This window comes from Ziziphus jujuba, chromosome 1, assembly GCF_031755915.1.
Source record: "Ziziphus jujuba cultivar Dongzao chromosome 1, ASM3175591v1".
Classification (NCBI taxonomy): Eukaryota; Viridiplantae; Streptophyta; class Magnoliopsida; order Rosales; family Rhamnaceae; genus Ziziphus; species Ziziphus jujuba.
Window position 1 is genome coordinate 18,663,401 of NC_083379.1, and position 72,089 is coordinate 18,735,489.

At 30.4% G+C, this 72,089-nt stretch overlaps 1 protein-coding gene and 1 pseudogene across 1 annotated transcript; both read right to left on the reverse strand.

The window, feature by feature from the left end:
- Positions 1–9,375: 9,375 nt before the first annotated feature.
- LOC107421942 (G-type lectin S-receptor-like serine/threonine-protein kinase RKS1) lies at positions 9,376–15,063 on the reverse strand. The gene is made up of 7 exons (XM_016031309.4): positions 13,665–15,063; positions 12,749–12,880; positions 12,376–12,578; positions 11,670–11,880; positions 11,307–11,544; positions 9,893–10,043; positions 9,376–9,796 (listed from the first exon to the last, which is right to left on the reverse strand). The coding sequence occupies exons 1-7, from the start codon at positions 14,965–14,967 to the stop codon at positions 9,503–9,505; spliced, it is 2,532 nt and encodes an 843-aa protein (XP_015886795.3). The 5' UTR covers positions 14,968–15,063; the 3' UTR covers positions 9,376–9,502.
- A 21,879-nt stretch (positions 15,064–36,942) lies between these two features.
- Positions 36,943–40,770, reverse strand: LOC125419460 (G-type lectin S-receptor-like serine/threonine-protein kinase RKS1; annotated as a pseudogene).
- Between the last annotated feature and the right edge of the window lie 31,319 nt (positions 40,771–72,089).

A 72,089-nucleotide genomic window follows, 5' to 3' on the forward strand; every position in this document is an offset into this window, starting at 1 on the left:
GGCTTCCTTCTTGGCTAGCACGTGTAAGTGGTGGTTAGTCAGAATGGACAAAAACAACGATGACCTGGTTCGACATTAAACGGGTCCGAAATGATCCAGTTCGGACCCACGAGTCTGGGGAGGAATTTCTTAGGTTTTGGGGATGAAATGGGTATTTTTTAAATTGGTTTCCTGTTTGGTTATCAAGGCTTATATAGAGCCTTGGGTCATTAACAGAAAAAAACTGAGGACTGGTTTAAACACTAATATAAAACTTACGCTTAAAAATTCTCAGTCATAACTTTTTATCTGTATTAGAATTTGGCATGCTAGTAGTCTATGAACTCTTATAGACGAACTCTATGCAATGGTACATCAGTCAAACCAAAAATTTTAACCATAGAAAAAGTTAACTTTGGACCCACATACTATTCACCTTGTTAAACTTAGTCAAGGGTATTTTGGTACGAGTTGTTACATCAAATTTCTTTGTCCTTTACTGAGTGGGCTATTTTATATGAACCATTACAAAGAGTAACACCATGGTTAGTAGCTCCTAAATCAGTGATCTATTTATCATTGTAATTTTTCACTAAATGAATCTTAATTATACATAAATTATCCATACTTGATTTAGGGTAATCGTTTTTCCAGTGATCTTTTTTATCGCACTGGCAGCACTTGCCATTCAGTTTCTTCATTGTAAATGATATGGCAACTGGAACTACTCTTTTGTGGTTTTTGTTCTACTTTCTACCTTTAGGTTATCCCTTAGGTTTAGAAGAACATTCAGTATGATATGCACTTACTAACTTCATGATAGTCTTTTCAACACTTTCAAGCTGGTGCATAAGATCAATGGGAGAAAGCTTCATATTATAGTTTAGTTTGAACTGATTGAAGCTACCAGGAAAAGATTCCAAGATCATATCGATCTGCACTTCTTCATCCAGTTTAGCTTCCATCACTTCTGTATGATTGAAGTGTCCCATTATTATGAGATAATATTCTTGGACACTTTCTCTAGTTATATGAAAGTATATTAGTGCCCTTATTGCTACTTATTTAGCAGTACCATTGCTCTTAGCAAACTACCTATCTAGAATCATGATCATTTCTTATGCATTTTCTAAATTGGATATTTGCTTTTGCAGATGACTGGCAACTCTGGCAAGAAAATAATAATGGATTATAGCATTTGCTCATTGTCAATCTGCATATCTCATCTTAGATTCCCCAGATGCGTTGGCAGCAGGTTCTTGAGGTTTTAGGATTGTTAGGGCAAACTTGATTCTCTCAAGCTTAAGGATAATAAAAAAGTTGATTTTCCATTGCTCATAGTCACTTCTATCTATAGCCTTTTTCACTCAAAATCATAGCTAAGAGATTTAGGTTTAATATTTTTTGAAAAAAATGCACATATATTATAAATATGTAGATCTTATTTCTTATGTTTATTATAATAATAATTTAATCTCCATTACAAATACTTAAAGTTGGGCAAGAAATCTGTAATAAACTAAATTTTGAACATGGTATTTACGGTGTCCTACTAAATCAGTTCCTAGAAAAGGTAAGGTGAATCTCAGACTTTTTAAAAGCTTACCTCCTTAAATAGAGATTTCTTAGATAACACTAGTACCTATCATTCAAAATTGATTTTAGTAAAATCTATCATTTTGAACATGATATATAGTATCCGACCAAGTTATTTTCTAGAAAAGGTGATATGGGTCTTAGATTTTTTAAAAACCTACCTTTTTACACAAAGCTTTTGTAGATAATACTAAAACATAACACTTAAAAAATTGATTTAAAAAAAATCAACTATTGTTCCAATATTCTTTGGGTTCTAATAATATTAATAGAGCCTCGTTGGGATGACTATTATTATTATAAAAATTGAATATATTGACTATTAATTTAATTTCAAAATTTTTTTAATATATAAATATTGTCGATGTTAAGTTGTATAAGCTAATTAAGATTTTGAAATTAATTTATGTTAAATCCAATAAAACCTAGTTACATTTGTTTGTTAGGATATCACATAATTATTTTTTTATTAGACCTTAAATGGAGCCTATAGGTTTTAAATTAATTAAATTAATTTTAACTTATATCTATTCAATATTTGTATAATAAAATTATTTTAGAAATTTTCCATAATAATATAATCTAAATATAAAACATGTATTATTATGCACATGTATATGTTATACAATGCAATAATAAAGCACCACCTATTCTATATAGCCTACTAGCATATATAAACATGTTATATCCATATAATTTAAATAATTATAAAAAATTGAATAAATAGACCTTAAATCCATAGTTTTCTTAAAAAAAAAAAAAAAAAATTACAAGCCCAATTAAGATCATAAAATCCAAACTTTATTTTTTGGCTCCTTCATCTTCCTTTCTTTAGGTTTTGCAAGTCTATAGGGTGTGAATCAAGCTAGAATTGGTTTTATAGTATTTTAATTCTAAAATTACAAAATTCTAGCATGTTGCCTATTGAACTCGAGCACTAAAAACATCATTGATGACGGTAGAAAAATTTGATTATAGTGAAATTTTACTGGTAGGTAGTCCATCATAGGGGAAACTACCCATAAAAAATCAGCCCAATTGGACCATCCACACGCTCTCCAAAGAAGATGGGCAAGTAAGATCCACTCGCAGTAGCTTTTAATGGTGTGCGTGAGCATGTTGAATGGCTTCCTATAATGTTCTGATGCTTGTTGACTTTGTCTCTTTTTGTACTATCTGTCCATGTGTGGTTGTATCTTAAACTGATGTCCAAAAAGTCTCGAAAATTGATGAACAGTGACGACTGTGCATTTTTTTTTTGGTATTTTACATATATTTTTTCAAAAATCTGATTTTATTACAAATTAAATAAATAAAATTGCTGAAAAATAAATAAAGTAATAAATTAAAAAGGAAATCTACTTTGATGATTAGCCTCCTTATTACATTAAAAAAAAAAAAAATACAAGCAAAGATCTACCATATATTAAGGTCAAAAATCACTCATTCATTCAAATACCAAAATTATAAATAATATGAATAAATATCATATATAGATGAAAATAAAATATGGATTCAATCTAGAACACACTAATTCAACTGGTACTCTGGTACTGATTGTTGGAATCATACAATGGAAACCAGAAACTGCACAGTTAAATTAATTATGTGATAGATGTATTTTCATTACCTGTAACTAATTTGTAGAGGTATAGAAAATATCTTCTTGAATCGATAGGATCTTCCAAACTATTCTGTACGTGACAAATACACGTATGGGTGCACTTGATCACAAAATAAACAAAAATGTTAATTTGAAATACAAACTGAAAGCTCACAATTTTTGTTTTTTCTCTTACGGTGTTTTATTTTTCTACTGAAATTCTTAATTTTTAGAAAATAATATATAAAATTTTATATGACTAGAGGCTATAAGGCAATATATTTATAATTAAACTGCTAATCCCAGCCTCCAAGAGTTTTATAACACCTTGGGCCTAATTAATATGCTCTTTCTTGTATCTTAATAACTAGTTAAATTGTTGTGTTATTTGATGAGTTAATTTGGGAATCCTATGATCCACATTAATCAAAGCTCTTGATTAATAAATTAGCTTGCTTCAGGAGCATAAATCCAATATGTTTCACCCTAACTTCCGTAAAAGAGCAGTTAAGAAAATATTGTATCTTCAAAACCCTACAAATCAAACTACTAGGATTTTGAATTAACTTTTATCCTTGCTTTGCCAATAAAGCTTTGTTAAATTACTTAAATAAGAAAAGCCTAAACCTCCCATAGACTTTGGCTGACAAAGTTTTTCCCATCCCAACTAATGTATGCCCTTTTTATCGCCAACATAACTCCAACCAAATTTGGCTATTATCCATTTGACTCCCTCGACAACAGCTTTGAAAGATGAAAACAACCGATAGAATAGGTTAGGATTGATTTAACAACCTTAATCAAAACCTCCTTACTAGCCTAAAAGAAACTTTTCTTTCCACTCTTTCAACTTAACCTGACTCTGTCCTTAATAATTTGAAAATGTTTTCTATTATATTTCCCAATCAACATGGTCAAACCTAAATACTTATCATGTTGCACGTTACTATCATTCTGAAATTTTATTTAGGGTTAAAGAAAAAAACAATTTTTATGGAAATTAATTTGTTATCACAAAGCTACCTCATATCTAGTCAAAAGATTAAAAATAACCTGACAATGCTCCCTTGAAACTCTAGTAAAAATCAAACTATCAAAATAAAAGAGAAACTAGAAGACCTTTAGATAAAGCTTTCGTTCCATGCAATAACCCAGCATGTTTAGCCTTCTTTAAAAGGCAAGAAAGACTCTTAACATAAAATAAAAACAGATAAGCTGATGAATCAGATCCTGACGAGAACCCTTTTTTGATACTCTAATTTAAAAGCCACCACATTAACAAGAACATAATAAGATATTGAAGTAACACATTGCATAGTCAGATTTGTCCGCCTATCATCAAAACCGATAATTTGCATCATACTTGGAATAAATAAATTTTAATTAATAACTTTTATTTCGTCAATTTTGTTTTTTGTTTTCTGTGTTTTTTCAAAACATGCGCCTAAAATATTTTATTTTTTGGGAATATTACATTGATACCCTTTAATAAATAGTCTTAATTCATATTAAACCCTCATATTTTTAACATTTCACGAACACCCCTAATTTTATATGCAATTGCTTTCTCGAATCTAAAAATGAATGTAAAGACCATAATTCCCTTAATTCTTATTTAAATAATAAAAATCGACATTCCAATTATAATAATAATATTCTTAAACGTATAATTTTTTAAATATCTAGTAAATCAATTTTAACAAATAATAGTGTAAAATATCTAAAAAAAATATGTTTTTTTTTTTTTTTTTTTTTTTTGCCTTAGATATTATGTTACTCCCTATAGTGGTGAGCTTGCACATTGATTGTATGCTTCTCAAGGTCATGCTATTTGGGCTAAGCACGAACCGAGCCTGGATTAGTATGCATGGATGCTGACTTGGTCTGACATAAGGTTGGGCTTTAAGATACCGATGGGTGATATGCTATCAGGCTAGCTTGTGGAATAGCATGAGCTTTAATGGCTGCAAGAACCTATAAATGGGCTAAGCGTTTTGACTAGTAACCATGATACTAAGAAGCAATTATAATCATCTATATACAAAATTTATGAAAGTAATTCTCGCCACTAAACCTTATAAGTATGAGAATGGTATTATATGGGTCGATATTATACAACTCGACTAATAGAAAAGCTGATCTTGACTTAAGAATCTCGGCATTGCATGGTCCATTTCCACTATAAACTTGTAGGGGTGTTATAGTTAAGTTATTCTTTTTTTTTTTTTTTAAAGAATTATACTAAATCATAAATCCAAAAAATTAGTTATAAAACAAAACACATAAAGCTTAAAAAAAAAAAAAAACAAACAAACTTTGTTGTTATACTTTTACCAGACAAACATAAAAAATATTAACCGAAGTAATCAAAAAAATCCAAAAATCAAACACAAATATATTTTTATGGTAACCAATCAAAAACACAAATCATTATATATATATATAAAAAAAATAATTCAGTTCTATGTCTTGCTCAATAGGCTATATATGGTTATCTCTAACAATTAATTGCATTTGAACTCATACAATCTAAATCAACCCAGTCTTTGCCCGTGAAAATCATTGCCCTTCGGTTCATTCTCTTTTAAATCATAATTTCCAAGCAAATTCTCCATCATTTACAAAGCATTTTCCCCATCATTTATCCTCACATGGAAATAAAATCAATCTCAATTTGAGCAACACCAAAGCATAGCAATGAAAAAAATGGGGGAAAAAAAAAAAAAGCAAGCTCAATAAATGAACCCAAAAAACAGATAGATGGCCATGGAGACTAATACCCATATTTGGTATCAATTGGGATTCTCTTCCTTTCATTAAAACAACAAAAAACAAAAAGCTCAGGAAAGGGAAGAGGGGAAAAAAAAAAAAAAAAAGTTCAAACAGCCGAAAGATGGCCAATGAGACTGCAAATATTTGGTTGGACATTGGAATTCTCTCTTCCATGAAACAACAAAAACAAAAGCTCAAAAAAAAAAAAAAAAAAAATTGCTGATTGGGATTATTTCCCACTTAGGTTCTTAATACCTGTAATATTTCCTAATGGATGATTGGGATTCTTATCACATTTCTCTTTTTATCTTTCTTACCTGAGTTTTTAATACATGTTCTATTTCTTATAAGTGTTTATCATATTTTTGAGATGGAAGAGTTCTTTATGCATTGGAAAAAGAGGAAAGGAAAGAAGAGAGAGACTTGTGCTTTTCAATGCATCTTGAGATGATTTTCAAGGTGCATGCGTATGAATTTATCCTTATTCTGTTAAATTTAATAATAAGTAACAAGCGGTAGGGGTAATAAATGATATTTTTGAAATTATAGGAATTCTTTTAAAATTGTACCAAACTTCAGGGGTGTTATAAAATTGTACCAAACTCAACCACTTCTTTGATTTTTTGCAATACATGCCACATTTCTTACTTTCTTTAATTTCATTTTATAACAAATAATATTTAAAGTTATTACAATCTCGAAGACCTCTTTTGAAGAAACAGTTCATGAAACATAACTTTTGTCTTGATTATTATTATGGGTTGACATTTTCATTACGCCTCGATTAATCTTTTCATCAATTTGAAATTCTATCTATGAACCATTTTCACTAAGATAATTTAAAAGGTGCTCAATCTTCGTAAAATGCAAAACACATTTACAATTAGTAAAATTATTTATCCAAAAAATTTAAAAATCTTCTTAAATTGACGGATATTCATTATAAATTAATAAATTATTACATAAATAAATAATTCCTTTAAATTAATAAAATTTCCTGGTCAGAAAGTATTCATTTATGGGGGCTTTTTAGTATATCTAATAAAAAAAATATATATTTTAATTAAATTATTGATTATTATATTTAAAAAACGAAGGGGAAAAAACGCTTCAGGAAACACTTTTTTTTTTTTTTTGGGTTGTTGTTGTGTGTATTTTCTCTTCTTTTTCATTTTCTTCTTCTTCATCTAAAATTCCCAAAATTCTCTTTGAAAAAAGAAAAAAGAAATCCATTTCTTTTCTTCTTTTTTTTTTTTTTAAACAATGATCATCAAAGATAAACTTTTTAATTTAATAAAATAAAATATAACTTACTTGAAATTGATGGTAGGCTTGAATATATATATATATATATATTGAGGAACAATTCATCCAACAAAAAAAATATGAGGAAACAATAATTGGATTCTTATGGATACGCTTGTTAATTAAGGAGTGAGGACTTATCTTTCCATATGATGTTTGAACCTCTCTTTCTTTTTATTTTAGCTTTTCTGTTAACTTATCCCCTTTTTTTTTTTAAATGTTCTCTCTTTTTTATTTTAGCTTTTCTGTTAACTTATCCATTATTTTTTTCAAATGTTATCATATCTTATCGATCCCCTCTCTATACACAAATTAATTCAATAACAAAAATAAAGAAATAAATTGCACTGGAGTTTGAAAAATAAATGAAAAAGAACAAAAATTTAATGGAAATTTTACATTTAAAAAAATGATGAGAGGCAAAAGAAAAATAATATACGTGAAAAAATAAGTTTAAAAAAATGTACAATTTTTTTATATAGTAGAAAATGGAAAATGTGTATTAAAATTGTAATTGTAAATGTAATATACTAAATAAGTAATATTAATAACAAATTGAGGGCATTTAAGATATTTTATACTGCTAGCTATGAGCAAAATGTCCACCAATAAAATATGGCTAATGACGGGAAAGCAATTTAATATTCCATAAAGAAAAGGCTAGTTAAAACAAACTGAATATTGCCCTTTTTCAATGAGTGGTTGTTCTTTCACATATGTTCATGCAGAAAATCGTTGAAAGCAATAATAATAATAATAAAGAATTATACTTGGAGAGAAATGGTGACATGGAACTTGAAAAAACAACTAAAAATTATTATTTAGAAAAAGAGGAATATACAAAGTAAGTATAAAAAGTACGTAGGAAGAGTATTTGCTTTATGTATATATGTACCTATGAATAGAAGGAGATTAAAAAAGGGTTGCAGCCAAAAGCAGGAGGTGTAGCATGCATAATCAATTGACAGCTGTACCAGAAACTGGTGGCATCGATTGATAGAAGGGAAAGGGAAAGAAGAGAGTGATGGATGGATGAGACTGGTTCAAAAATCTAAACCTCTTATTTTTATCATGCAGGAAAGAAAAGAAAAAAAAAAAAAATATATATATATATATATATATATATATAAAAGAGAAAGTGGAAGTTATCATAATTCAAACAGCGAGGTAGAGGAAGACAGAGAGAGAGAGAGAGAGAGAGAGAGAGAGAGAGAGATAGTGATCGTCTGTCTTAAGACCGTTGCAGCCGTTTTGTACAGGTATAATATATGACCGGCATGGATGCTTCCTACCTTTCCATATCAAGTCAATCATGGTTGTCGCCTATGTGCAAATTGCTAAATTGGATTTTTATTTCTATTTTTTTGGGACACGCACTATTTTGTGGCCTGGATAATAATTCTTTCATTATGATTTTTTTTTATTTACTTTTTTCCTTTTGAGGATTTTTCACAATCTATACAGAATGAAATTATCAAAGACAATTAAAATGAGAATAATAAGGATGGGTAATTTGGTGTAATTGGTTTGATAATTTGTGTTATGATAAAGGAGTGATATTATATTAGTTTCCTTGGGACATGCATTCATATATCTTTGTTCATAAATTTTCGATTTTGAATGTTTAATAAAAATGCATACTTTCCCCCCCATAATATATTAAAAAAAAGCACAAATTGGATGCGCATGTAATCATATCCATATGTATTAGATATTGATCATCTTCTTTCAAAGAAAAAAAAAAATATTATTTATTATTATTGGTAATTATCATTTTATATGATCAATTTTAATTAAAATATAGGTTATTATTTTTCTATTAAAATTTTAAAATAAATTTTTTAATAGTAATTATTTAAATTACTAATTTTTATATAGATTTTATTTATGATTATTTAACAGTAACGATGAATAACATTTTTTTAAAATATATCATCATCAAATTGGACAACTCAGGCTTGTATCCATCAAATCGTGATGCCTACCAATTTATGGCTCAACCAGCTTGGAGAGAATTTATAAGCTATTGAAGTCTCCCTTTAAATCCTGCTTAAGAAATGTGAAAATTAATGAATATCTCAAATTCTTTGGAAAAATAAAACTTTTTTATATTTGAATAATTTTTAAGAGGGAAAAATTATTTATATCATTATATGATTAAAAAAAATACATTAATGTAGATATGTCCAGTATAATAGGTTATATCTAATGAGAATTTAAATACAAATCTAACAGGAGGCTAGGCCATTAGCGAGCTTCAATCACAGTACATGTCACTTCATTAATAGAATTAGCACTGGTTGATGGGTCTCCGCTAGTGCCGCTTCTCTTTATTACAAATGCAGGTGGCTTTGGGTAAGGAAGAGCTGCATCATTACCCAACATGAATATAACTGTTGACATGGATGGTCTATCCGATGCATGCTCTTGCACGCATAGCAGCCCTATTTGTATGCATCTTGATGCTTCTTTAGTAAATGATTCATCCAAAGATGAGTCAAGTATTTCCACGCATTTTCCATCTCGCCACAAGTTCCAAACCTACAAACAATTTTACATATAAGATATCTACTATGTTCATCCAAAACTAATATGGTTTTAATAAATTTTGTATATAGTATGATTTAAAATTCTTACATGTCCAACCAAATTGGAGTCGGTCTCCTCATGAAAGTAACCAGAATTCTTTTTTCCGGTAATAATCTCAAGCATCAAAACTCCAAAACTGTATACGTCTGATTTTATTGAAAATAATCCTTCCATTGCATATTCTGGAGACATGTAACCACTGTATAACAAGATAGATAACATAAAAGTTATTAAGAATTGTCACATTTGGATATTGGACAAATTATAATGGGTACAAATTAATATATGATCACTATCACGTTTAATTGTTCTATCAGCAACAGATAAGTTTAATTGTTTAATAGATACATACATATACATATATATATATATATATATATATATATATATAGACATATATATAAATATATCAACTATACAATATTAAATTGAAATATTTTATCACACCCATTGAATTTTTTTGGATGTTTTAATTGCACAAAGCCTATATATATATACACGAAAATTTTTATAGTGCGGAAGATCCGTATGCAGATATGAAGTATTGATAAGTTTTTTAAGAAAACGTGGTGTTTAATCTAACTGTTTTAGATGATTAAGTTTACTATTTTCAATTTAGAAAGTTGATACATATTCTCACCTAAGTCATATATATATATATATATATTATATGTATAAGTGTAGTTGGTAGAATGACAACTTCATAACTTATTGGATTAATTGTATTTTGATATCTTTTACTTGAAGGGTTTACAATTTAGGCCTTCAATTTTCAAAATATAAATTTAGACCCTCAGTTTTTAAACTAGTTGCAATTTTGTATAATTTGCAATTTTGACCAAACAAATAGGCAACAGTTTTTTTTTTTTTGGTTGATTTCTTTTCTCACAGATTTTGCTGTAAGTTCTGGACAGACCTATTATCAAGTTATTTGGCTAAAATTAGAAATTGGACTAATTTGCAATAAATTAAAAAAAATTTAAAGAACTAAATTGCTACTTTTGAATGTAAAAAGCATGCATAAATTGCAAGATAACAAAGTGCAACTAATGCTAACTCGTTACTTTAGCTTAGAAATGTTGTAAGTGCAATTTATTTGGCTAAAATTAGAAATTGGACTAATTTGTAATAAATTTAAAAGAATTTAAAGAACTAAATTGCTACTTTTGAATTTAAAAAGCATGCATAAATTGCAAGATAACAAAGTGCAACTAATGCTAACTCGTTACTTTAGCTTAGAAATGTTGTAAATGTTAAGAAGTACTACAAGACCAAGCTAAGGGACAATTTTAATATGTTTAAATAGTTTTTTAGGCTCATGCTCTTTTTGAGATGTAAGGAATGCATGCGGTGACTAAATGCGTGAATACACATAAAAATACCTTCTTTCTTAAAGAGGTTAAGGTGACTAAGTGGGATGAAACATAAATATACTTTCTTTCTATTAAAGAGATTAACTTACTATGTTCCCACCACGCGATTTGTATTTGCTTCAATTTGGTCCGTTCCAAATATTCTAGCCATGCCAAAATCTGCTATTTTGGGGTTCATAGCTTCATCTAGTAGAATATTGCTGGCCTTTAGATCTCTATGTATGATTCTTAATCTTGAATCTTGATGAAGATATAAGATCCCTCGAGCAATCCCACAAATTATATCAAAGCGTTTCCTCCAATCTAATATTTTCCTATTTGTTTCATCTGAGGCCAAAATTTGTAAATTAAGATTAAATGAGCACTCATGCTAAATTTGATATATGTTTCAATTCATTTCAAATGCGCACAAACCAAATTTTAAGAGAAACAAAATGTGAAAGAAGACGTACTAAAAATGAAGAAGTCCAAGCTTTTATTTGGCAAGTACTCATAGATTAACATCTTCTCGTCTTCATGAACGCAGAAACCTAAAATCCTCACAAGGTTCCTGTGTTGGAGTTTTGCAATAAGCATAACTTCATTCTTGAACTCTTCACTGCCTTGCCCAGAATACTTCGATAGTCTTTTCACTGCTATTTCCTTTCCATTATGGAGTACCCCCTGAATTCATAAATAATCCAAATATGTTTTAATTACGAGGCTCAAAATCACATGTTTTTGCACGCTGGGCTTGCCAAGTCCACTGTTCTCTAAAGTCTTAAACGTACAGAGTTGTATACAAAAGTTTGTCAATGCAATGAGACAAAAAAAATACCTTCATAGAATTATTGTCTTGCCCCCTCCATCTGGTAAAGTTTATGTTTTTGGTTTTCTGTTTCAGTTTTTTCTTAAAGTTATACTTAAATTGTGTATAATTGGTTTATCCTTTAGATGATAGTTCGATTTTTAACATAGCTAAAAGGTTAAAGGAAAAAAAAGCACAGAATGACTAAATTGAAAATTATTTCTAAAATGAAGCTCATTTTGACATTATAAATCAGTATGATGGTCGTTTATATCATTCATATATGCTTAATCTCTCAAATAAATGAAAAGCGGAAAACCAAAAATATAAACATTACAAATTGAGCCCTTATAAATTTTAGGGTCGATTACCTTATAAACGGAGCCAAAACCACCTTCTCCAAGCTTGTTAGCATCAGAAAATTTGCCTGTTGCTGCCGCTATGGTACTTATGCCGAAGAATGGTAAATCTGAATTTCTTGTACTTTCATCAAGCTCCTTTCTCGCTGGAGAGTCTTCAAAATAGGTTGAATTCAAGGAAGCACTATATGGAAATGCGTTCTGCCTTTCTTTCACTACCATCAAACACAAAAGAAATTAAATAATGCTTTGGCCCTCAGCAATTGAAGATTCTTAGATTTCCTTTTTGCTTGTAAATTAAAAATTATAAATGAAAAGTTCAAAATTTACGTTTGAGATACGTTTCAGCAATGGTGTTTGAATTAATTTGGTCAAAAAGTTTTACCTTTTCTTTTCCTCTTTGCCTTCAGATAAGCTAGGAGAACCAGAAAAAAGCATAGTACCATAGCTGACCCTACCGAAATTGCCACTTTCCAACCCTTGCTGATAGAATTATTTGACCCTTTTGCATATTCAGCTAGATAAATATGGCATAACAAATTAAATAACTGTTAGAAATTATTCATCCATGTTACCATGTAAATGAGAATTATTCTCTGCGCAAATTGAAGATGGTAGAAGTTTTTATTTTCATCATGTCACGATAAAAACTAATATACATGCAACTCTACATAATGGTCGATCATTACAAATACTTCGTTTCTATCCTGTTTTCTAAGAATTACTTCACCCTTATCCTTTCATTTAGCCGTTTAACCAACAAAAGTAAAAGTCCTTGTTTGTTTTCCAAGAAAATTTTTTAAAACAAGAACTAGATATTTACACAACAACCACTGAACTTGACATTAACTGCATTAATTTTCCAATACCCAAAAAAATCTACATTTCGTTGTAATGATTTGACGTAACAAGAAGATTATACGAGTAGCTGGGAGCAGATACTTTTATATTAATTATGTGGGTCTACTTGGCTCCATTTTCATGGCTTAGTTGGTGGGAAATTTATTAACATGTGCGGACCAAATTTGTCTCAACAAAAAAACTTAACAAATTCTCTCCACTTACTCTTAACATGTTGGACAGGTGACTTGAAAAAACAAAAGGTTGGAGTTACAACTTTTTTCCATGATTAAACCAGTCTTAGCAACAAAAATGAATTGATAAGGAAATACTAGTACTTATTTCAGAAAAAAAAAAAAAGAAGAAGGAAATACTAGTACTAATACTCAATATAATAATAATAATAATAATAATAATAATAATTTGGGTGTTGTAATTTGTAAAGATTTGGAATAAAATACCTAGCGTAGTAGCATCCACACGTACGTAAAGATCTTGCCCCACAGTGGGATACATCCTAGTGTCCACCAAATTCCCGTGCCATGTCAAGCACCCAATCCCTCCCTGTCTGTCATCTGCACTCATGTAACCCGTACAATTACAATCCCCCAAGCAAACCTCTTCGCACGCTTTCAAACCCAAACTCATATTCACACGTGCCTTTGAAGTGTCGGGAGCCTTCACACGTGTCAATCTCACGAACCCTTCTCCACTCCTGCACGTGCGAACCCCTTGTTTCCTCACGCACCCACTCGACGCGTCTCTGAGGAACCAATCCCGTGGCGACTTGGGTTCGAAGCCTGGTAAGCACGAGCACTCGAATTTATCCGTAATACTGGGGTCGCAATTACCGTTCGCCCCACACTTGCCGTACTCGTCGCACCACTCCGTTGGGGCAGACCAGAACTTGTTCCATCCTTGGGTTTGAACTTGCCACGTGGATCTCTCAACGAGTCCTGATTCTTCCACTGCCATTTTCGAAAATATAGAATCGTTGAGAATACCATACGTGATCGAAATCTCGTCCTGATTATTTACGTAACTGACATTGAAGATAAAATTGGGTGTCATCTCCGGTACACCGCTCCATCTATGACCCGTCCAAGGTCCACCACGCCACCAGGGAACCCGACCCTTATACAAGAAGAGCTGTGGATATCCATTCGGATCGATCCTGTAGGAGCAGTTTCCTGTACCCGGATCATCCGTGGACTTCCAAGAAGTCAGGAACCGGTCCAATCCGGATTTGCGGTCCAGCCCAAGTTTCATGAAAGGAAGCATGGTGTCCGTTGGGTAATCGAAGCTTTGCCATACGACATCGTTCTGCTGCGAAGTGGTGTTGTGAAAGAGAACAAGATTTCCGACATCTAAAAGCTTGGCTACGGAGTTGTTGTTGTTTGGCGAAGAGCGTGCTGAAATATTCGCGACCCAAATAGGATGTTCTGGGCTTTGATGGCCATAGATGATGAGTTTTCCACGGCCATTGATGGCCAATACTCCAGAGGAATCATTGATGGGATTGTCTCTGTTTGCGACCCAAACAACGGTTTGCTGAGTAACGTTCTTATACCAAATTCCAACATAGCGTTTGTGGGAATTTGGAGGGCTGAAGAACCCGAGAGCGAAGGCTTTTCGAGCACAGACTAGGACCTCGCCATCTCTGAGAGGGTGGGTCGAAGTAATTGTGTCAAGGCCGGAAATAGTAAAGGGTAGGAAAAGGAAGATGATGAGTAGTAGTTTACTGAAAGGAGAAGGAAGATCCATCTGTTTATTCAATTTCAGTATGGATACGAATCACTTGGGTGGGTGTAGCATAGCCATGGTATGGGCTAGTTGACCGGTAAATTGTATTATATAGTATTAGGTATATATAAATATGTATTGGTAATGATATAGTTTACGTGTATCGTTGGTAGTATTAGGTAGTTTTAATTAAAGGTCGTGAGGTCCACCTGAACCTTTCAGCGAAAATTACGCAAGAGGTCCACCTGAACCGGAAAAATCTGGTAGTTGCGCAATTGAAAAAGACATGAAACTAGGCAGAAGGCAACTCTTTAATTGGCTTTTAATATCCATGGCTCAATTATCTTGCCGATTAATTTAACGCAGGTTGAAAAATGAAAAAAGACGATTATTGCTCAGTGAAAAAGCTTCTAAAGTTGACATGTGAATATGTACGTCAACAATGACATGTGAATTTATACGTCGACAATTCATAATATGTATGGCGCTCAATATACACTGAAAAAAAAGCTGGCGTTTAGTTAACACAGCTAATTTGTCAATGGTCCAACAGAAAATCTTCATTACCCAAAAAAAAAAAAAAAAAAAAAAAAAAGAAAAAGTAAAAAAAAGACGGCCTTCAATAAAACTCACATTGTCGACAAATCAAAGATTACCATAAATATCAACAGCTGGCTCTGAAGAGATGGCTCAAAGTCGGCATAGTCACGGTCGATTAGCTCAATGAGCTGGTGGATGAGGGAAGAGAGATGGCTCTGGAGATTGGATCGAAGAGTGTCCTCTGGAACCAGAGCGGGTGGGCAATCTAGCGGGTCAAAGAAGAGGTCTATGGTTTATCCATTGGTGGTCGGGTGCATTTGCAGTGGCGGTCATCTTCTTGGAGTTGAAATCTTGGACTCCATTGGAATAGGAAGCGAAGGTCGGAGATGGAGAGAGGGAGAGGGACAGGAACAGCAAGAGGGTGAGATTGAAATTTTTTTTTTAGATGTGCAGCAGTTGGGTAAATTAGCAAAACGGCTCCGTTTGAAAAGAAATTGTTTTAACTAACAATGTTAAGATTAATCTGTGACATAGATACCTTTGTTACAATTTTATAAAAGAGTAATCTAGGTGGCCAAAATCCAATCGAACCTGTTTAATCCGTCCAATTCAATTTATTTTTAACGGTTTGGATTGAATTTTTACATCAATTGGATTGGATTAGATTAAAAATATTATAAATTGTATGGATTGGATTGGTTATAAATTAGAAATATAAATCAAATCCAAATAATATATTATATAATTAAAAAATTATATATTTTTTATTTTTTTCATTTTTATATATTAATTTTAAAATATTTTTTTCATTTTTATATATTAATTTTTAAATTTTTTTTTCCATTTTTATATATTGATTTTTAATATATATATATATATATAATTTTTTTTTTTTTACATCTCCATATCCCAAATTTCAAATCAAATTATAAATTGTAACCCTAAACTAAACATTTACCTTTATTGCCGCACACCACCAGTCCATCACCATCACCATAATATATATATATATATTTTTACATCCCCATCATATATATATATATATATATATATAAATCTACATATATTGTATCCAATTGTTACTTATATATATATATATAAATGTTTAAATATAATTTATTACTAATTTTATTGTTTTGATCTTTGTAGAGCTTATAGAATCAACTAAAATTAGTGAACCTGTCAACGTTGATTGACTTATGATTTACCAAAATTTTAAGATTAAAAAAAAAAAAGGAATTATGCATTGATTCTTGAGTGAACAAATTTTGACGAATGTATTATTTTATATTATTTGTTCTAACAATTTTAATTTGATTTTATAAGAGTGAGATGATAATATTAATGTTTACTATTTAATAAGTGCATGATGTGTATCATTTGCTACATTTTCTTCTTTATTTTCCATTGTAGACTATGTTGTATAATTCTAATTGTAATTTATATTTGGATAATTATAATTTATTATTTATATTTTATATTTGAAAATTTTTTTATTTGTATTATATATTTATAAATTAATAAGTTTCAAACCGATCAACCAATCCAAACCAAACCGATCATAAATGATTTGGTTTGGTTTGGATTTAATGCTTCAATGGTTTGGTTTAAATTGTAAATTAGAAAAACCGATATATATGGATTGAATTGTATTTCGGTCCAAAACCGAACCAATCCAATCCATGCTCACCCCTAGAGTAATCTATGATACAATACCACTGTCATAATAGCATACAAATTATTATATGACATTAGTGTTTTCTTTATGTTTTCTTTATTTATTTTTCCTAGTAGTGTCAAGAGTAATATATGACAATATGATATGGTAATATAACAACAATATACAGTTTCAATAAACTAGTTACAATTGTAAAACTATCATTGTTGACATACAAAAAATTCAAAAAATGTTTTGCTGCCAAATTTTAAAAGCTATTAATTGCAAAAATATGAGACAAAATAAGAGCTTATCACTAATTAAATGAGCCATTCACTAAACGTGCCAAAGATAATTTTGTTAAAAAGCACCTATATAGTGACAAACCAAAATTTGTGCTAGTATTTTTGTCGCTGTGCCCATGTTTTTTTTAATGAATATTCATCTACTTACATAGCCAATCTACAAAGTTTTAAACCAATATTTTGATAAAATTTTCAATTTTAGATATATACTGATTATTAGAGTTCAATGGATTTATTCATTAAGGCATCTCCAATAGCATGTCATTGCTAAAAAATGGCATAAATTGCCTTTTTTACTTATCGCTAATTAAATGTGCCAAAGATAATTTTGTTACAAAGCACATATCGAATGATAAATGAAAATTTGTCGCTAATATTTTTGTAGCTATGACTTTTTTTTTTTTTTTCTTTAGTGAATATTCATCCCCTTACATAGCCAATCTACAAAATTCGAAACCAATATTTTGATAAAATTTTCAATTTTAGATATATGCTGATCATTAAATTTCAATGGATTTATCAATTAAAGCATCTCGAAAGGCATGCCATTGCTAAAAATTGACATAAATGACCTATTTTGCTATTTCAATAGGGAATGACAAATTTTACCAAAAACATTTTTGGTGCCAAATTATATTTGATGTCATTGGCGAAATTTGCTAGTGGGTTCACGGTCCAAAAGTTGGTGAGCATCATATATTTATTAAATCGAATTTATTTTTTTAAGTAGCTAAAAGAATATTTAAATGTGGATTCCATATTTTTCACCTTTTATGCACACTTTCTCTTTAATATAGGTCTCATAATTTGATTAAAATGAATTTTAAGATTTGGCAATGCTATTTTTTGGCATTTGCTATTAGATTAGTAATAACAAAATTTGATATTGATATTACTATATATGTGTCAATATTAAATTTTGGAAATGACATAACAATAACAAAATAACATTTATTATTAGAGATGCTCTTACGTATTTAGATTTAACTGTATAGTCAATATTTTTGTTGATGCGGTGATTACTTTTACCATTGCCCAACCTCAACATCTCTATTTTTTTTTAAAAAAAATTTAAATATTAAGGTTAGTTGTATTTTGGTACTTTATAATTTTGAAATATTGCAAGTTCAATCATTAATTTTAAAACTCACTATATTAAACTTTTATTTTTTGATTTGTTGCAAATTGAGCCATGATTAATTACTATCGGAAAAATCAACTATACATCTCTATTTTTTAATTAAATATTAAGGTTAATTGTATTTTGGTCTTTATAGTTTTGAAGTCTTGCAATTTCAATCATTAATTTTAAAACTCACTATATTGAGCTTTTAAACTTTTGATTTGTTTCAAATTGAGCCATGATTAATTTTTCACTAACGGAAAATCAATTATATTCCCATATGAACTGCACAAGGCTATTAAAAATAAAAGATCCAAAGTGCAAAATCTTAAAACTATATTAAAATTCTACACTTTTTGTTTTATAATTTAAATTATACAATTGTAAAATGATTCCTATTTGATGCCCCATTTTTAAGTTTATTTCTTAAAATATAATTTTACTTTATTTCTTAAAATATAATTTTACTTACAAAAATAAATTGAGAATCAACTTTTTAATTATAATTTTAATAATATAAAATTATTTTGTTTAAAAATAATAAACACGCTAAAAAAATGGTTGAACATATAGGAATATTTTTATTATATTTTAAATTATATAAAAGATGTATAATTTTTAATATAGTTTTAAAATTTTGTTATTTGCTATCCGTTACTTTTCAAAAATTTGCATTTTGATATCCATGTGCAACTTATGTAGGATAGGATGAACCTTAACTTTTGGTTATGGTTAAAAGTTAACTAAGAGATCCAGGGAAAGTCCTAAACTGATTCTCTCTAATTTCTATCTTGCTTTAGGCTTCACCTGGATTCTAATTTTTATCAATTTTTTTTTTTTTTTTTAAAATTTTTCCTCGTAGTGTGTTACACGGGTGTTTACATACTCATACAACTCTAAGCATTCTATCCAACCAATCCAAGCCAAAAGAATGAAAAGAATGGAAGTGAATTATGACATGATATATCATAACAATTAACTTGACTAACAAATCATTTAACCCAACTATACAATAAGAGTTAATCTACATGCCACATTAACCTGGATATGGAATTTGTCAATAACTATGACGGAGCGTTCGCAACAACTTGTTTGCTGTGGTAATTCACAGTTCGCTGCTACAGGCGTTCTATTCTTGATCAGCTACAACTTCTATATTCAATTTACGATCCTTCAGCATACAGGTACTTTGGTTTGCCTAGAGCAAGAATTAAAAAGGATTCCCCATGCTCCCTAATGTTGACATAGTTTCCAAAAAAAAAAAAAAAAGAAAAAAAAAATGTTCTTCTATCTAAATCTATTAGATTAATGACTCAAGCTGCAGCTATGCAATCCGCCATAAAAACGAATGTAAATAGAGTAAGAAAGGTACAATTAGGATTTTTTTTTTTAATGGTTTAAATGATATTTTAGACAGTCAAATTATTGAATGCACATGTACACTCATTCAAATGAGTATGAATTCTGATAACTTATAAAAAAAACTTCTATAATTTTATTTATCAGTTCTCAGATTGTTTTTAAAAAAATTATGATTTTAAAATATAGTTAAGATTGATGAATCTATAAATATTTCATTTTTGCTTCAAATAAATTTTTAAATCTTAACTATTAAAACAATTCAAAGGTTTATAAAGATTTGTATTTGAATGAGAATGACAGCTCAAATGAATATATATTTGTTTTGAAAGAATTCAAAATAGAGCTAATTCTTGTTCAATTCCTTATTAATCTGATCAATATCATGAATATTACCACGGCCAGGAGTTTTATTTAAAAATTCTTAATCCCCTAATCTTATGTGAAAAAAAGAAGAAGAGAATTTAATAAAAAAGTGAAACATATAAAAAGCAAAAAAAAAAAAAAAAAAAAAAGGGAAAATATTAATAATAATAATAATAAATGGAGCACAAAAGGCTCCCTTTTTAACTAATTGTGAATTATGCCGTCTCATTAATTTTTAGTATTGCAAGCCTTGGCTTTAACTTTTAAGTAGATATGAGCTGAACTAAATAACAGCCTTCTGCACCGAACTTAGTTTGGATTTTATGCTAAAAAGAATTAAATAACTTATCGGATTAGTTAATTTTCAGGCATCTAATTGATCATACATGCATTTGTCTATTGGCAATTAAACAATTTTATAATAAAGTCCTCAGACCGGTCACCCCACCACTCGTATCTTATCAAGCATGTCAACAATGAAATTCTACCTTTCATGTGTCAAATAATTGACTGCGTTTTGAATTACTCAAAACACGACAAAGATTGTTTTTATTTCTTTTTATTTTTAATTTTTGGTATTGCTTGCTGAGTATACGATATTGAATAATAATACAATGTAAAGCAGCTTTGCTCGAGCTCATCGAGTTTCTAGCGCAGTTATGGTAATGCTATTCAACGAAGAAGATCCTCCTGACCTAGATGTAGAAGAGCCTGCATCAAAGCAATTTTGATGTAAATTTTTTTTATTTTTTATTTTTTGCTGAGAGGAGGAGGAAAATATTGGTTCTACACAAGTGTTAGAACTAAATAAAACACAACGATCTAATCAAAATGATCTAAAATCCAATACTAGTATAAAACTTTTTATCGCAAAATTTATTCTTCCGTTGAGCTTAAAATATGCCATGACAGTTAGAAAATTACCTCCATAATTTGTGGTTGAACTTGGGGTAGCCATTGCTCCATAATTGCCACTTCAAATTCCTGCAAATCAAGATCAAGTATCTATGCTCAAGCAGAATGGCACCCATTTTTCTCTATTCCCCAATGGGTTTCCACACACCATACAAGGCCTCACACTCACTACATCACTCACACATTTTTCATATAGCCCCAATTGACACCTCACACCAAAAATGGGTCAGACGCAAAAATGGGCTGTAATGTCAATATTAGTGTAGGTCTTGAAACATATTAAGGGCCTGCTATCAAATATACCATACCAGAAAAGAGTTCAACTGCTTTAGGTATTAAATCCAATATGTGCTCATCCTATCAAAATACATAATGCAATACAATAATTAATTAATTCCAACTAATATAATGATTATGTTAAGTCCATATAAATGTTCCAACAGAAAACTCATTGCATTGGCCAATGCAAATTTTCCGTACTTAACAGCGCAGAACAAAGCAAAACAGGGGAAATGAAATGCTACCAACATTAACAAATCTTGTAAACCAAAGTGCATCCTGTCTGTAGATTTTGTTCTGCTTTCATTTCAAGTCCATATTCACTTCAGAAAATTATCATTGTATATGGAAAGACATGGTTTGCTCTTTCCGCTTAAATTTCAAACGATATCAATATTTTTATGATATGATAATTTGATATTGGTTGGGGACATGATATTCTTATATTGGTAATCCAATAACAAATGATTCAACAGTGTCATCTTAGCCAATATTGTTTGAGCACATAGTGTTGAGGATGAAACTAATGTTATACATTATTAATTCTATCTTATATTTTAATACTTTATTATTATTATTATTATTGTTATTATTATTATTTTTTTTTCTGAATACTATGTATAAGGACCGTTACTGTATTCTTAATTATGAAATATTGATTGCTTGTTAAACCTTATAAATGTAAATTGCATAAAAGTAGGATATCCAAATTCGGGAGTCCAAGAGTTTTATTAAATGTTCTTGATGGAAAAAAAATATGAATGAAAGATCCCATTGAATTGAATTGGATGTATGAATCTAAGAAATAGTGAGAATTCTTTATCTCTTAATTCAAAAATCCAAGATTTGAATTGATGTCCTTTCATGAGTCCTCCTTAATTCTGTCTTATATTTTAATACTTTATTATTATTATTATTATTTTTCCTGACATTATGCTGAATTGGGTGAGGGATATTTTTTAGCACCGTTGGTCATTGCCATTTGCAATAGAAAATTGATGTGGTCTTAGTACATACTTCTCATGAAGTATAATAAATCAAACCCCAAAGTACAAGTCATTGCCATGATGATGTATCTGGTCTTTCTTTAATAGAAAAATGGAAGAATAGACAAAAGAAATAGAATGAATTTGGGTTTCAAATAGAAAAACTGATAAATCAAGACACCCAATTTCCATGAAATGGTTGAAAGAGAAAAAAAGGACCTAACATTCCCAAGAACTACTTTTACAAAGTAGGTGATCAATATATACTTCACATTATAGCATGTATGCAGGAGGGGTGATCTCAGATATCTATGAGATCAAATTTGTATAGCAGATGTTTTGTGTGATAAATTTCTGCTATTACCTGAAGCTACCTTAGTTCATATGAGCTAGGAAATTTAAGGTCATCATCCATAATTCAATGCGGATCTATTGGGAATCGGAGCTGCTCCTATTATATATTGAGCATATCAAAATGGAATCTTAGCTTGCTCCATGATTGTTACATCAATATGTGATGATTGCCTATTGCCTCATCTTCAAAGCAGATAACATAACCAGTATGTCTTTATAGAAACTCTTCTAAATGTTGAAGAATCTGGACCACCATTAGCATTTTTAAAAGTAAATGCCGGTTTAGTAGAAAATGGAAGAGTGGTCTCATATTTAAACTTGGTTGGCTAGTTTGTTTCTTTTTCTTGAAGTCATGAGAGCCCAATCGGATGCATTTTAGCACTTTAAAAGTTGGGTATGACTTGTCATTTATGACTGACCAAATGACAAGTCATCTATGTCCAAGACTCCCAGATCTAAAACAATTGAGAGTATAATGTCAGGGGACAATATTATCAAATTCTATACTTGATCAGGACATTTACAAATCCAATATTGGATTAGTAAAAATGAACTGTGTTGGAAGCTTGATTTGCAGCCTTATATGGACGTATGCTAGCAACATTAGGTTTATTTACCGCTAGAATGTCAAGAAACAATTGACAAGTAAACACATCAATAGAGAAATTTGAGTTATAATAACTAATAAGAATGATCTTTCTCCTAGTTATTCATGTGCTAGTTTTGAATTACATATGCATAATATTCCAAAAATTTAAACAGAATGAAAATCTAAACTTTATGCAATATTAAAAGGAAAAGCAACAGATAGTTTTTCTTAATTTGGTCCAAAAATAATAAAACACAGTGTCAAACAAAGAAAAGCCTTTAATCTTCCTTATTCAAGTCATTTTTTGCAATTTTCATGTGTAAGTTCCACGACAAATGTAAGAAACTTACAAGCTGCTAAATTATTAATGCTAATACTACTGAATATAATCCTTTAATTGTAAAACTATAATATTATATACACTATCTACTTAAATAGAGGAAGTTAAATTTGTTGTGCATAGCTATACTAGCTTACTTATTACAATTTAAATACAACTTGAGAAAATGGTAGGCCTTCAGCGGGCTTCAACAATAGTACATGTCACTTCATTTATAGGATTACCTACTTTACCAGTTGATTGTTCTCTACCGGTGTCAGTTCTCTTTATTATAGATGCAGGTGGCTTTGGGGAAGGAAAAGCTGCATTATTACCCAACATGAAGACAACTTCTTACATGGTTGGTCGATTTGATGCATGCTCTTGAACACACAACAGCCTTATGTGGATGCATCTTGAAGCTTCTCCAGAAAATGATTCATGCAAAGATGAGTAAAGTGTTTCTAGGCATTTCCCATCTCTCCGCATATTCCAAACCTAAGACAATTTATATCATCATCTGATCAGATTCAAGACATACAAAACTTATACTCTTACATGTCCAACCAAATTGGAATTGGTATCCTTGTAGTAGTAACCAGAATCCTTTTTTGCCAGTAAAGATCTCTAGTACCAAAACTCCAAAGCTATATACATCTGACTTTATTAAAAATAGCCCTTCCATCACATACTACGATGACATGTAATCACTATAATCGTATAAGTGACATATAATCTTAAGATCATTGCCTTTGGATCAAACAAACTATCAACAAATATAAATATCAAGACTGTTAAATATATACTTTAAGTAGTTCTTGGGTTATAGTATTGTTGTGCCTAAACAAGTGAAGCAATTTAATCAAATTTTTAGTGTATAACAACCTGATACTGAACAAAAAACAACCACTGCTAATATTGGAAAGAAATCTGCACACAACATACAAGGATTTATCTGTGGTTGAAAAAAAATTATGCCATCATCCATGTGAGTGTTATTTGCATTCCACTTATCATATGTATCAAAAAGGGCTACAAGACTCTTCCTCATCATCACAATAATTTTCCACTGCAAACAAGCAATCTCAAACTGCAATTTCCAAGTAATCTTAAAGAGATCTCGAACTACAAAAGTAATTCCTTCTTATTGTGCTTTCAGAAGAAAGAAAATATCTTGTATTTAGTATTTCATCTCTCTTGTTCTTAGAATTAGCCCTATATGTGTGTGTGTGTGTGTGTGTGTGTGTGTGTTTGTGGTTTTAAGAAAGCTTTTAATGGATAAAACATAAGACTTAGCCACAAAAAGACAACTTTCTTTAGTGATATTATTCCAAAAGTGAGTCATACAGAGTATGTTATAGTGAGATAGAAAGGGATGCAGTGATTGATTGAGTGGGCTTTAGAAATCTTGAAAGCACCTTATTCTTTTCATGGGGAACTAACTTACTAAGTTGGTGTTTGTGATTTTAAGAAAGCTTTCAATGTTTAAAACATAAGCCTTAACCACAAAAGGACAAAACTTTCTTTAATGAAATTATCCAAAAAGTGAGTCATACAGAGCATGTTATAGTGAGATATAAAGGGATGCAGTGACTGTTTGAGTGGAATTTATAAATCTTAAAAGCACGTTCTCCTATTCATAAAGGATTAACTTACTACGTTTCAACTACCCGATTTGTATTTCTTTCAGTTTGATCCCCTCCAAATATTCTAGCCAGACCAAAATCTTCAATTTTAGGATTCATTGCAGCATCTAGTAAAACATTACAAGCTTTCAAATCTCAGTGGATGATTCTTAATCTTGAATGATGAAGATATAACATTCCCCCAGCAATCCCACAAGTTACGTCAAACCTTTTTTTCAAGTCTAGCAATTTTCTATTCGTTTCATTTAAGCCCAAAATAAGAAGATGAGATTAAGCTCTTGCTTAATTTGCAACAGAAAGCATTTCAAAGTGAAACAACACCACTTTTGTTTTGGCAAATACTCATAGATTAACATCTTCTCCTCTTCCTCAATGCAACAGTCTAAAATCCTTACAAGGTTCCTGTGTTGGAGTCAGAATAATTTCATTCCTAAAACTCTTCATTTCCTTGCCCAGAGTACTTTGATAGTCTTTTCACTTTTATTTGCTTTCCAATTATGAGCATACCCTAGATTCATGATACAAATTTGATTCATGTGCTGCTTTTTCTTAGCTACAGATCTAAAATTCAAAAATATTTGCATACTTAATTATTATGGTTGTAGCTTTCCATTTTGTTCAAGTCCACTTAAAGATAAAATACAGAAATGTGCCATCTCTAGAGGCATATGAATATCTCTTAATACAATTGGAGTGACTTTATTAATAATTTGAGGTTGAGGACCTTATAAACAGAGCCAAAACCACCTTTCCCACGTTTGTTAGCAACAAGGAAATAGCCTGTTGCAGCAACTATGGTATTTGGATCAAACAAAGGTAAGTCTGAATTTCTTCTACTTTCATCAAGGTTCTTTGTTCCCGGAGATTCTTTGTGATGGGTTGAACTTATGGAAATACTAAATGGACTCCTTCTAATATGTTTCACTTCATAAAAACAAAAAAATAATATTCTTGGCATATATGATATGTTCAATTCTAGATAGGGATGGGCATGGATTGGATTCGTTCGGTTTTGGACCAAAATATAATCCAATCCATACTGTTCGGATTACCTAATATAGAATCTAATCCAAATAATTTAAACATTAAACCCAAACCAAACCAAAAAATTTATGATCGGTTTGGTTTGGATTGGTTAACCAGTTTGAAACTTACTAGTCTATAAATATATAATACAAATAAAAAATTTTCCAAATATAAAATATAAATAATAAATTATAGTTATCCAAACATAAAATACAATTAGCATAATCCAACATAGTCATCATCTCACTCCTACAATGGAAAATAAAGAAGAAAATGTAGCAAGGCAGGTAAATGTTTAGGGTTATGGTGGAAGTGCGACGGCAAGGCAGGTAAATATTTAGGGTTCCAATTCAATTTGGAAATTGGGGATGGAACCGATGGGTTAAAAATATATATATATAAAAAATTAATATATAAAATATATATATATATATATATATATATAAAATTAATAAATAAAAATGAAAAGAAATATTAAAAATTAATATATAAAAATGAAAATATATATATATATATATATATATTTATAATTTTTTAATTATATAATATATGATTTGCGTTGTATTGGATTGGATTTGATTTATATTTTCAATCTATAACCAATCAAATCCAAATAATTTACAATATTTTGAACCCAATCCAATTTAATTGATGTAAAAATCCAATCCAAACCGTTAAAAAATCCAAACCGTTAAAAATAGATTGAATTGGGCGGTTTAAATGAGTTGGATTGGATTTTGCCCACTCCTAATTCCAGATACTTACAGTAGCTAGCTTACTTAAATAATGCAAATTATGGGGAAAAATAATCTAGAGAAGAAAAATTAAAGCTAGGGAAATTAGTATCTTACCTTTTCTCTTCCTTTTGCTTTCCAATACACAAAAGAAACAAGAAGAAAGCACAGTACAAACAAGACTACTAAAATTGCCACCGTCCTAGTCTTGCTGGTAAAACCATTATGTGAGACATTTTCATATTCAGCTACACACATATATATAAAACTAATAATTAATAAAAAAAGGTCGTAGATTAGAATTGTGCAAGGTGAAGAGGATATGTGTTTTGCTACTAAGAAAATTTTTAAAGTTAGGATGGCATAATTTGTCATTACTTACCTAAATCAACGGCATCCACACGCACATACAAATCTTGTCCTCCTTCTGTAAGCATTTTGGTTTCCATTAAATTCCCATGCCATATCATATATCCACCTCCAAGTTTGAGAACCGCCATCGCATAAGCCCTGCAAAAGCAATTCCTGAAGCACTCCGTTACACTCATCCAACCTTAGATTCATATATACCTGCATAATGGACGTGTCTGGTGCCTTCACATGGACCACCTTTATGAATTCTTCGTCCTTAGCACACATGAACACCCTATGCTTCTTTACACAGTCGGAGGAACCATCTCCCAGGTACCAATCACGCGGTGACCCAGGTTTGTATCCTAGAAGCACTTGCACTCAAAGAAGCTAACATTGTTCTGAAGATATAGAAGCTAAACTTACCACAGTCACTGTAATGGTCGCACCAGTCCATTGGTGACCACAACAAGGTGATGAATTGTCGCTCTTGTTCGTGCCGAATGAAGCTGTGGGGCAACCTTGTTTCTTCCACATCCATTCGTGAGAATATGGACTTCTTAAACATGTCTCAAGTGTTAGTTATTTCGTCATTGTTATTGACAAAACTGACACTGAACAGGAAGTCAGCTTGCATGGCAGGCATGCCGCTCCACAAAAGGCCATTCCAGTAACCAGCCCTCCACCATAGAGATTGACCCCTATACAATAGCAAGAGAAGGATCCCATTTGGGTCGATTTCATATGAACAGGTTCCAGTTCCAGGGTTATCTTTAGACTTCCAAGATATCAGTCCTGTCCTTTTATCCAATCCAATTTTCATGCTTGGAAGCATCGTCTGAATGGAATGGTCAAAGCCTTGCCACAGAATTACCCTTTGGACTATGGTACTATCTTGCAGGTTGACTAAGACTAAATTTCTTGAGTCTAACAGTACAGATATCAACTAGTCGGTGGGCGAAGAGTAAGAGACATTAACATTTGTAGCCAACGAGGAGGAGACTTGAGTATTATGGTGTTTGTCTTATAGTATGAGGTTTCCATGAGCATTGATAGACAAAGTAACAGTGGTATCATTAAGTGGTTTGTCCCTATTTGCAACCCAAACATTAGTTTCCTTTGAATACTTGTACCATATGCCAAGGTAGCGGAAGTTGAAGGACTTTCCTGGACTAAAGAAATCAAGTTCAAACATTTCGCCATTAGAGACTAAAATATTGCCGTATGAAGGATTGGTTCATAACTATGCTACTGTCTTGAGCCATGCAAGACCCAAAAGGAAGTAGGAGTTGAATCCCTACATGGAGAAACCTTTTTTGTGAATTCATGCTAAAGCCAAGCCTAGAGTGTCTTTTTTTGTTTTTTTGTAAATGGAATATGTGCTCATTTGTATTCATTCAGGCCTTCGGCTCACATAATTAGAGTCTCGCTGATATATATCAATTAGTTTACCACAGAAAAATCTTGGGCATGATGATCTTGACACTTTGCAATGCAAGTGTGCATAGGTAGTTTAGTCGTGGGTCAGTGTCAAAAAATCATATATAACTACTCCTGCAACTTAATTTCTTTGGCCCCTGAGGAATTGTTCTATATAAATGTGCTGACTAAGGTGATCAATCCCCAAATCATTTCATTGCATGAGTAACGATAAATTAAATTGAACTTTCTTTGATTAACTATTAAATCTGCTTGGAAAAATATTAGTATTCAGGAGGACTAACATATATAGCTTCACTATGACTAACATATATAGCTTCGCTACTGTCTTGAAAAGTCTCAGGCGATATGGCCTGGCTTTTAGTCGGAATGTCTATAATACTACTAAAGAGACCATTTATTTATTTATCATTTTTTTAAAAAGGAAAAGGAAATCATGATCTACAACTAAATGTTGACCTAAAGCAAAAATCTCATATGTCATATTCGAATGCAATAAATAGTGTTTTTATTTTGGATCCATCCGCAAGACCCAATTGCAATATCAAAGAATCTCTACAAATTCCTATCTCTTTAAATAACCAACTGTGCAAATTGGAAAATTATTACAAAATGAAAACCATGCAAATTGGATTTTTTCATCCGAAAGATTGTTATACTTGTAATTTTTTATTGGAAGCCTTCAATCATCTTACACTCCAGTTCAGCCCATTGTATCCAGAGGACGAAAGTCAATCATAAATGATGCCAATATTCTAAAAGGTGTAAGGCGTCGCAAGTCGGCAATGCCAATCCTTAAGCCTTACGAGCCTTGGCGTGCCTAGGTGAAGCCTAGGCATGAAAAAACGTTTCACAATTATATTATTATTTTAATTATTGTAAGGTTACTAAATAAACAAAATAATTCATATTTTAAATGTCAAAATATATATAAGTTTATATTACTTTTGTATGTACAATAAACATGAATTAGTATGTAATTGATCATAATAGATTTATGGAAATTCTGATTTTTAAGTTTCCAACAACAGATTAGTTTCAGAACATATATATTACAAACCTCTAATTACCTAATAATTCCTGGATTAATACATACTTTAGCTATTACCATAATCTAACTCTTGTCTAATTCTTTATCGGACTCCAATTCAATATCTACATCTTCATTTTCCTCGGGCTCCCTAATTTCAACTTGAGCATTTTTAGAACATTTTTTAAGTGTTAACATATCATTCTCTATCTCATAATCATTTTAATCATCATCACAACTTTCGGCAATCTATGATTGTGCATTACTAGCATCGCTTGCTAGTTGAGTCTTTAATTTATTACTCTTCCTTTTCTTATTCATCAACCTTGCATTAAATTGAACATAGACTAGATTGTTCATCCTTATGGTGTCTAGTCTATTTCTCTTCTTAGTGTGCACTTATATAAGAAGAAGTTAGAGAAAAATTTAGTATACTTTATAAATGATTAAACTAGTACCTTATAAGTCATAACCACTAGCAAAGTAATAATTTAATATATAACAATATAATTAGTACTTACCCCTTCAAAGACACTCCAATTTCTTTCACACCCAGATGAACTAGTAGTTAAACCAAGGATCCTTTTTGCCATCATTTTCAAATTTGGTGTTTCATTTCAATAGAAGTCCCACTAATTAACTAGTATATAATATATATATATATATATAAAAGAAAGAGAGTGAGAGAATTGTTATGTGTAATATGATATATATGTGTGGGGTGTGTGTGTGTGTGTGTGTGTTTGTGTAACATATTAACATAAAAAAATAGAATAATATTAACATACTTGGATTATAACTAGCATCATTGTTATCACATCCACTTACTGCTAGTTTTTTTCCAAATGCACATTTTTTGTTAGTATACCTTTGTATCTCGGTATTTATCACATGGTATTGCATTTGAGCATCGAGAAAGAACTTCTCAACACAAATGATAACATTATTTGTTATCAATAGATCATCTTTGATATGTGAATTCTTAAAGAAGTAAAACAGATTCAAAAAGTAAGTTGTTGTATGAAGTGGACTATCAAGACAATCCTTGCTTTTTGCATCAATAATGTTTAAGATTGGCATATAGTCACATTCCTTCTTCAATATCTTTTTAATGTCATCCTTTACCTTTAGTAGCTCTCCATAAACAAAGCCCATTGAAGGCTTTTCCTCTCCATCAACAAGTCTAACCACTTTCACTAATAGAGTGAATACCTTCAAACACAATTCTATTGAGTTCCAATAATCATTGGGAACAACAACATAAAATGCTTCTTTTCCTTTTTTGCTCCTTGACCATTTGGTGCTATCCCATTCATTGCTTGTCATCATATTTCTCAATTCTTACTTTTTATCAAGCAAACTTTGCAATGTTAGGAAAGTAGTTGCAAACCTAGTGATTCTCGGATGAACAATCCCTTTTTTGGTAAACTTTCTCATCAATGCCAAAGTCTTATGATGTGCATAGATGAAAATAGTGAAGGATTTGGCCTTATGAATCACTTCTTTGAAGCTACGAAGTTTAGAGATTCCTTAAAGCATAAGGTTTATGGTATGAGTAGCACATGATGTCCAAAATATGTTAGACCATTTTAATGCTAATAAATTTATGGCGGCCATATTATTGGAAGCATTATCGGTCACAATTTGAACCAAAATTTCATGCCCAATATCTTTAATACATTCGTTGACATAGTCAAATATGTATTGACCGCTGTGAGCATCATCCGAAGCTTCCTTTGAAGAAAGAAATATGGTTCCTAGTTTACAATTCACACATAAATTCATGATGCTTCTTGTCACTCAAAGCATCGATCATGAATGAGCACCCATTTATTTTTTCACTCTTCTTCTTGCTTCTTGAGTATTTCTTTTGTTCTCTCCATTTCTCCCTTCAAAAGTGGCTCTCTTAGTTGAAATTAAGAAGGAGGAGTATAACGCGAGCCATATTGACCAAGAGCTTCAACAAATCTTTTGAAGCTATCATTGTCAATGACATTAAAAGGAATCCCGACTTCATATACCCATCTTGCCAAATATTGATGAACTTCAAGTAATATTATTTTGAAAATTACATCATTAACATTTGTTGTTTCATTTTCTTACTTGCACTCATAGAAGCATTATCAACTTTGATTGGCCTTACAAATTGATCCATGATACCCACATTAATAGGTCTTTTCCGTGTCCTTCCCTCACTAATAGAAATTTTTTCTTCTTCTTCTTCTTTCTCCTCATGTGTAGGCAAAGACATAATCACATCATCTCGTTATCTAGCAACACTCAATAGCTTCTCTATCATTTTAGACTTGTTCTCCTCAAGCGCCTCACGACATTTGACTTTTTGCTCCTCACTTACTTTAAGGCATGGTTTCACACCCCTTCCCTTGATACCGGCTATGTGGACTTTGTGCCTATTAATTCATAACTTTACCACATAATATGCATTTTACATCATTAGCATTACTAGGATCTACAAGAACTGCGGTTTCCCATCCAACATCTCCGGAGTCTTTTTTTAGTTCCTAACCACTAGAATTAGATGCAATGGAAGAATTATTTTGTTTCCTTGATTCCTACAAAATTGAGTAATATGTGCAATTTAAAATTTTAATTCAATAAAACAAACTAACATTACTAAATAAAATACAAGTGTAAAACATGCGTATGAAAAAGTAGCTAATTATCATTGTAATAATCACAACTCATAAATATTTTTAAACTAGACAATAATTAAAAGATTTAAAGTACATAAAATAATCTCTTTTACACATTTTATCAAACACCTAGAAGGCAATAACACAAACTTTAAAAAAAAAGAAAAGAAAATGTACCATTAACCTTTGAAACACTCAAATAGTACATAATACATAATACAAATTGTTATTTAATCTTGACATCAAATGGCCAACAAATGGATACAATTGTCATATCTAAAAAAGAATAAAAGAAGATAAAAAAAGAAAAAAAGAAAAAAGAAAGAACTAGAAAGGAAAAAAATAACAAGAAGAAGAACAAGAGAAGAGAAAGAAGAAAAACAATAATAATAAGAAGAAGAAATGAAAGGAAGAAAACAAATATCATGGATTTTTAAGCTTACGATGCTTAAAAAGGGGGAGACCATGTAGAAAGAAAACTTTTTTCTTTTTTGGGTTTGTGTCTATATTTTATATATTTGTAAAGAGTAAACTACAACCGGGTAAAAAGAAGATCCTTATTTTTTATTTTTGAAAATATGTCTTGTAAGTTGCAAGTTAATAGAAACAACTGGTAAGCTTTTTCTCTTTGACCCATTTAAATATTAAGAACGTGGGTTTCCAAATGAAAAAAATTGTGAGGTGCCCACTTGCTTAAAAAGTATATTATTTTATTTCTTTTATTTTATTTTTTAGTTAAATTTTCTCTTTAATTCTTTAATCCTTATACACTATGTTTTTATTTATTTATTTATTTTTTGTTTAAGAAAAAAAACTTAATCTTAAAAAGTTTCCATTTTTTAACAATATTTTTTATTTTTTATTTTTTATTTTTAATTTTTTATGAATTGTTTTTTTAATATTTTTTAAAAATTAATCTTAAATAAAAAAATTGTGAACAAAAAGGCTCATGGGCATTAGACAGTCAATATAATATTAACGGTTTTTTTCTAAAATTTACTAATATACGAGGCGTTATATAAAAACATCTGGATTGTGCATTTTCCTACATTTTAAAACATTGAATGATGTATAGAAAAATAACTTCACTTAGAAATCGGAGTCAAATTAATTGGTTATGCTTCTTTTCTTTCATTAATACTTGGGGACACCGTGGGACCTCTCTTCCTCACATGCCAAAAGGTTTTGCTTCATCATTTTCGTGGTTGTAAAAATTTCTTGTCATACACAGAAAGGGGATAAGGATCTCCAATTTTATGAAAATAACGGATCTCCACTTGATATAAGCATTTTATGCTATATTAATATTTATTCAATGGCTATAATTAAATTTATTCATTTTACTAAAAGGAAATTTTCTAAACTTTCAATAACCTTATAAATGACATTAATTTCTTTCCATGTTATTTTAATATATATATATATATATATATTTTAAAACCAAATTCATTTTCCTATTTAAATTAAGAGAATATATATTTCAAAAATAAATAAAGAATATAAAAATTATAATGAAATTTTATGATTTATCAACCTTCAACAATTCAAGCAACTTTATAATTTTTTTTTTAAAACTAAAATATAGTAACAATATTTTGATTTACAGCTTTCGGTGGCTTATTAGTTTAGAAATTTATCCATATATATATATATATATATATATATAAAATTCAAAAAAATAAAAAACGATATGAACTACCATAATAAAATGTTTATGATTTATCAACCTTCAAAAATTCAAAAAATTTCATAATTTTTTTTTTAAAATAAACTATAGGAAAAAGATTTTAATTAATAGTTTTTGGTGGTTCATTAATTTAGGCTGATAAATAAGGAATGTTTATTCATGAAATTACAAAAAAATGGAAATCATGAATAGAAATTTTTATTGATATGTTTGTTTACTATCTTAAATTAGATTTCAATGTTTAGTATTTATAAAGATTTTTTTTGAAAAATATCAAATTCGATAAAAATTAATGAAATATCAAATTTTATAATTATTTATGTAATTTTAATTTAGCATATTCAATCTCAATTTGAATATATTTTAAACATAATAAGAATATTTATCCTTTAAAAATTTTAAAAGAATAGCTATTCTTTAAGATGAGCAAATAAGTATTGCTAAACCTATCAAATATAGTAATAAGTAATTTTATAAAATAACTATTTTATTTCCATATTTACTCAGCATACCAAACATACCTTTATAAATTTATATATAGTTATATATTTTAAATTTATCCATATGTATAAACAATAATTTTGTATTTAGCATTTATTTAGAAAATATTAATATTTAATATTACTCAAGCGAATTAAAGAAATAAGTCATAAATATGGAAACTTTCAACTATATTATTTATTTTCTATAACAATTCAAATTATTAATTATGATAGATTTTAGTTTAGTCAAATAAAATAATCAAATGGTTAAAAATACTTACTATTATATTATTTATCAAACTTGAAAACATGCTGCTTAAGGAGTGAGACGATTAATAATTCAACCAGAGCTTGCGATGAGAAGAGAGACTAAATTAGCTAAGCAATGCATCAACGGAGACACATTTTAAACCTATTAATTTTGAGTGAGACGACATTTGTGATTCATTAAGGTACTTGAAAGGTTACTAATAGTATTTTATTTTATTTTATTTTTGGTGTTGATAACAAAAGATTACTAATTGTTTTCTTAACAATTTATGTGTATTTTTTTATTTATCTATTTTCAATGATGTAACGTAACCGAGTCACTATTTGAGGGACCCCAGTGATGAACTCACTTGGTTGAGATAAGTTTGAATTCATACGTTTGACCCGTTTAAATTTTCAAAAATCGAATGATTAACCCAATAAATTAATAGAATTAATACACTTTGAACAAGGCAAAAGTTTTATTTTTTAATTAAAATAAAATTAATTTTCTATACTGAACAGAGCAAAACAGAGCAAAAACAGGGGAAGACCACATTCACAAATCTTGTACACTAATAAAGCATTCCGTTTGAAGTTTCTACATTTTGATTTCGATTTCATTTTTGAGGTACATATTCGCTTCAGGAAAATATCATTATATGATGGAAAATACATGCTTTGCTGGTTCTGCGTAAATTTAAAACGATATCATTTTGAGGATATGACAATTTGTTAATGGTGATCGAGGAGATCATCTTTTAACACTGGTAATACAAAAATAATAAGCGGTTTAACAGCATTATGTCAACCAATTTTTTGAGCCGGCAAGACTTTTAATCTGACCACTATTGTTTAAAAAGAAAGTTTGATACTAAATTAATGTTGATAAGCCGTTAACTCTTTATTATATTTTAATAGTCTTTTTTTTTTTTTTTTGGGCGCATATATTTTAATAGTCTGCAATAGAAAAATTGATGTGTACTTTGGTGCAGGCTTATCAAAGTCATTGCTAAGATGATGTATTTAGTGTTACTTTAATAAAAATTAAAATTAAAAAATTAAAAAAATAGGTAGGTAGATAAACCAAAAGAATGAAGTTGGGATTTCGAGTCGAAAATAATGAATGGAAGTACACGATTCCCATGTAATGGTTAAAAAGAAAAGCAGGACTTGGCATTCCCAAGAATTACTTTTGAAATTTAAAATGAAAGTAACTTTTTTAAGCATCATGCGGATACAAGACCTAATATGTACCATCTAATATAAATAAATGATACTTGAGTTGAATTTTTTTGGGTCAAAATTCAACCAATGCAAATGACAAGATTTAAATTTTTATTATGAATTTTTTTCCCTCTCTGGTATTGAAGCAGATTATCTATATCAACATATTTTTAATCATGTGATTTTCCCTGAGAAAGTCTTACAAACTTTACATTTGATTACAAAAAATGAAGCTTTGGAATTTTTCGATAACAAAACATAATAAAAACAGGGGAATTAAAAGTTTCTGCATAAAAAGTTACAACCTAGATTGTGGGGTATAAACGTGGATCCAGTTGGAGCTAAGAAGTTATGGACTACTTAACAAATCAGATTGTAATATTTGCTTAACAAATCAGATTGTAATATTTGCTCATTTTATAGCACAAATGATGCAGAGATGATGATTAGAGGTATCTTTGACTGTTAGCAAATCAGAAAAACAAACGTTTCAGGTCGACTCTTGTAATCAATTAACAACTTGAAGTACTTCCTTTTCCACATAGTCACTGAACCAGCATTTTATATGTGGATAAAGCAAAATACCATTTCGGCAAACCAGAAGCCCCTTTGATATCTGTTAATCAGCAATGAATTAACTATAAGATATTATCAGACAGATAATAGAGACATGGTATATGATGTAAAATTTTGAGAGCTCGAAAGTTCAGCGAGCTTCAATTATTGTAGCTGTTATGTCATTTACAGAAGCTCCTCTAGATGTTGAAGAATCTGGACCACTGTTAGCATTTCTGAAAATAAATGCTGGTCTGCTAGGAGACGGAAGAGTGGTCTCATTACCCAACATGAATACAACATCCAACATGGTTGGTCGATCTGTCGCTATTTCTTCAACACATATAAGAGCCCAATTTGTATGCATTTTAATACTTCTTGAGTTGGGTATGACTGGCCTAATGATGGGTCAACCAAATCCAAGACTTTTCCTTCTACCCACATGTCCCAGATCTGAAACAAATCGAGTAAAAATCTTAGCATGATCAAGGCTCAATTGGATAATCAGAAAGTTAAACGTATATTTGTTTTACTTACTCGTCCAATCAAGTTCAGTGAGGAAACTTCATTGAAACTGCTGTTCTTCTTGCCACTAATGATCTCCAGTGTCAGAACTCCAAAGCTAAAGACATCAGATTTGATTGAATATAGCCCTTCCATCGCATATTCTGGAGACATATAACCACTGCAATGATATAATATGAAGAAAAAGCTTAATTTCATGCGATCTTTGTTTTGTTACTTTTCTATAAATACGTGGGTGCATGAAAATGTGCTGAGAGAGAGAGAGAGAGAGAGAGAGAGAGAGAGAGAGAGAGAGAGAGAGAGTTACTATGTTCCAACGATTCTATTTGTATTTGCTTCTACTTGGTCATCTCCAAACATTCTAGCCATACCAAAATCAGAAATTTTTGGGTTCATTGTGGCATCCAATAGAACATTGCTCGCTTTAAGATCTCTATGGATGATTTTTAGCCTTGAATCTTGATGAAGATATAAGACCCCTCGAGCAATTCCAAAAATAATTTGAAATCGCCTTCTCCAATCCAACATTGACTTCCTATTTTGATCTGAATCAGAACATAAAAAAGATCCCAATAAATTAACAAGGCTAAAAGTGCGATTTACAAGCCTGGTGTGTATATCTGCTAACTAGTTTACAAGAAGTGAAATCCAATGGTAATGCCAGAATGTGTTGGGTAAATAATTTGAGTAAGTTTGACAATGACAGAGAACAAGGCATACCAAAGATGAAAAGGTCTAAGCTTTTGTTTGGCATGTATTCATAGATTAACATCTTCTCTTCTTGGTGAATGCAACAACCAAGAAGTCTCACAAGGTTCCTATGCTGTAGTTTTGCTATCAGCTTGACTTCATTCTTAAATTCTTCTATGCCTTGTCCTGAATTTCTCGACAATCTTTTTACTGCTATTTCCTGTCCGTCAGCTAGGGTACCCTGAAATTATTAATCACACCAAAAAATGTTATGATAAATCGGCTCAATATTACATTTGTGCTGATTTATAATTACTTGCTCTTTACAAGATCACCCAACATATACCTCAGTGGAGCTCAATGAGAATTATGCAAATTACATTTTAGATATGATTCTGGGATACAAAACATGTTTTAAGGGTAAGTACCTTATAAACCGAGCCAAATCCACCTTGTCCAAGCTTGTTGGAAGAAAGAAAATTGTTTGTGGCCGCAATAATGGTGCTTAGATAAAAAAATGTAGTATCTGTGTTTCCTCTGCAATCATCAACCTCTCCTTTACTTTGACATTTATCAAATCCCTGTGAACTAGCTGCAAAATCATTGAGCTGCGCAGATTGTCCTTTTCCTGTCATCAAGAACAAAGTTACAAAAGCTCGATTTTTTAATCTTAAATGGTTATTAATTCTTGAACTCTACATTCCTCGTTTGCAATGATTAGGACACTGATGAATCAAACTCATAAAAATGGATCACTAATCCTCTTGTTTGATACTTTTATCCACTAAAGAAACATAAAAGCAAGGAAGAGGTTAAGAAAAACTGATTTTGTAATTTTCTTTTGGAATTCTTCCACCTAAACTGAAGCAGAAAGTTTTCTGTATAATTTTTTTATTCCATTGTAATGTCATTGAATTATCAATTACTAATAACTATTAAGTATGGAAAATTTTGCCATTCTTACTTTGATTCCCACTAAACATAATTATATCAAAGTTTTGATTCCCCACTGAACAGAATGGAGATTCAGCATGCATACCTTTTCTCTTCCTTCTTCTAAACAAATACAAAACAGAGCCAATAATTAATGAGGCAACAGCAATAGACGCCACCAGAATAACAATCATCCATTTAGTAGGTAGCCCTTTCGACTGCTCTGAATATTTAGCTGAAAAAAAAAAAAAAAAAGACTTCGTCATATGATTTCATGAATAAAAAAAGAAGTCCAAAATCATGTAAAATTCCAAAAACTCATTGTAATTTTGTTGGCAGTACCTAACTCATGCTTATCCACGCGGACAAACAAATCTTGTCCCCCTTCGGTAAACTGTTTGATATCAACCAAACTCCCATGCCATGCCAAGCAACCACTCCCACCATCCCTCACATCCGCATTAGCAAACGCCAAGCAGGAACAATTCCTCAAGCACTCTTCCCGACACTCTTCCAAACTCAAGCTCATATCCACATGGACATTAGACGTATCGGGAAGCTTAATATCACCCACTTTCACGAACCCTTCACCATTCCGACACATAGAAATCCCTTGCTTCTTCCTGCAACCTTGGGAACCATCTCTCAGCGCCCAATCATTCGGCGATTTGGGTTCGTACCCTGGAAGACAATCGCACTCGTACCCGCTCACATCGAAAGGGTTGCAACTCCCGAAGGCACCGCACTTACCGTAGTAGTCACAAGGGTCCACCGGCGCCGAATAGATTTCTATCCATTTCCTCTGCTGTTGTTGCCAAGTGAACTGTTCAATCGAACCGGACCCTTCTATTTTCACAAAGGTGAGGATCGAAGGGTCTAGCACGGTCCACTTCACCGTGATCTCGTCCTGATTATTGACAAAAACGACGTCGAATATGTTGTTGCGGTGCATAGCTGGTATACCACTCCATTGGTTACCATTCCAGTGTCCTGAGCGCCACAATTTGGCCGAGTCTTTGTACAGGAATAGCTGAGGAGACCCTTCTGGTTCCATTCTCAGCAAGGAGTTTCCGACTCTCGGATCGTCTTCGGAGACCCACGATGTTATGTACCGGTTCAGACCGGTTTTCCGGTTCAGACCCAGTTTGACTTCTGTAAGAAGAACATCCGTGAGATGGTCGGAACTTTGCCATAGAAGCCGTTTGTTGCCTTGCCCAAGCAAGACCAGGTTTCCTGAATTCGAAAGCTGAACCACTGCGCTGTTGTTCGGGGATGAGAACGAAGCATTCGTTGACCAAAGAGCGACGTCGTTTTGACTTAACACGAGGTTTCCCTGTGGATTAATGGAAAGGATACCTGAACTATCATTAACTGGCCTGTCTCTGTTTGCGACCCATATAATAGTTTGATTCGAAAACTTGTACCAAATTCCGACATAGCGGTTTGTGGATTTGCCGGGAGTGAAAAATCCAAGCTCGAAGATATCACCATTAGAGGTTAAAACGTCGCCGTCTTTGATGGGTTGGTCAACGGTTATGGTGTCTAACGAAGAGCAAGAATGGAAGAGAAGGATTTGAAGCAGTAGTAGTGTTTTAAGAAATCGTTTGGCATAATTCATAATTTCTGTTAGAGGGCATGCGTCGGAAAGTTGGTTCTTTTTGGCTGGAATGTGATTAATGTTGTTAGCTGCAAAAACTATTTGACTTTCAATTTTGTTTTGATTAACTATATTTTAAAAATTTGCCCACCAATTGGGACTTGGACCCCATGGAAGAAATTTGTGACAGTAGAAGAAATATTTAAATTTCAATGCTTTGCTTTATCGGCATCCAAACAAGTGGGTTGTCAAGGAAATTGTTTTTATTTTTATATCCTTTTTGTTTTTTTTTTTTTTTTGGGGTCAATGAGTTGTCAAGGAAAATTTGGAGCTGGCAAATTTTTAGTTTCGTGCCCCTCTTGAAAATTTGGAGCTGGCAAATTTTTAGTTTCGTGCTACAGAGGGGCCAAAAAAAAAAAAAAAAAAGAAGATAATTTGAGAATCATCGTCCAATGAGACACTTACCGTCTACATAATATAGTGGTCGGAAATTTTTCAAAAAAATTCCAAAATTCTATGTTTTGTCGGTTTTCTATTTAAGCGGCTTGGTTGGTCTTTATTTATTTATTTTTCTTGAAAACAAAAGTATCATAGACTCCAGTTAATGGCTTTTGCTTCATACTGAATTGCAGCATGGAACTTTTGAAACCAAATCAGTTAATGATTTACGTTTTGACAAGTTTAATTATTGCCTCTGAATAGAGCATAATTATTGCCTCCAAATAGAGCAAGAAAGCCGTTGAATAAACAGTTCATCAACATATTTATTAAAATGACTGACAAAGATATGGATCAATAAATCTGTAAGGATAAATGATTGATATAGACTTTGTCGAATAGTTCAAATGTCTTTTTTTTTTTTTTATAAAGTGGAGTTCATTTTGTTAATTAGGAATATCTATATATATATATATATATATATGTATATAAAACGGCAAACTTAAAACAAAAATAGGTACAGTATCGCCAAAAAATATAAAAATAAAAAGAAAGAGAAAAGAAAAGAGAAAAAGAGATAAGGCCATTCATGGCTCTGCAATATTTAGTTACTGTTGTAAACTTCGTCTTCTCTTTGATGAAATTTACGAGTTTCTTTGCATATTATGTATATATTTATAATAATTAATTATATATGAAGAAAATTACATTTGCTATACCTAGAGGTATAATAATGTGAATGTATTATGAAAAAAAGAAAAAAAACAATGTTAATATTTCATAAGTTTTATAAATTACTATTTCTTCGAATAGACTTTTAATCATTTACAAGTGGAATCTTTTTTTTCATTTCAAAATATATTGCTAAACAATCATTGACATTTGGTTTTTTCAAATAGCAACTTAAATTTTTATTTTTATTATTGTAAGTACAAAAACTTATGTAACTAGAATGACGTATGAGAAAACAGCGACTTTTTACTTTCCCATATGTTAATTTATACAGGAGAAATCATGCATTTCCATTTAATTAGATAATATGTGTGTGTTTTAGTAGGAAGTTCTTCAGAAGAGAGTATCTATTTGTCTATGCATATATATATATATATATATATATACAGTCCGTTTATGGTGCGGACGGTTCTTATGCGGACCACAGTATTGGTGACAGTTTTTCATAATATTAATGAAGATTTTCTAAGAAATCGTCGTTAATATTATGAAAAACCATCACTAATACTGCGGTTCTCATGTGGACCGTCCTCACTATAAAATTTCCGTATATATATATATATATATATATATTGGTGTGTAAGTACAAAAATATTAATGACGGCGAGAATTTTGGTAAAAATAAGGAGAGGAGAATTTTTTATTTTTATTTTTTTTAAAATTGCACAAAATTATTCACTAAAAAAGTTACACATTAATTATCATTATCTAACTAGCTAGGTTTAGCAAAACTTAAATGAAATTGGAGCAGGGTCTCTTTTTCAAACATGTGCACCGCCCGATAAAAATAAAATCTGCTTTAGAAATTTCTTGCATCAACTGCAGTGAGTCAACAGCACGTGCATTGATTAAAGATATTTATTTTTACGTTTATTTTTTGGCTAATAGGTTATAATATATAATCTATATACCCAGACGCAGTGGTGGACTTTTTTCCAAATTGAACCAATACGATATGCCCTTTTCGATCATCTGTATGATACACCTGCCCTCATACTACAGCTAATTGTCAAGGTGGATGTCACCTCACAATTTTCAAGGTCCAAAATATACTTAGTGCTTCTTTTTTTTTTGATAAATTATTTTTGGTGCTCTTGGTGGAGTCATTTGAATTGCATATAAAGATTATAGCTGCTATACATTCAGCTTTTGGCTAGAAGGTTCTGCCGATGTTTTGGCAGTTTAAAGAGACACAGTGAAATAAATAATATAAAAAAGAGAAATTTTAATTTTAGCAGTCACATGGGTTGAAAATTGTGAGATTAAATTGGATATAACATATTCAATACGGTAAGGACTTTATGGACTTTTGTGGCAATCAGTATGTTCACATCCAGTTGGGTGTAGATCTAATTTTTATTCGATAATTAAAATATTAATCAGTATCTCATTTCCAACAAGAGTTATTCCAACTTCACTTTTAATCTTTGACCAAGTTATGTGGCCAAGTATGACATATATATATATATATATATATATATATATATATATATATATATATATATATATATATATATATATATATATATATATGTATGTGCGGTTTGATTTAAAATTTTTAATATCAAAATCAATATTAAATTTTTGTTTTTAGTTTTTCGATGTATTATAATTGAAATTTAAAATTATATTTATTAATCATTTTTATAGATTTTTTTTAAATATTATTAAATTTTGATCACTTTTTAAATTTTAAATTTTAAATTTTAATTATTAATATGATCCAAGATTAATAAAGAAAAATATAATATTAAAATCATAGATTATTATGATTTTAATCTGACCTTATATATCTATATATTGGTAAGTATATGACTATTTATGATTTTTTTTGATATGGCTATCTATATGTGATTTCATTCATATTATGATAATATTATTTAAATATTAATTTTCATTTATTAAAAAATAAAACTTAAATATATGAAGAACCGCCCATATCATATGTGTATTACTAGTGGTAGATTGAAATATTACCAGCTGATCTTTATTCTTCAAAAAAAAAAAAAAAAAAAAAAAAAAGACAACAACAACATGATAAGTCCCTCTCTATAAATTGTTCATGAAGTTTTTATCTTAACAAAATTGATAATATACACCTATATATAAATTCTTTGAGCAGGAAAACCTTCATACATATATATATATATATACACACATACATATACATAATTAATTTGAGATCTTTTAGCTTTAGCAGTTAGATGCTACAAATTACAGAGCATTAATACGATTACATTACATGTAGCAAGATGAATTTTGTTATTTATTTGGGTATGAAGATGGCTTTAGTTCAAGTCAATCTAATCTGGCCACTTTTTGTGGTTGAACTTTCATGTGCCCTAGCTCACGGGGTAAATGAATTGACCAAAGTCATTATCTTGACCCAGCAAGATGGGCTTTGCTATCATTATAGTTTTACATATTAGTTTGTGCTTACAAATAGCCATGCATACCGAACTGACTTTTCATCGATGTAATGAGAGTAAAATTTTGTAAAACATGCCAAAAAAAGAAAAAAAGGTTTAATTTCATCTGTAATCCTAAAGTTTGGCCTTATTATAAGAACATCTCTAAGGTTTTAAGAAAATCATCTACAGTCCCACTGTTACGTTTCATTTTCTCTTTTAAATGGCGAGTTTGAATTAGTCATTTACCTTTTTTTTTTTTTTCCTCTCTCCTTACAATTACTCATTTACCCTTCAAAATTGGTCTTAATTGCAGTCATTTTTTCTTTTTTTAAATTTTCCTCTTTTATAGCTTCCATGTTAATAAAATAAATGTAAAACAACCGCACTTTCTTTTTCTTTTTCTTTTTAATTTTATTTTTGTTTCCACCCTCTCTTCTTCATCTTCTTCTTCCTGATCTTTTTCTCATTTCTTTATCTCTTGTCTTTCATGTCTTTCATCCTTTCCAAATCCCAATGAAAGCGAATTTGCTTAAAAAATATCATAGCAATTTTTCTTTTTTCCTTTTTGAAAGAAAAAATATCATAGCAATTGGAAAAGGATATTTAAACCCTCTATAAGCACTGATTAAAGAGATAATAAAGTGATATTTTTACAATCAGTAACATTCATTGTGAATATATATCTCACAAAACTATAACAAAAAGAAGAAGAAAATACAACTCCATACTAACACTAATATATAATTAAAATAAGCAAATTGCGTATTATTTGATATTAAAAAAAAAAAAAAAACAAACATGTCAACAAACAATACCTTAACATTTGAATTTTTTAGCAGTTCATTATCATATATGTATATATATATATATAAATTTGTTGTAATTTAAGATATTTTTTAATATTTATCTTTTATAAGGTTTTGAATATAATAAATTAAGTAAAATAAATAATTATGTATACTAGATAAAAATTATGTTGCATGGATATAAAATGGGCCAGCATCAATAAATGAACACGACATCAACATGATACATCCTATTCCAATTTCAACTGGTAGTTTGCAAAAGACAATTTGCTAGAAGAGAAAATAGTAAATTCACAATGCCTCATAGACGACACAGTTACTAGCGAACTATATACCATTAATTACCTAATAAGGGATGATTTCAAAAGGATATAAGCTAAACTATAAATCCACTGAACCATCAATTTACTACTCAGATAGCCCCCAACATAATAGAATCTACGAGTGTATAAACGTTTATAAAATATTTTTGTATATATTTTGATAATTTTACATATATCAGGCAATTAATAAAAACATTAAACAAAACAATAAATTGTTATTTAAAAATGGAACAGTAAATATTTACAGTACTGCAGTGTATGATAAATGAATAAAAATTACACTAGCAGGTAAGCAAAACATTAGCATGTATGCAAAACATTAATATCTATTTAATTTATAATTTGAAGAATTTTAAAAATTGTTAAAAATTTAGAGATATTAGATTTAGATTTTAAAGAAGTTTATACAAGTTCAATAATATTCAATTAAGATTTTAATAGATTTTATAAAAATCCATTAAAATCTTGGTGTATTCAATTAGTAGTTTGTAGAATTATTTTAAAATCTACAGGTATTCAAAAGTTAATAATTTTAAAAGATTTTGAAAAATGATGGATTTTAATGGATTTAAAAGGATTCTGAAAATAAAATTGTGAAGAAAATTGTAAAAATTCAAACTTGACTTTAAAGATTTCGTTGGATTCTTATAAATTCTTTATAGAGTTTATGGAATTGCATAACAATCTATCAAATCCTTTAAAGTGTATAACTCATTTTAAATCTATCAAACTCTAAATTAAATATATCTCCTAAATTTTCAAATACTTTTAAAATCCTTCAAACTCTAAAGTGCACCCTTTTAGAATTTAATGGATTTAAAATAAATTATAGACTTTAAAGGATTTCATGGATTGTTATGGAATTCCGTAGATTCTATAAAGAATTTATAAGAATCCAATGAAATCTTTGAGGTAAATGCTAAATTTCATATTGACAATTTTCTTCATAATTTTACTTTTAAAATCCTTTCAAATTCATTAAAATCCATCATTTTTAAAATATTTTAAAATCAATTACTTTTTGAATATGTATAGATTTTAAAAGAATTTTATAAAGTCTTAATTGAATACATTTGGATTTTAATGGATTTTTATAAAATTTATTAAAATATGAATTGAATATCATTAGACTTATATAAACTCCTTTAAAATCTAAATTGAATACTTCTAAACTTCTAAAAACTTTTAAAATCCTTCAAATTCTAAATTAAATACACCCATGTTTGAGGAATTCAATTTATTAGAATTTAAAAGAATTTATACGAGTTCAATGATATTCAATTTAGATTTTAATGGATTTTGTAAAAATCTATTAAAATCCAGATGTATTCAATTAGGATTTTGTAGAATTTTTTTAAAATCTAATGGTATTTAATGTCATTTATTTTAAAATATTTTAAAAAATGATGAATTTTAATGTATTTGAAAGAATTTTAATAGTAAAATTGTGAAGAAAATTTTAATATAAAATCCAGCATTAATTCCAAAGATTTTGTTGAGTTCTTATAAATTCCTTATGAAATCTATAAAATTTCACAACAATCCATCAATTTTTTTAAAATTCATAACTTATTTTAAATCTATTAAATTCTAAATTGAATACACTCCTTTAAAGTTATTATGTTTTCTCTTCCTTGGGTTGGGTGAAAATGGCTTTAGTTGAAAGCAACCTAACTTATAGCTACTTTTTTGTGGTTGAACTTTGGCTCTGCTCTAATGCCTTTCTACCGCATGGGGTGTATAAGAATTGACCAAGCAATTGGATTTTACTTTCATTTTATGTATTTGTGCATACAAATGGCTATGTACGAAACTGGCTTTTGATGTAATCAGGATGAATTTTCGTGAACCATATCTTCATTGCTATTGACCATTTATTTCTCATGTTTTAAGGTAGAAACCCTTTCTTTACGTTGCAATAGGTTTGACTGATATTATAGAGAATATAAGTCTAAGACATTCGTAGGTTGAGTTTGCGTAGTCTATCTAAATTTTTTACATATGTTAAGGTCAAAATCAAGATTCATGCAGGTTTAACCGTTAATATGTATGCTCTATGAGAATCAAAACTTTTAGCTAAAAACAACAACCCAATTTCTTTTATATTGTCCTAGAACCTAATTGACATTTGACATTAATTTCTAATAATAAATGCTTTGCTCTGCAGCTTTCCAAACCTAACATAAATTTTTTTTTTTTTTTTATTCTACAATTGATGGGTATTTCTCTCAGCCCAAGGATGGCTTTCTTTTCGCTGATAATCCTTTGTCTGTTTTCAGTGACAGAACCAAAATAGTCAACTTGGGAACCACAATATAAAGGAAAAAAGTATATAGATTTATGTATTTATTTATTTATAATATACAATAATTCAAAATATAAAATAATTAATAATTTATTATGATAAAATAGACGAAAACTATAAAGAAACAATATAAATATAAAAAAAAGGGGTACAAAAACTAAATTCTAAATAAGTTTGTTCTATTTTAATATTTGAGCGAAATTTTTACAGATTCATTAAAGAAAAATAATTGATTTTTAGACTGACTATTTAGACTAATATATCTAACTAGCCGCATCTGTAAAGATAGGTTTACCAAAAAAAAAAAAAAAAAGGGGCATCTATAATAGTATTGAAAATCTAGGTTCCAAAAATTGATATTTTTGCCGAAATTTTAATTTTCTTAAAGGGTGGAAAAGAAATTTAAATTTTAAATGAAAATGAGTAAAATTTTCATAATATATCTGGAGAAATTTTCAAAATTTTGTTGAAATTTTCATAGAATTTTTTTTATAAAAATATTCACATCAAATCTTTGATAATTTGATTAAAATATTCATAATTTTCATTGAAATTCCAAAATTTCCATAGAAAATTTAGAAATATTTATGAAATTTATTTTTTTATCAAAAAAATTCATAAATATTATTGATGTTTAGTAAACTTTTTTTTTTTACCAAATTAACTTTATTGATATATATATATATATATTTATCTTCTAATCATTTTTTAAATATTTAGTGATATAATTAACATAGAGTGAATATAATTGAACAATCTTGAGAGATTTTATTCATTGATAATATATATATATATATATATGTATTAATATATATATAATTTGCTATACATTTTGGATGGAAATGATTCATTAGAATCCCATGATTACAAAATAATAGTTGATTATATAAAAAAGTAAAATAATAACATAGAAATATAATATTATAAAGAAATTATATTAATAGTATTTAAATTAATAACATTAAGCAAACAAAAATAGAAAAATGATGGAATACAATATACTAAATATCAAGTACAACCACATTTAATACAAGACTTATATGATTTATATATTAAGTGACTGTTTGGCATATATTTTTTTTACATTACAAGCTTTACTTAAAAGTTAAAAACTCTTTTATTAAAAAATAAAGGTGTTTGACAAAAGTAAACAAATACTTGTTGGTAAAAAAAAAAAAAAAAACAGTTTTTTAAATATGTTTTAAATAAGCTCAAATTTTACTTTTTTTTTAGAAAAGTTCTTTTTTTTAGCTTATATGGAAAGTTAATGAGCGTTTAATATAGCTTTTTTTAGCTTATATGGAAACTTATTGAGCATTTAATATAGCTTTTTTATTTACATCCAAACACTTATCAACTTTTTAATAATAGTTCTTTTTCAAAAATATCTATTATACAAGTCTCTGTAGACTAAACCTCTATACCAAATGGATCCTAACAATTACATGGACAATTATTAAGAAGATATATATCTTAATAGTTATTTTTTACATTTCATATCTCAAAATGAGAAGAAGGAAGAAATAAACAATTTTTAATCACCCAAAGATTTTATGTCATACTGAAATGACATTTATAAAATACAATATAATTGAAATAATTTTTTTATATGTCTTAATTAATAAATAATTTTATCAAAATGTATATGTTTTCATATTTTTATTACTAATAATTTATTTATGATTATTACCACTTGTTATAAATCAATTGTTTAAAAAAAAATATGATATCTATTTTATATTTTAGCAATTTTTATAGTTAATTTGATAATTGATTGGTTAAATAAACTAATAATAAATAATAAATATTTTCATTTTTAGACATAAATTTTCATCATTTTTATGAATTTTTATTAATATTCAATACTTTCCGATATTTTTATGAAATTTTTTATATTTTGAACTCTCGGTATTTTTATCAATATTGAAATTTTGAATTTTGTGTAAAACCACATTAAAAGAACAAAAGGAAAAAAAAAATACATTGAGAAATTAAAAACATAAATTGGAAAAAGTAACACTAAAAGTAAGATAAAATATATTTAGTTGGGTTTATCACTTTATTATTAAAAAATATATATATACATGAAATGATTAATTGAGTTTATTATTACAATTTAAGGTGTAAACTAAATTCCTTCCATTTTTAATATAAGTAATGGATATTTGAATTTGAAACTTTTAAAGTACCAATTGATTGCAAGAAAATTTATTTGATATATTATTATCGAGGCCAAATTGCTACTTTCACTCATTTTAAATAGTTTAAAAATATACTTTCAAAGAAAATTAAAAGGAAATTGAAGGGGGTGGGGAGGGCCATGGCGGCCTCCTCAAGCCTAAACATAGGTTTGATCATGTCTATTTTCTTTTCAGATAGAGGTATAAAATGATCAAAACTAATATGGTGGTTAAAATTGGACATGCCATGAGGACGAAACATGTAATAGACTGTGTTTGGACCTTATAAATAGATACATGGGCTAAACATGACAAGGATGACACAAACGAGTTATAAATAAATATACCATATTAATCGCTTATTAATTTTTTCAAGGTAATTAATATAATATTTTATTAAATTAATATTTATTTAAGTTTAAATTTCTAGTAGTTACTATATTATTGTTTGTTATGAAGGTTTTCTATTTTTTTTTTCTTCGAAGTTATGTAATTAATTAACTATGCAATATTTTTCTCTATTTTATCTAAATAATCATTTTATTATGTTATGTATCACAAAATAAATTTTTTACTAAAATTAAGTTATTGTTTACTCTTACTTTATATAAGGTGCTAGATTTAATAAATATAATAAATAAATAATTATATTCGATAAAAACTATATTGGCATGAATATAAAAGAGACTATCATGAACATGAAAATAATGGCACAAACATGGCATATGGGTACCACAAACTCGAATGCACCCCTGTTCCAATTCTAACTAGTAGTTTGAAAAGACAATTTGCCAAAGGGAAAATACTAAATTAGCGATGCCTTATAAATAACACAGTTACTACTGGACTGCATGTCATTAGTTACCTTGTAAGAGATGATGTCAAAACGATGTAAGGTGAACTATAGGATCCGCTTGGACCATCAATACTAAAGTAGCCTCCAACATGGTAGAATCTATGAGTGTATAAACATCTATTAGTTATTTTTGCATAATATTTTGATAAGCTTAAAGTACATATATGTGGGGGTCCAGCCTTCTCCCAAAAGCCTAGTCCATCAGGGTTTCAACCCTAGAAATCCTAGAGCATTATAAATAGATGCTAAACCTTTCAGTCTAGTATCACATAACACACAGTATAGACAATACAGGTTTTTGAGGTTTCAAGAGAGAGTTTTAGAAAAGTTTTTGTGTATAAATTTCATAGTAAATAATACATCTTTTCTGCTCAATTTTCGTACTTTTTGTCTCTCTTTATTTTTTTTTACTTGTTTTGTGTGTTTTTTTTTGTGATCAAAGGATCACAACAAGTGGTATAAGAGATTGGTTTAGACTTCTCTATGCCGAATCGCTTTATCACTCTTTCGATATGGAGAAGTCTAAACCAGTCTCTGATACCACTTGTTATGACAAAAGGTGCTATGGTTGTCGTTCGAAGACATATTTGTGGAACACTTTACAAGACTCATGTAAAGATTTGTACAGATAGTCTCAACATTACAGATGGAGAGGTATCTGAAAATCTGTGGCACCAGAGACTTGGTCACATGAGTGAGAAAAGATTGTCTACCTTGATGAATAAAAAGCTTATCACTATTTCCAAGGATGCTGCGCTAGATCCTTGTAATCATTGTTGTATGATAAGCAACACAGAGTCTCATTTAAATTCTCTTCAACGAGAAGATCAGAATTGCTTAATCTGGTGCAATCTAATGTTTGTGGACCTTTGGAAAAGGAATCTCTAGGTAGCAACAAATATTTCCTGACCTTTATAGATGATGCTTCTCGGAAGGGGTGGGTTTATTTTCTGAAGACAAAGGATCAAGTTTTAGATTACTTCAAAGAGTTCCATGCCATGGTAGAGCATGAGATAGGAAAGAAGCTGAAGTGTCTTCGATCAGACAATGGAGGTGAGTATACTTTAAGAGAGTTTGATGCCTGTTATAGAGGACATAGTATTCGGCATGAGAAGACAGTCTCTTGTACCCCGCAACATAATGGCGTAGCCAAGAGAATGAAACGGACAATATGGAGAAGGTCAGAAGTATGATTAGTATGGCTAAGTTGACAAAGTCATTTTGGGGAGAAGCTGTTCGTGCCACCTGCTATTTGATTAACAGATCACCATCAATACCACTAACTTTTGAAATTCTGGAGAAAGTGTGATCTGGTAAGAATCCATCATACTCTTGTTTAATAGTATTTGGATGTTTAGCCTTTGCACTTGTATCCAAGGAGCTTAGACAAAAGCTTGACACAGGAACTACTTCATGCATCTTTATCGAATATGGAGACGAAGAATTCGGATACAAATTATGGGATCCAAAAGCAAAGAAGGTTATCAGAAGCAAGCATGTAGTATTCTAAGAAAACAAGACTATAGAAGACATAGAGAAGCCAATGAAGTTTTCTAGTACCAGTACCCATGATTTTTGTTCCTGATCCAGTACCAGCACAACCCGTCACAGATGAAAACGAGGCACATAGAGAATTACCAAAAGCAGATCAGGAGAGAGAAGATGATGTTGAGCAGGGAGATGCTCAAACTGCAGGACCATCACAACAGACAAATGATGGTACATGTCTCTGAAGATCTAAATGGTGCCGTGTTCTATCAAAGAGATATTCAGAATCTCAATATACTTTGCTTACTAAAGAGAGGGAGCCAATGAATTTTTAGGAAGTTAATTCTCATCAAGACAAACAAAAAAAAAATGGCTACATGCAATGCAAGATGAGATGTAGTCTTTGCAGAAAAACCATACTTATGAGTTGGTTGAGCTTCCAAAAGGAAAGAAGGCATTGAAGAACAAATGGGTATTCAAGCTCAAGACAGATGGCAATGTATGTGTGGTGAAGCATAAAGCCCGATTGGTTGTCAAAGGTTGCCTTCAGAAGAAATGAATTGATTTTGATGAGATTTTTTCCCCAGTGGTAAAGATGACTTCAATACGAGTTATTCTTAATTCAGGAGCCTGTCTAGACCTAGAGCTTGAGCAGATGGATGTAAAAACAGCGTTCTTTCATGGTGATCTACATAAAGCGATTTATATGGAGCAGCCAGAAGGTTTTGAGGTTTCAGGGAAAGAGAGCCTCGTTTGCAAGCTAGAGAAGAGCTTGTATGGCCTCGAGCAAGCACCTAGACAGTGATACAAGAAGTTTGACTCTTTTATGGTGAGTCAAGGATACAAGAAGACTGATCCAGACCAGTGTTTTTATATTCAGAGATTTCCCGATAGAAACTTCATTGCGCTTTTGCTATATGTTGATGACATGGTGATCATTGGACAAGATGCAATGAAAATTAGTTAGCTGAAGAATGAACTTTCCAAGTCATTTGATATGAAAGACTTGGGACCTGCTCAATAGATTTTAGGAATGCAAATAGCCCGAGATAGGAAGAATCACAAGTTATGGCTATCTCAAAAGAAGTATGTCGAAAGAGTGATAAAGAGATTCGGCATGAAAAAGTCCAAATCGGTCATCATTCCACTAGCAAACCATTTTAAGTTGAATAAGAGATCATGCCCTTTATCCAAAGTTGAGATAGAGGAGATGGCTTCAGAGCCTTATTCTTCAGTGGTGGGAAGTTTAATGTATGCATTGGTATGTACTAGACCGGACATTGCTCATGCAGTTGGTACAATCAGTAGATTTCTTTCAAATCCTAGAAAGGAACACTGGGAAGCAGTTAAGTGGATTATCAGGTATTTTAAAGGTACATCCAAAGTATGTTTATGTTACAGGGGAGATGATCCAGTTTTACAAGGATATACAGATGCAGACATGGTCGAAGACTTTGATAGTATGACATCTATTTCAGGTTATTTTTACACTTTTACCGGAGGAGCTGTGTTATGGCAGTCAAGATTACAAAAGTGTGTAGCTTTATCTACGACAAAAGCAGAGCACGTTGCCATAGCGAAAGCCGATAAGCAGATGATGTGGTTAAAGCGTTTACTCCATGAACTGGGCATCAAGCAGAAGGACCACAAGATACATTGTGACAGCCAAAGTGCTATGGATTTGAGCAAGAATTCAATGTATTATTCTTAGATAAAGCATATTAATATCCGTTATCATTGGATACGCGACATGATAGAGCATAAATTGCTCAGATTGGTGAAGATTCACATAAAAGGAGGATCTAGCATATATGTTTACAAAGGTTGTTACTCTAGATAAGGTAAAGTTATGTAGAGACATAGCTGGTTTAGATGGTGGATGACCATCAAGTTTTTTGAAATGCAGTTGGAGGGGGACAATTATGGGGGTCCAGCCTTCTCCTAGGAGCCAAGCCCATCAAGGTTTCAACCTTAGAAACCCTAGAGCATTATAAATAGATGCTAAACCTTTCAGTCTTGTATCACATAACATACAGTATAGATAATACAGATTTTGAGACATCAAGAGAGAGTTTGAGAGACGTTTTTTTGTGTGTAAATTTCATAGTAAATAATACAACTTTTTCTTCTCAATTTTCATGCTTTTTGTCTATCTTTATTTTTCTGTATTAGTTTTATGTGTTTTTTTGGTGATCAAAGGATCACAACAATAGACAAGTGACAAGAAATTAATAAAAGCATTAAACAAAAGAATGATGGTTAATAAAAACAGTGCAAAGTATACGTACAATATTGCATTATATGATAAATAAATATAGACTACAATAGTAGTAGTAGCTAGGCAAAAATAAAAGACTCATATGACAATCTGATTAGAAGCACCATGAACAGTCAGCCAATATGGCAGATAAAAAGAACTTATATGGAGTAACTGAAGTCCCCATCCTTAGCGAGCTTCGATTTCTGTTATGGTCACCTCCTTCTTATAATATGATCCTTGCATTGCAACTAATAAATCAGTATCTTTGTTCTTTCTTCTTTTAATATACGCAAGCTCTTTAGGAAGAAGAACTATCTCACTATTCAACATGAGAACAACTGCAGACTTAGTTGTTCGATCCTTATCATTTTCTTGCATGCACAGCAGTCCAATTTGAATGCATCTCAGAACTTCTTCATAAATTTCCAAGGCTTTTTCTTCCCTACAGAGGTTCCAAACCTGAATCATCTTAAAATGGATAAATTGTAAAGTACTATAAGAGATAGTTTCATTGATTAATATTAGATAATTTTTTACTTACATGCCTTATCAAATTCATGGAAGCATCCTCGGGACAATAGCCCTTATTCTTCATACCACATACTATATCTAGTAATAGGACACAAAAGCTAAAAATAGTAGAGTGTACGAATATAAATCCCACATTGGCCAAATATGGATATTTTAAGGGTATATAAGAGACTTGCATTAATCCCTCATATTGGGTTAACCTTCTAGCTTGGAACCCCAAACCTTAACAAAAACATCTCATTAGTACCTTACCCAAGAGTGACCTTTTTGCTTGATCTGCATCCAAGATTTAGCTTTAATCTATACAAATCTCATAAATTTTATTAGGAAGCATCAATTTTATTATCTTCCAATGTGTTTTTAAAGGACTATAAAATGTTAAATAAGTTAGGGCAACAAATATTTTCTGCAGCTTTACCAAAAATAAAGAGAAAGAATGGATGTTAATTTCTGAACACATGACTAACAAAAGCTTCACAAGATTTCTATGGTGAACTCTCGCCATCAGCATGACATCGGCTTTGAATTCTTCCATCCCTTGTCCAGAACTATTAGACAATCTTTTTCACGGCAATCTTCTGTCCATTTTATAGTCGAGACTTAAATGATGATTTACTTCCAATAGTGAACGTATGCATGCTTATGGTACTAAGTAGAAAACGTTAAAGTTTTTAATATATTGATATAAGTTTATAGATTGGCAGTACGCTTACTTTCGAGTTACAATTAGAAAAAGTTGTGGATCTAATAATTTACATGCTTTATTATTTTGTCAATATCTGTACCATTATCAATTTTGCTTAAAAAGAACATTTATGCAAATATAAATATGAGGATATATGCAGGTGGTTTTCAAAAATCAGAAAAGAAGTAAGGAAATTCCAAAATGGCCAGAAAATCACATGAACCTGAACAGCTATTCTTTCTTGCTTATTCGAAATCGCTAATCAGTGACTGTTACTATGCAATCCTGCAATATTGTCCATAATCGATCACCATGCTTTCTTACCACCAATACCACCCTGATGGATTATTTTCGCAAGTATATGGGTCGTATCAAGTAATAGAGTAAGAGTAATATTCCCATAATAATTGGTTTTAATATTATAGTAATTACCAAAATTTTGATTAGTTGTTTTTATCTAAGCACACAATCAAAATGAGGCAATTGGAAAAAAAAAAGAAGACAAGACAAGAAATAAAACAATGGAAGTGTAAACAACGGAATTATAAACTAAACCCAAATAGCAACAAGAGAAAAGAAATTCAGTCACAAACACACAATTCAACAACTTAAAATGGAATTACAATGAACTTAAAAGCTAGGGTTTTGGTGTACCCTTTATCCTTCCTATATTTGACTAATTAGGTTGAAAAAATACAAAATTTTATCCAATTTCTAGCCTAGAAAAATTTCAATTTGATCTAACCCTTTTTCCAAATTGAAATCAGAATCTACAAGTCCTTAATGAAAATTAGAAATTCCTCCCTAAAATTCCTAAGTCCTCATGCCTTAAACCACCTCTTTTGTGGATACCTAATTCTCAATTAAATTTTTGAATATTAATTAGGGCCTATGTTGTGTAAATCTAGTGACCAATTCACCAAATTAAACCTTCCCAAGTTTAAAATAGTAAATCTACCCAACACCAAGCAAATTCCCAAATGCAAGAGTATATTGAACAATAAATATAAGATTCACATAAGAAAATTGGATAAAAAGCAAAATAAAAATGAACCCATTAATTAAGTATCATCTAAGTAGAGGTTCCATCGAAAGCCTAAATATAAATTTAACTACACATGTTCATAGTAAATACTATAACTAAAATCAAAGAAAAATCCATAAAGGAAGACACAATATTCAATAATTAACAATAAACCCAATACAAATTAGGGAATAAGAGATGGAAGAGAAAAAAAAAAAAACTAATTTTGTTGAAGAATCTTGATGCTTTAATCCTCTTCAATCCAAGCTTTCTCTCTCTAGTTATTTGTGCCTCCTTTCTCCTCTCTCTCAAAGGTAAATAATTTCTTCCTTAAATCCTAGCCAAGAATGAAGATCCACACTCCTTTTTTTTTTTTTTTTAAATCAAAAATCCTTCCCCATTTGACACCTCATCGTCAATTTTCTTATGCTCACAAAATAAAAAATACTGAAATATTTTGATGCATGGAGTTTAAGGGTCCATACCATTTTCGTGTAACTCTATGTGACTCACTCTTTAAAAAAAAGCTGATGGTTGGCATGAACTATGGTGTGAAATGCTTGAATACACCCATCTTGGCGTGAAGCTTGTAGCGTGGCATGGTGTGGAGCTTGGCATGGAGGGTGGCGTGGAAGGTGGTTTAGAATGGAGCTTGGCAAGTAGGGTGGCGTGGACTAAGGTTCACTCTAAGATGGCATGGAGCAAGGGGTACATGCCATTTTAGCATGGAGCCTTCCCATGTTTGCCAAAATTTGCTCCAAACTTGGTCTTTTCTTCAATAACAAGCCATTAACTCCAATCTAAAGCTCCCCTTCAAAATTTTCACAAAAAAAAAAAAAGAATTAGAAATAAAATAAAGCTTGAGTTTAGCCAATAATCAATCATTAAAGGTCACATCCTTTGACCCTTTCAAAGACCAACCCTTTGATCCTTCCAAAGATCAGTAATTCCCTAAATTTTCTAGCCAAACTGTAGCTGGATGTGTTGGGATTGGCCATTTTTTCAGCAGTGCATCATTTTCCATTCATTAGAAAATTAGTCATATTTTGATCGTTTCAAGCCATGCCATACACTTCTCTCCCTTAATTCAGATCCTTTAAGCTTGAATCCAACCCCCACTTGTTGAAATTCTTCAAAGTTTGAGTGATCCATTAATATCAAGTTTGGCCAAAACTTTGAAGAAGTTTTTCGACTACTGACAAGACTTTTGGACAAAAGTAATATACCAATGCATTTCTCATCTGATGAACTTTTCGTCGACATATAATCTATAAATTTTGAACATCTTTTGAGTATATTTCTATTTTTGAATCAATAAGTTAAATACCGGGTAAGATTGGAATGTGATTTTATGATGTGGTACCAAATTGAAGTTAGATTTCTTTAATTTTATAAAATTGGCTTTTAGGTAAAAAATCTCAATTTTGGGCATTGGGTCATAAGAGTTTGCAATATAATTGGACCTTTTTGGTGTCAAATTTATATAATGTTAGAGTTTTATAAAGTATTTTATGATAATTGGTATGCATTAATGTCTTTAATTTAATTTTTGGAATCTAATAAATATTTTATTATATTGTAGGCACTTGTACTGCATCTGAAGGCTACCTTATAAAGGAAAAAGACTGATCATCAAAGGTATCTATGAGTGGTTCATATTTTTAAATGATTTATGGTATATTAGTATAGATATATGGTCTGAATTTTTTATATATATGGTTCGATTTAGATGCTTATCGTATACATATACTTTTAAATATTTATGTTATCATTTCATGTAACTTTTGACAAGTTTTTAAATAATTTTAAATTTTTATAAGTTCACGATAAACTTAAAATCTTGTTATTTAAATATCTTGGTATTTGAATTGACATTTTACTTATTTTGAAAAATAATTGGTTTTAAGAAAGAAAATTGGAAATTATATATTTTGAAGCATATGTAAGTGTTTTACATTTCAAGTTTTGTAAAAGAAGTTCATAGTAATTTATATTTCACTGTTGCTATTTATGTTTAAGCATAGAATGATGATTTAGAATATTTAAATAATTGGTTAGGTTTGAATATTATATTCTGGTTTATAATATTGTATCTGTTTGGGAAAAATGGAAAACATGATTTTGAAAGGGTCTATCATATAATACCAATAGTTCTGTTTTGTGTTATTAGTTGTGCACAGACTTAGCCATTTTATGTGTATTCGTGATATAATAGGATGATTATTGAGTTGTATGTCATTATGCTCGAGTGATGATTGAGTTGTGTGTGATTCCTTTGTGACCATAAGATGACAGACTGTCATAACATAAAAGAATGATAATTGAGTTTTAGGCCATTTCTTGGAGTGATGGTGAATTGTGTGCCACTTTCTCATGATGTTGGGTTTTGTATATCACTTTATTGTCTTATGGTATTTTGGGATGCCATACATCCATTGGTAACATTAAGTATATTGTATGATACATTATATATTTTTCTTTCTAACATATATATATTGATGGTTTTACTATGTTTATATTATGTTCCTATGATCATGATTATATTATTTATTGTCCAGCTATAAATTTGTGTTTTAGTTAATTATTAATATTTTAAACTCTTTAATTATGAAATATTCATTTTATAATAAAAACTTACAATACACATTGGGTTTTGTGAAATGATTTTATAAAGGAGAACTTTTCAAAAGAGTGGAACAAGAGGTGTTAAGAGAAATTATTACAAAAAAATAAAATCTTCTTTTTCTATTATATTATACCATTCACTAAGATATCTTTATCTTATATTTTATTTATTTAAAATTCGTTCCCAAGTTCCAAGCAAGTAGCGAACAGTCAATCTCATGCATCACTTGTTGTTTCTGTATTTTATGCAACAGTAGCAGTATTTTATTATTCCTTGAATTGTCTATATCTTTCTAGACTAAATAGTTTGATTTTAATTATGACAGAGTAATGACCCAAGTATGTATGCATAGTTATGGTCTGCAATATGAGGGGCTATAATTGTTGACTGTAGTTGGGACTTGCATGCTATTATGACATTATTTATATATATATATATATTGAGGTATTATTCTATATGGCATTCATAGGTTTTCTATGGTTTAGGTGAGGTTTTATTGAACTTTCCTTAAATATTATTCAGTGGAACTTCACTAGGCGAGACCATCCGGGAATCTTGAGAGGGGTCCTGGGGCAGGTCTTATCAGCTTAGTATTAGAGCTCTAGATTCTATGTTCCTTAAAGGTTGTGCATTGCTGTATAACTCATCCTGTGTTATGTTCATCCGTTCCTATCATTATTGTAACAATAATTATATTTGTTTCAGGTTATGACTAGTAGTGGACCGTGTAGGTCTTCAAGGACATAGGCTAGAGAACTAAGTGTTGCGAGCTTTAATGGTTCCTAGATTCTATTGTAGCCTTATTTTGGTTAGTAAGATGGAAAATATATTTGTTAAAGGCATGGAGTGCTTTTATCAAGATAGGGCCATAATAGCTAGCTTTTTGCAAAAGTAAATGCTAAAAAATAATATATGATTGAAGGGACTATGGGCACCATACATGTGAACAATTCCAACCCATAAAGAATCAAAGAGATGAGAATTTGACAGGCTAACACAAGGAAATATGTTATAGGACAAGAGACGGTTTAGAGAATCATTAAAATTTTATCCTTACATGATTCCAGACAATGCAAGAAAGAGGTAGAGGCCTCTAGATTGTCTAAATGCAAAACATAGCTATGAATCTCTAAAAAACAACCTATGCTTCTTACCAATCTCTAAGATAAACAACCTTGAAGGTTAAAAGACAGATAATTATGCACATACTGTAGCATTGATATTTTAACGATACATTTCTAGGCATGCTTGTTCAATCTTTATCAAAGAGAGGGGACTATAGTTTTCCATCTTCTAGCAGTGTAGATTTTAGAGGAGACACATAGTTTCAAAGTTAGTGTAACTCACATGAGGGTTGCTATTAGAATTTGTGTTAACAGTCAATGAACAATGACAGTAGTCAGCAACAGGGGTCACATTATGGGAGCGATTATCAAATTGCACGTGGCACCTATGGTAGATATCCCACTAGACTTTGAGGATTGATGGATGTTTCTATTGCTAACAGTTCAATCATTTCAATTGTTTTCTCCTTTGGCACATGACAATACAAGGGTCATAAGTTTAGCTATTCCCATATGCAAACTAATGGGCTGAAAACCTGGATAATCAATCAAGATAGACTTGTGGAGTTGGCCCTGGTTTTGGGTGTCATTTGCCTTTCTTAAAATTAAGATTTTGACATTGGAACCTAATAAAGACCAAAAGTGTTAATCCTTTTTAGTGATCTTGTGTGGGATAAGTTATTGAGAATTGAGTTGAAAATTTCATATGTTGGTTTTGTTGTATTTGCTTTTGATGATGGTTTTAGATCTTGGTTTTGATGTTTTGTTTTCTTAGAGATTGAGAATTCAGCAATGAAAATATTTTATGCATCTAAGGTGGTTGATAATTTTGATGATAACTTGACCTTTTAAGGAATATGATTTTGGGGAATAGCTAGAACATAAGAAGATGATGGATGTTTTTCTATGGTTTGAGTACCTAGTAATTAGTTTCGTAGTGTGTGGCTCTAATGTGAAAACAAAGACTTAAATTTAGGAATAAATTCTTGGAGTCCAGTTGGAAATTGGAAAAAGATTGAGGTTTTTTTAATAATGATATTTAGGATAATGAGAGGACTTGGATTTTTTTTTTTTGTTTTTGGAATTTTACTCATTGGTATTGATTATCTAAAGGATTACACTAGGCATTATGAGGGTTAGAACAAGTGTGAGAATTTTTGTTGATTTTGATGAATTGGTAAAAAGAACGATATAATTAAGGTCTAGAGTATTGAAAAATCAATGAGAAATATGGATCTTTTAATTTAAAGTGGCTTTGTGATAGGAGACAAAAAGGACAATTTTAGTTTAAATTTTGGGTCAATGGATTTTGGTTCAAGGAAATTAAACTTAAGTTTTAAATTTTCTTCTTAACTCGATGAGCATATTATTAGAGTTGGTTACATTTTGGGAGAGTTGTGGATCATGCACGAGTGATAGTGATGGTTACAAGATGACTTTGGAACTGATATTTGAAGATATGCTCTCATATGATTTTGATTAGGAATTTGATAGTTTTCGATTGCTATTATTATGATTTTTGTGAATTTTTTTGTCAATTACTTTATCAAAAGTTGTTTTTGATTTAGAGTTATTTATGGAGATGTGGAGTAGGTATTTTATTATAGTTGTGGTATCATAAGTTATAGATTATTTTTTTAATGGAATCTGGAAGTGTTGTCATTTGTAGGGTTGGAATGTGAGTGTTTAGTGGTTTTCATCAAGTAGCATTAATGTTCTAGGTTTGGCTCATAGTTTGGATACCATTAGATAAGAATTAGGGAATCAAACCTTCCCAAAGGCAACATTCAATGTCAGGTTTGGACATTATGAGTTGCTAGTGATGTCTTTTAGACTTATCAGTGTACCAACAACTAATATGGACTAATAAGTTAAGTTCTCGATCCTTTATAAGTGACATTTAGATATACTGAAAAAGAAAAGCATTATGGATCCTAAAACAACATCAATATATATCAAGTTCAACAGATGTGAGTTTTGTTTGGATTAAATCAGATCTTTTAGATAGTTGGTTTATGTTGACAGCACTCATGTGGATCTTTAGGCTTAGCAAGGTACTACCATTGGGTTATAGAAGGTCCTTTGAAGTTATGGAACTCCTTGTGAATCATATACCTTTCGTGTAAAAAAAAAATCCAGGTTTACCTGAAGGTTTTGGCAGGATTTAATGGAGGAGATAGATACCAAGTTGAATCTCAGTATTGCTTTTGAGGCATTTTATGAGAAAACAATGTAGACTGCCTTTTGTTGGAATGAAGTAAAAGGAAACTTCAAAGTCCTAGTAATGTGCAATTAGTAATGGATAAACCCAATATCATTCAAGACATGTAGAAAGTAGCATACAATATATGGGGAGTTAGCATTCTCACCATTTTTAAAAAACTAATTTTGCAAATGAATTTTGTTTAGGGAGATAGATTGTAAAAACCCATACCAAAATACCTTTGTTGTACAAGTTTGATCAGATTTGACCAAGTAGATAATATGTGAGTCTCAAGTTTAACTTTTTATGCTATCAAGGTTTTGGTTTGACTAGTATACCATTATGTAGATCTTATTGATACGAGTTCATATACTAGCAGCACGCTTAATTTCAAGTTACGGTTAGAAAATTATGGATCTAAGAATTTACATATATTATTCATTTGCCAGTATTAGCATCATTATCAGTTTTGCTTAAAAAGAACATGTATGGGTATATAAATATGTGGATATAAGCTCATAGTGGAAAGTATTAGAAAAGAAGCAAGCAAATTCCAAAATGGCCTCCATTCGAATGCAGTGGTATAGACAAGGAATGTCTTAAGAAACTAAAGTTTGATATACGTAACTAGATGTTAGTAGTATCCATTTGAAGGTTCAATTTCATAAAATTGGCCTTTTAGGTAAAAAATCCAATTTTGGATACTGGATCCTAAAGGTTCGCAATATAATTAGACCTATCGATATCCAATTTACATAATGTTGGAGTTTATAAAGTATTTTAAGATATTTAGTATGTACCAATATCTTTAATTTGATTTTTGAAGCTTAAAAAATATTTTATTATATTATAGGCACCTATACTATATCTAGCGGTAACCATGAGATAGAATAGGAGTGCTCATTGATGGCATCTATGAGTGATTTTTATTTTTAAGTGATTTAGGGCATATTAGTACAAAATATATATATGGTTCAATTTAAATGATTGTTGTATTTATATATGAATATATGCTTTTATATACATGTGTTATTATTTTATGTGACTTTTGACAAGTTTTTAAATGATTTTAAATTTTAATGGGTTCATGATGAGCTTAGGAATATTGGTGTATATATATATATATATATATATATCTTTGTATTTGAATTAATGTTTTAGTCTTTTCAGAAAATAAATTTGTTTTAAGAAAGAAAATTAGAAATTGTATATTTTGAAGCATATATAAGTGTTTTATATTTCAAAGTGTTTAAAAGTGATTTTTGATAATTTATATATCATTATTGATATTTATTTTTTGATGTGAAATATTTAAATAAATTATTGGATTTACAGATTATATTTCGATTTATAGTACTGTATCTTTTTAGGAAAATTGGAAAGCATGATATTGAAAGTATTGTTTATAGTACCATTATTTTATATTATTAATCGCACACAAGCTTAAGCATTCTATGTGTAGTCATGGTATGAGAGGATAATGATTGAGTTGTATGCCATTAACCAAGAGTGATGATGAGTTATTTGCTACTCGCTTGTGATGTTGGGTTCTGTGTATCTCTTTACTGTTTGGCGGTATTTTGAGATGCCATAAACTATCCGCTAACGTTAAGTATATCATATGGTACATTATATGTTTTTCTTTCTAATATATATATATATATATTGATGGTTTTACTATGTTTTTATTACTGTTCCTATGATCATGATTGTATTGTTTATTGTACAGTTGTAAATTTTCATTTTAGTTGATTATTAATATTTTAAATTATTTAATTATTAAATATTCATTTTATAATATTGACTTAGGATACAAGTTGAGTTTTGTGAAATAGTTTTATGAATGAGAACTTTTCAAAGGAGTGGAATAAGAGATGTTGAGAGAAATTGTTACAAAAAAATAATTTTTTTTTTCTTTTATAGTATGCCACTTAGTAAAATATTTTTATCTAATGTTTTATGTGTTTAAATTCATTTCTCAAGATCCAGGTAGTTAACAGACAGTCTATCTTATGCATTACTTGTTGTTCTATATGATCCACACAAGTAGCAGTATTTTATCTTTCCTTGCATTTTCTTTACCTTCTGATACGAACCTAGGACGACCTACTCCTAAACCCGTATTATATTAGTCCGGATCTAATTATGTTTAAGTTCTAATGGTCACCTTGACCCCTAACCAACCTATGATTAGAAACCTTGGTATATAATAAATACGTCACAATAGGTGATGGAAGGTTTATTGATAAGTCAAACTAAAACACTCATTCACTAATGATGTTTTAGGTGTTCAAAAGAACAAAGAGAATTCAATCTCATAAATAATTTTCTGTATAAAATTTAAGCTTGATTTCTCATTGAAAATAAGGCTTTAAATAGGCTTTTAATGAACAAAATAAAACCCAAAAAGGATTAGGAAATTTCAGCCAACATAGAATCCAATTAGGAAATTGCCTAATTTCACACCCTTTCCTAATCTAATTTGGATTAATTAATTTTCTTATTTTGAATTAGGAATTAATTAATTTACAATGAAAATAATAAAATAATAACTTTCCTAAACTTATTTGTCCAGAAAATAAATAAATAAAAACCAAAAGTAAAGGTATTTTCCTAAAACAAAAAATAGAACTCAAATTAGGAAACTTGAACACTAGCTTTTTGAATAAGTTGACTTTAATCAATCTTTGACCAAATTGAGCTCCAAATAAGCTTTTATATGCTTTTTAGGATGCCAAATAAGATTATTATGGAGTCCAACACATTTCCCTTGCTTGGAGGAAAGAGAAAAAGCCAACTCGGTAAAATACAGTAAAACCAGCTGAAAATACAATAAAACCCGGTTGTACGGGTTGGAGCGGATTCGTATCATTCCCCTCCTCTTGAAAATGATTTTTTCTCAAATCAAGATCATCACCTGTAGAAAAAGGAGATAAGTTAGCAATATTAAATGTGCCACTAACATTATACTCACCTATTAAATCAAGTTTGTAGGTATTCTCATTAATTCGCTCAAAAACTTGAAAAGGTCCATCCATGCGTGGCATAAGCATTAACTTTATTTATTTTGGAAACCTTTCCTTTTATTAGTGCAATCAAATCAAATCTCTTGGTTCAAACACTATCACAAAAAATCTAAAAATACATGGTCATTATGGCCAAAATTACACTTTGTAAAGTTAGCAAATAATCTCTTCCTAATTTTCAAATTACCACAAAGTAAAGCTCTCAACAATGCAGATAAACTTCTAAACAACAAAAGCATCTTTAAATAATCATCTATATAATTCATGACCAGCAATGGTTTCTTACTCAGGATGGCTTTATTAACATCCCCAAAACTCAAATAAAAATTTTTATTTTTCCTTTCTTTTCTTTTTTTCTTTTCTCACTCACGGTTTCTTTTTAGTTGGTCTCTAAAAACCTCCTTCGAGGTCAATGTCTCTAGTTTGACCTTCTTACCTTTAAATCTAAAAACAATACAATTCTCTCGGCCATAATGAGTAGCATCTTTATGAAATTGCCATGGTCTACCTAATAGAATATGTCTGGCATGCATAGGTACAACATCACACAAAACAACAGTCACATATTTATCTATGCTAAATTTTACTTTGGCTTGTTTATTCACTTTCATCTCACCACTATCATTAAGCCATTGTAATCTATATGGTTTTGGATGTTTAATAGTTGTTAAGCCTAATTTATCAACCACAATTTTACTAATTACATTTGTACAACTTCCACTATCAATAATCATGCTACAAATCTTACCTTGGATGTCATATCGGGTGTGGAAGATGTTTTCCCTCTGGACTTGATCCTCATCCTTGTATATAGCAAGTACTTTCCTAGAAACCAAGTTTAATTTGGCTTTGGATGCATGGAGTGTCTCAGCTTCATCTTCAAGTTCTTCCTCTCCTTGTTCGGTCTCACACTCACTTTCTTCACTTTCCGATTCTAACTCATCATTACCCTTTAACACCATGATTCTTCTATATGGGCATTGGCTAGTGATGTATCCTCATCCCTGGCACTTAAAAGAAATAATTTCTCTAGATTTTGAGGTTTAGGATCAGATTTTACCTCATGTTGGTGTGCTTGGACAGATTCGGCTTTGGACTCCTTTTTTGGCCGATTTGAACTTTCTTCTCCAGCTTTCAACTTTGGCTTGTTTTCAAAGGTAGGATTGTATCTCCAGCCACTTGGATTTGATCTTCCGCTGTTGGAAACACCTTCAAACCATGAGCCTACACCCATCCTCTTGAATTGATACTCTAATTTAATAGCCACATGCAACATCTTCTCCAATTCCATATATTGTTGCAATTCTAGTTGATTGGCTATTTCACGATTGAAACCACTAAGAAACCTTGCCATGGTTCCTTCTCTATTTTCATTTAGACTTAACCTCATCATAAGCATCTCCATCTCCTTGTAATAATCCTCCACGGACCTAGTTCCTTGCGATAAGGATTGAAGTCTTTGATGCAGTAGCCTATGATAGTGTGATGGTATAAATCACTTCCTCATGGCTCCTTTCATTTGTGATATCAAGTGAATTCAAGAAAAATTGAACCATTTCCCGCTGTCCGGAATCCATAAATGCACAAAAACCGCTACCCGGATCCGTATCGGCTTTAACTAATTGTATGCTTAAAACAGGCCTTGTATCTTCGGGTATGGACAAGTCCTTTTGAGAATGAATTACCCCCTGGATAAAGGCAGCAAGGTTGTCCTTAAACTTCTTAGCTTGAGCCTTAGTGATCGGCTCGGTCTTCATCTGTATCGGGTCAGCACCTTAATGGGTTGTCGGTTGTGCAGGTTCGGGCGGATTCGCATAACTTTCTATACTTATTTGAATTATTTGTATGACCTATATTTATAAATACTTCTAGAATGCTATGATGTAAATTATGAATACTACAAGGATCCAAGTATGTAGGCATAATAATGGTCTGTAGGGTGACAGGCTGTAGTTGTTGATTGTAGTCGAGACTTGCATACTGTTATGATTTTTATATATATATATATTGAGGCATTATTTTATATTGCATGCATAGGTCATCTACAGTTCTGGCAATATTCCATCAGGATTTCCTAAAAAATTATTCAGTGAGACTTCATTTAGCAGGAGCACGGGAAAATCCTAGAAAGGTTCCAGAGCAGGACCTATCAATGTAATGTGCTTGCTTTCACATTACAGTTGACTATCAAGGTGAATGGTGTGACAAATAGTGTGGACAGATGTGGGGCATTGGCAGGCTACCGAGGATCCAATTTCAAAAACTCAGTTGTAGATTAGAGGATGATTTAAATGTAATAATAGTCTCTCTCTCTTAATGCCAATGCCTTTCTAGAGTGGTTGGCTTTGGGGTTCGAAATAACTCCAAAGTTAAGCATGTTCAAGCTAGAAGAATCCTAGGATGGGTGGCCTCTTAGGAAAATTTGGACAAAAAAATCTCATACCTAATGTGGTGGCTAAAATTGGAAAAAATGTCGAGAGAGAGTAACAAGTTCATCCATAGAGGCAGGTGGTTACAAATGGTATCAGAGCTAGTACCCTTTAGAACTGTGCCTCGAGGATGCTGGACCCTAAAAGGGATAGATTGCAACAACCAATGTGGGCAAGTGCAAAGTACTAGCAAACTGCCTGATGTCCAATCTCATATAGTCCGGGTGTAGATCAAGAATTTTTTTTTCATAACACGATAGTACCAGATCAATTGGTACCACCCTAAATTGTTATATTCCATGTGTAAAATATTTACCATATGAGCATACCATCTCAATTAATTTTCTTTTATCTTTCTAAAAAAAGTAAATATTTCGACATGCCCTCTTCTTCTTCCTTGGGCTAGGCTTCTGCACTTCCTAAATAATTGGTCTTAAATGCAGTCTTTCTCTCTTTTCTTTTCTTTCCTTTTTTTTATTTATTTATTTTTATTTTTTATCCTTGTCTCTTTTATAGCTTCCTCTCTCTTTTTCTTTTCCTTCTTCTTTTTAATTTTATTTATGTTTTCACCCTCTTTCCTTTATTTTCTCCTTCATGATCTTTTCTCGTTTCTTTATCTTTTGACTTTCATGTCTATCATCCTTTCCACATCCCCATAGAAGCAAATTTCCTAAAAAAATATTATGGCAATTGAAAAAGATTTAAATGCTCTATCAACGCTAATTAAAGCGATAATGAAGTAATATCTTCACAAATTATAACACTCATCATTAATATATATATATATATATATGTATATCTTTAAAATTATAAATATATATACTAACAAATTTGATATAGTAAGGATACAATGAGGACACTATAATAAGGATATCCTACATGGCAGCCATGTCAATTAAAAATATTTACACATCATTAATAATCACTTTAAATGAATTATAAAACCTATTTAACCACCTACAATTAAAAAAAGCCTTTGTCAATTTAAAAAAAAAAGGGGTAAAGTTTTGTCCTTCCACCTATCTGTTTGATTCGGCCGGTGATTGCTAGTTGGTTCTTCTACCCACTACTGGCATCTTCTTCCAATATATGGCTGCTAATTTCCAGGTTAGATTTTGCTATTTATTATAATTATTATTGTTTTTTTAATTTCGAGTTTAGGGAATATGCAAAACTTGCTCTTTTGTTTTGGTTTTCTTTTTCCTCAAATATAAAAAAGCTGTTGGTATAAATCATAAGCAGTTCTCAGCCTCTAGAACCCACTCTTGTTATCATATTCGGTTAAGTGTTGTTGAGCTTCGTTGTAAATTATTAATTTTACTTTCCCACTTGTTGCTTGTGTGAAATTGCACTCCAACTGTTTGAAAAATCGACTGTGAGACACTTCAACAAGAGAGCTGTAAGAATATGATTATTTATATTTTTTTCAAATGAACTTTATACAAAATTGTCCAATTAGTAAGTTTTCCCTCATCTAGTATATAACATTTTTTATTTTATTTTATCCCAAACACTAAAGAGAATAAGACAAGAAAAAGATTGTGGCCACAACTGAATTGCCAATCCGTAACAATCTCCATATGAGTTGAAACACACATATAAAACAAAACTTTATGATGGTCCTTGGTCTCATATTGACAAATGTCACAAAATGGCTATCAAATGACATGTACATGAAACAAGATATGCATAATGGCAATAGTATTTAAATACTCTTAAACTTCCTATAAGCACATTATATGAAACCTGTTTGTACATACCCTGTTTCACATTATATGCCATCATTAATTTACTTTTTGCTCATTTCATGTGGTCGATAACTATCAATATTTGTTTGCATATTTATATTTTTTTGTGTGATTAAAATTAGTAATAATCGTATCTGTATATTGACTTGTTTATAGTAATATGCCTAGGGAATCTCCTAGTCAATTATATACTACACATGTTGGCAAGGAACAAAATCCTAAACTTGCCCAAGAGTTCCTGTCAATTGAAGAAGCCTTTGATTTTTATAATTCATATGCAAAAGAATGTGGCTTTGGTGCAAGAATGAGTAGTAGCAAAAAAAGAAAAGGGAAAAATGAACTTTTTTGGAAACAATTTGTTTGTTTTAAAGAGGGAAAAACAAATGAAGATTATCATAAAAGGTGGAAACATTCCAAAACATAATCAGGTAAAAGACATAGGGGTCTACTTAGGGTGGGTTGTAAGGCTCAGTTAACAATGGTTAAGCAAGGATCAAATTGGGTTGTAACTTAATATGTGGAAGGATATAATCATGTTCTTTAAACTTCATCTATTAAGATATCATAGAAAGGTATCAGCTACAAAAAAAGTTCTAAGTCAACAATTATCTGAAGCAAATGTGCCAGTATGTCAAAGTAAGAACGGTGGAAATTGATTCAGGTGGTCCTCAAAACATTGGGTGCACAGAGAGGGATATTAGAAATTTTTGGAAAATTTTGAAAAAAGAAGTTGAGGATATTGATGCCGACTCATTGATAGAATTTTTTTCTTTGGAAAAAAAAAAATCCTTCATTTTATTTTGAATATGAAACTGATGAAAATAACAATTTTGTTAGATGTTTCTAGGCATACTCATTTGCTAGGGAATCATATAATTTCTTTGGTGATGTTATAGTTTTTGACACAACATATAACACAAACAAATATGATATGATATTTGCTCCACTTTCTAGGGTAAATCATCATGGACAAACAATCATATTTGGATGTGGTTTTTCAAGCGATGAGAAAATAAAGTATTTTATTTGGTTGTTTAGTAAATTGTTAGATGCTATGCCAAGGGATACACCTCCAGTAATTATTACTAATCAAGGTCCAGCAATGACAAAAGCCATTTTAGAAGTTTTTCTAAAAACATATCACCATTATTGTATTTGGCATATTTTGAACAAATTTTCAATAAAAATCGATGCAATAGTTTATCGTCACCATTATCATTGGTTCAAAAACGCTATTTTCAATTCTGAGAGTGTTTAAGAGTTTGAAGAAAGTTGGGCTCAAGTGCTGTAAGTAGCTAAATTGGAAGGTAATGACTGGTTATGTTAATTATAGGAAATTTATAACAAATGGGTTCCTATATATGTGAATCAAAATTTTAGTGCAGGAATGTCAATCAGTCAAAAAGTAGAAAGTTCACATGCATTTTTTAAAAGGTATATTTCAGATAAAAATTCAGAGGTATATGTTGATGTTAATGAAAAACCAAGACTAAGAACTTCATGGCCAATGGAAGCACAAATGGTGAAGATATATATACAAAAAAGATTTTTATACTCTTTGGGATCGAGATATTTGAAAATCATTCTTATTGTGTAAATTCCATTCATGAAGATGAAGAGCTGGTGATTTATGCTATTAATAAGGTTGATGAAGGTTCATCATCAAGGTCTCTAAGGCTTATTTATAACAAACATTCTGATTATGTATCATGTACTTGTAGACAATTTGAATTCAAAGAAATCCTATGTAGAAATATGTTGGCTTTTTTTCATATCAAGCAAGTATTTCAATTACCAAGCCAATACATCCTATAAAAATGGACAAGAAGTGCAAAAGTTGAAATAATATGTGATAACAGTGGCTGTGAAATCAATAAGACATTCAATAAGTCTTTGATGATGAGACATGCAAAATTGTCTCAAATATCTTCTCTTGTTGTAGATGATGCATCTCTCACTGAGGAGGGAACCAACCTCTTATAGGATAATTTGGAGTCATTGAATAATAAAATTAAGTTGATTAATCTTAGTACTAGTGTTATTCAAAATTCAATAGGTGGTAAAAGTACTAGAGAAACTCAGAGTGTAAGTAATCCTTCTAATATGTGTGCAAAAGAATGTGGAAAAATAATCAAATTTGCAAAAGAGATTACAAGTATGAAAGGGAGACTTTGATGGTTGTAGGCTTCGTGGACAAACACATGATAAGCGAAATTGTCCAAAATTACTTGAAAGGTGATAAATTTTTTAATGTTTTTTCATTTAATATATATTAGATTCCTATATAAAAAAATACTAATGATGTTTGCTCTTCCCCCCCCCCCCCCCCCCCCCTTAAATGCTGATTTTGTAGAACATTTTACTTTTAATGATAGTTCTCAAATTGGGTA

Excerpts from the sequence above, each read along its gene's own strand:
- LOC107421942 (XM_016031309.4), bottom strand. The coding sequence starts at position 14,967 with ATGGATCTTCCTTCTCCTTTCAGTAAACTACTACTCATCATCTTCCTT. Across the intron at positions 11,881-12,375 it reads GTTTTGGCTCCGTTTATAAG|GGGGTACTCCATAATGGAAA; the intron begins GTAATCGACCCT and ends TTATGAATTCAG. Across the intron at positions 10,044-11,306 it reads AATCGCGTGGTGGGAACATA|TGGTTACATGTCTCCAGAAT; the intron begins GTAAGTTAATCT and ends CTTGTTATACAG.